The 71543-nt window shown below is 39.7% G+C and overlaps 6 protein-coding genes and 1 long non-coding RNA gene across 8 annotated transcripts; 4 read left to right on the top strand and 3 right to left on the bottom strand.

The window, feature by feature from the left end:
* The first annotated feature begins 4660 nt into the window (after positions 1–4660).
* Positions 4661–7624, top strand: LOC121995466 (putative disease resistance RPP13-like protein 1). Its single transcript, XM_042549199.1, has one exon. It carries the CDS (start codon positions 4661–4663, stop codon positions 7622–7624), a length of 2964 nt encoding a protein of 987 aa, XP_042405133.1.
* Positions 7625–20524: 12900 nt separating this feature from the next.
* On the top strand, positions 20525–22004 carry LOC121998632. Its single transcript, XM_042553619.1, has one exon. It carries the CDS (start codon positions 20744–20746, stop codon positions 21818–21820), a length of 1077 nt encoding a protein of 358 aa, XP_042409553.1. The 5' UTR covers positions 20525–20743; the 3' UTR covers positions 21821–22004.
* An 18424-nt stretch (positions 22005–40428) lies between these two features.
* Positions 40429–41862, bottom strand: LOC121998631 (HMG1/2-like protein). Its single transcript, XM_042553618.1, has 8 exons — positions 41749–41862; positions 41624–41681; positions 41402–41512; positions 41257–41314; positions 41111–41155; positions 40934–41014; positions 40779–40865; positions 40429–40680 (listed from the first exon to the last, which is right to left on the bottom strand). Exons 2-8 carry the CDS (start codon positions 41671–41673, stop codon positions 40657–40659), a joined length of 456 nt encoding a protein of 151 aa, XP_042409552.1. The 5' UTR covers positions 41674–41681; positions 41749–41862; the 3' UTR covers positions 40429–40656.
* A 1525-nt stretch (positions 41863–43387) lies between these two features.
* On the bottom strand, positions 43388–45209 carry LOC121998630 (glycosyltransferase family 92 protein RCOM_0530710-like). The gene has a single exon (XM_042553617.1). It carries the CDS (start codon positions 45122–45124, stop codon positions 43505–43507), a length of 1620 nt encoding a protein of 539 aa, XP_042409551.1. The 5' UTR covers positions 45125–45209; the 3' UTR covers positions 43388–43504.
* Positions 45210–54192: 8983 nt separating this feature from the next.
* LOC121998629 (APO protein 3, mitochondrial-like) lies at positions 54193–56138 on the top strand. The gene is made up of 3 exons (XM_042553616.1): positions 54193–54960; positions 55058–55500; positions 55618–56138. Exons 1-3 carry the CDS (start codon positions 54581–54583, stop codon positions 56025–56027), a joined length of 1233 nt encoding a protein of 410 aa, XP_042409550.1. The 5' UTR covers positions 54193–54580; the 3' UTR covers positions 56028–56138.
* Positions 56139–56269: 131 nt separating this feature from the next.
* On the top strand, positions 56270–61672 carry LOC121998628. 2 transcript variants are annotated; one of them, XR_006116545.1, is made up of 4 exons: positions 56270–56440; positions 56585–58303; positions 58396–59449; positions 61209–61672. It is a non-coding gene; the product is annotated as an uncharacterized LOC121998628 (long non-coding RNA). The 2 variants fall into 2 exon arrangements; XR_006116544.1 differs by having other exon boundaries at positions 58396–61097.
* Positions 61673–62528: 856 nt separating this feature from the next.
* On the bottom strand, positions 62529–66087 carry LOC121998627 (NADH dehydrogenase [ubiquinone] 1 beta subcomplex subunit 2-like). The gene is made up of 4 exons (XM_042553615.1): positions 65917–66087; positions 64105–64150; positions 63967–64029; positions 62529–62801 (listed from the first exon to the last, which is right to left on the bottom strand). Exons 1-4 carry the CDS (start codon positions 66024–66026, stop codon positions 62790–62792), a joined length of 231 nt encoding a protein of 76 aa, XP_042409549.1. The 5' UTR covers positions 66027–66087; the 3' UTR covers positions 62529–62789.
* Positions 66088–71543: the final 5456 nt, after the last annotated feature.

The following is a 71543-nucleotide window of genomic DNA, read 5'->3' as shown; positions in this document are numbered from 1 at the left end:
GACGTCTGGTCAGCCCTTAAACCCGTCTGGACTTCTTGCCAGCTATCCGGTCAGCTCGTCGACCTAGCTGGACTTCGTGCCAAGCGTCTGGTCAACCCGTCAACCCACTTGGACTTTGTGCCAGCTATCCGGTCGGCCCGTTGACCTAGCTGGGCTTCGTGCCAGACATCCAGTCAGCCCGTCGACCTATCTGGACTTCGCCTGTACACTCGATCAGAGTGTTAGATCAACAACAAAACTAACTTAACCTAATTTGTCATTCATCAAAACCCGAGTTAGACCGTTAGTGTTAACCGCACCAACAATTATGATTTGGAACTACATCAAATGGATGTAAAGACTGCATTCCTCAATGGAGACATAGAGGAGTCTATATATATGGTGCAACCAGAGAGCTTTGAGTCTAACGACTCAAAGCACCTAGTATGTAAATTAAAGAAATCCATTTATGGTTTAAAAAAGGCATCCCATCAGTGGTACCGGAAATTTGATCAAGTGGTTACCTCATTTGGATTTAAAGAGAACTCTGTTGATCAGTGCATATATGTCAAGTTCAGTGGGAGCAAGTTTGTTATACTTGTTTTGTATGTGGACGATATATTGTTTGCGAGCAATGATAAGGGTATGCTACATCAAACCAAGTCATTTCTATCTGGTAATTTTGAAATGAAAAATCTTGGTGAAGCATCCTTTGTTTTAGGCATACAGATCTATCGTGATCGTTCAAGAGGTATTCTTGGACTTTCACAACAGGCCTATATTGAAAAGGTGCTTATAAGGTATGGTATGCAGAACTATACACCCGGTGACACACCTGTGTCAGGAGGTGACAAGTTCAGCTTGCAGCAGTGTCCACGGCTTGAACTTGAAATAAAGGAGATGGAGCAATTCCCATATGCGTCAGCAATAGGAAGTCTCATGTATGCACAAGTTTGTACTCGACCAGATATAGCATTTATAGTGAGGATGTTAGGCAGATTTGTTAGTAACCCAGGATCGTCACATTGGAAAGCGGTAAAGAAAGTGATGCAGTATTTGCAAAGAACCAAAGGACATATGCTCACGTATCGGAGATCAGATCATCTAGAGGTGATTGGATATTCAGACTTCGATTTTGCTGGATACTTGGATAGCAGAAGATCTACTTCGGGCTATATCTTCATGCTTGCTGAGGGGCTATATCTTGGAGGAGCTTCAAACAGACGTTAGTAGTCACTTCTACTATGGATGCAGAGTTAGTAGCATGATATGAAGCATCCAATCACGGGATTTAGCTGCGGAACTTCATCACAGCATTACAGATTGTTAATGGTATTGATAGGTCACTGAGGATCTACTGTGATAACAGGGCCGCAGAACTTTATGCCAAGAACAATCGCAGTTCGTCGAAGTCCAAGCACATCGACATCAAGTTTCTAGCGGTTAAAGAAAGAGTTCAAAGTTGTCAGATTATGGTAGAGCACATCAGCACAGATTCCATGTTGGCCGATCCACTCACCAAAGGCTTGGTGCCTAAAGTGTTTCATGCGCATGTTGTGGATATGGGAGCCCTTCTTATGGAAGAAGAACTCATCTAGTGGGAGTCTGTATTTATCTTATTGCTCTATATTTGATAATAAAGACAAACATTTTGTTTTGATTATTGTACGTACTTAAAGTTCAAAACACTAATGGGAATTTATATGTTTGTTTGACACTCTGACTGTGATATCATCATTTACTACTGCTGTTTAGCATTTGGTGTTTGTAAATATGATAAAGATTCCTTTTGGAATCATAAAGTTGATCATAATTTGCTATTGCAGTTTAGCATAAAGTATGTTACAAATATGATCTGACCTCTTTTGAGGTCATCTTAGGACCAGTTGGAAATTGACATGTATTGATCACATTTCATGTAATTTCCACTCTACACATCCACATCTTGATCTATGTCATTAATGATATTGGTATTGTGATTACTGTTGGGGCTTGTTACGATCATATACAGTAGCTATAACCTCTTTAGTCCTATACCAATAAAATTAATGGACCAGATTGTTTACGGGGGTATTTTATACCAATAAAGTTTGATATCAACTAAAATTTTACTTGTATTTCACATACAACTTACATATAGCCCAAGTGGGAGATTGTGGATATAATTATCCCTATTTGGTGGGCTTATTTATAAGTTGCACACATGAATACGATCTGAACCCTTTAAAGTGATCTAACTTATGTCTAGTGGGTTTTGGGTAATTGGATGTGGATCTCATATGTGTAGAACTTATAGTACCGCATCTATTATCATCTATTTGTTGATAATAGATGTTTAATATATATGGATTTATAGTCTCACATCTATTATCATCGATGGGCTGATAACATACGTGCACTATATAATGGGTTGGTCCCCAGAGGATTAGGGTAATCTTGAGACGTCTCTTCGTTCCCCATTGACGAAGAGAATCCGGCGCCGTCAACCCTAACTCCTCCGGAAGGCCAACTTTCTTGTCCTCCTTCTTCTTCCATAGGATTGTTGGATCGACGAGCTCTGCACGAAGAACCATGACAATTCCGCTGCATTTAGGTTCTTTGTAATTATAGTATTTATTTTCTTATGTCGGGTTCTCGATGAAACGAAGATCTATGCTCATATGTTCTTGTTTTTCCTATTCGAATTCTTACTTTAATTGTCTAGAATTCATGCGGCTTAAGTTTTACGAGAACTCATCAACTTTTAGAATATTTATTCCATTGTTCCACTTAGGTTAAATTTCTTATTTTACTAATATATTATGAATTTTCATATCAACCAATCCATCTCTCCATAATTAAATAATGAGAGAAATATCTTCATCTCCATTCTATTTTTTATCTAGTATTTTACTCACTGTATTTTAAAAATAATATTTAACCTCAAATGTGAAAAAAATTATAAAAAATAATTATATTCATATGTTTTTAATATTTTTTTATAATATTTTATATTGATGTGAAAAATAATTACATACATCTTCAAGCTCTTTAATTATTGATTAATTAGTTGGATCAGTAATATATACAAGGAGAAAAATATATATAAAAGGATAAAAAAAATATAAAAATATCCAATGATGGTGCCTTTTGTCACTCGCTCATATCTGTGGTTGATGTCGATTTGTCGACATGCCCGCTCTCGGTGTCTTATAAAGCAAAGCTTGTTAAGTGAGGATTGACATTATCGGTGTTACCCTTTTTAACGATTAAGTCGGTGATGAACTGAGATGCGAGATTCGTGTGCATATATGAAAAAACAAAAGAACTCGAATAAGATGAAGAAAATTTACCTTCACGTAAGAAAAGAAAATTATACTTTCGTCTATTTACGCGGAACCTTATATAATCATGAATAGGGACAGATCTAAAATTTTAAATTTTGGGAGAAGTGAAGAAAATAATTATTATACATTGTATTCGAAGGTTGCGCAGTTGAGCGATGAAAATATATATTTTAAATTAGTTAATTTTATTTTATTCGTATAATTAAGTATTAATCTTTATATGTTGTTGAAGATTACATATAATTTATTATTTTAATTAATAAGTCAGCAATCATACACTAATTAAAAATATTAATTAGATCTTAAATTATCTAAAATTAGTTCAGGTGACAACAAAAGAAATAGAAATAGACGTAAATTAAATTAAATGTTATTTTTAAAATATAGCGGTAACAAAATGCTACTTGATAAAAAAAACATAAAAGAAAGTTAAAAGTATTTTTTATAAGTAATACAAATAAAATAAAATCCAACCTACCAAGAACTGACTAATTAGACGGCTGGCTATTAGATTTATTACCTGTATTTTAATTACTCTTACGCATTTTAATTACTTGCATTTACCTCTCTCTATGGTAGATCTATTTTTTGGGTGGCCAGCGCCATTAAGTCAACTTTCTACTGACAACGACGGAGCAAGCCAACCACATCTTCTCCATTTGAAGGCTCTGGATCCGAAGGGCCTCTTTCCCGTCTCCACAAATGGCGATGATCCCAGACTTCCTTGTCACCAGATACCTCACAAAACTAACAGATTTCCTTGAGGGAGAGATCTGCAAAGTGTCTATGGGATATGTGTTGTGTTTTTTTTTTCATTTTACATCTTTTGATGATGAATTAAAAATATTAATTAGGGTATTGAATTGTCTAAAATTAATTCGGATATCAAAAAAAAAAAACAGAAATAAATTATCAATAAATTTAATATAATTTTTTCTTTGTAAGATTATCAAAAAAAATATTAAAAAGACAAAGATATAATTATTTTTTATTGTTTTTTTCACATTTGATTTTAGTCGGATTAAATATTATTTTTAAAATATAGGGGTAAAATACTACTTGATAAAAAATAAAGAAGAAAGTTAAAAGTATTTTTCCTTTAAACCATAAAAATAAAATAAAATCCAACCTACCATTTGAGACCTAATTAATTAGACAGCCGGCCATTAGATTGATTACCTGTATTTTAATTACTTTTACACATTTTAATTACTTGTATTTACCTTTCTGTAGATCTATTTTTTGGGTGTCCCGCGCCATAAAGTCAACTTCTACTGACAACGACAGAGCAAGCCAACCACATCTTCTCCATTTGAAGGCTCTGGATCCGAAGGGCCTCTTTCCCGTCTCCACAAATGGCGATGATCCCAGACTTCCTTGTCACCAGATACCTCACAAAACTAACAGATTTCCTTGAGGGAGAGATCTGCAAAGTGCTCGGCGTGAAGGAAGAGATCAAAAAGTTTAAAAGGAGATTGGAAAGACTCAGCCCCTATCTTCAGGATGCCGAGCAGAAGAGGCACCAAGATAATCGAGTGAATACTTGGTTGAGGGACTTAAAAGGCATAGTCTACGACGCCGAAGACATCATCGAACTCTGCACGCTTCATGGTGGCAGCGAGTTAATGAGCCTTCAGCCATCGTCTTCTACACTAGTAAGCCGTCCCTTCACCCTGCTTGCTTCTTGCTTTGCATGTACCAAGTTCCGCCATGAGATTGCTGTGAGTTTTGAAAGACTTAATGATAGACTGAAAGAGATTAAAGATGATAGCGAAATAATAGCAGGATTAGTGCCCTTAATGAGCCATCAATGGTCGCAAGATCATCCAACAAGTCAACGTTTGACCACTTCTTTGGAGGTTAAGGCTGATATCGTAGGGGCCAAGATTGAAAATGATGCACAAACTCTCATCCGCATGATACTCAAGCATGATCATAAACATAATGGCGTGTTTGGGATAGTTGGCATGGGTGGTATTGGCAAGACCACTATGGCTCATAAAATTGTCCATGACGAACGAATCAAGAATAATTTTCCAACGCGTATATGGATATGTGTGTCCAAGAATTACACTAGGATAGAGCTACTCAAGGAAATATTGAAGCAAGCAAAAGGAAGTGATAATGGAACTCAAAGCATAGAAGAACTTGAATTCAAACTTGTTGGTGCTTTGGTTAACAGATTCTTCCTCGTGCTTGATGATGTATGGAGCGTGAATGCGTGGACAGATGTGTTGAGGAATCCTATCCTAATTGCAAAGTCCAATGGTATAATCTTAATCACGGGTAGACATAAAACGGTTATGGAGGACTTGAGAGCCAGCTACATCCACCATGTTCAGAGGATGAACAAAGATGATGGATTGGAATTATTTCACAAGGTCCTATTCGAAGACGAGAAGAACGAGGACCCTGACCTGGATGAAATGGCGGCTAAAATCGTTAGCAAATGCGATGGGCTCCCTTTGGCAATCAAGGTGATAGCAGGAATGCTGATTTCGAAGAAAAGGACAAGGAGAGAGTGGGAAAGAGTCCTGGAAAGTGATCTATGGAGAATGAGAGACAAGGAGGATGAACTGCCAGCAGCCTTATACTTGAGCTATGAGGATTTGTCATCCGTTCTCAAGCAGTGTTTCCTCTGCTGTGCTTCTTACATTGGCATATCATATCGCACTGACCTCGTCCGGCTTTGGATTGCTGAAGGCTTGATCCACGTGCCAAATGGTGGATTGATGGAAGAGGTGGCAGAGGATTATTACAAAGAACTAGTTATGAGAAATCTTCTTCATCTCGATCCAAGATATTCAGATGAGATTCGCTACTCCATGCACGACCTTTTGCGAGCTCTCGGTACTAATTTGATCGGAGACGAAGCACTTGTGATCCGTGATGGCCGAGTTGCAGGCACGAACCCAAACCCCTTAACAAAGATTCGTCGACTGTGGATGTCGAGCAAAGGAGACACGCTAAGGCTTCCTGGTGCAGTTCTTGAGCAGAAGAGTCTGAGAGTCTTGCAACTTTACGATTGCCCTGAAACAAAGACAATCGAGGACGAGGCAGCTGCACTCCCAGCATTAAAGAATCTTCGAGTGCTGGATGTGTGCGAAACGCAGATTGAACGTCTTCCAGATTTCATCTTCACGAATCTGTTACTTCTGAGATACTTGGACCTTGACCGAACGATGATACATGAGATACCTGAATCCATAGGGCGCCTTGCGAACCTGCAGATTTTGAACATCTCCGGGTGCACGTCACTGCGCAACCTTCCTAAAGCCGTCACGAGCTTGGGTATGCTCAGATGTCTGCGAGTTCGAGGAACACCGTTAACTCATTTGCCCAGAGGAATGGGAAGCTTGACAAACCTTAATCACATCGAAGGATTCGTCGTCGGCCATGGTGATTTTCCGACCAACGCGGACGTCGGGTGTGACATGGAAGAGCTGCGGTCTCTGTCCAATCTCAGATTTCTGAGCGCCTGTAAGCTGGAAAGGGCAACATCAATGGCCGGACCCTCGGTGCTCGAGAACAAACCACTTCTCAGGCATCTGTCTTTGTTATGGACGAATCGAAAACAGGGAGATGACGGCAAAAAAGAAGCGGCTGAGAAGACATGCAGCGGACTGCTTCCTCCGTCGAGCCTGGAGGAACTTACTCTCCACAACTTCCCAGGCCGGCGATTTCCTAACTGGATGATGTCGGGGACTTCGTTTCCTCACCTCGAATTCCTGATTCTCTGCAATTTCCCCTGCTGCACGGAGCTCCCGCCTCTGGGGCAGCTGCCTCGGCTGAAATTCCTGAAGATCGAAGAAGCGTCGGCGGTAAGAAAGGTCGGGCCTGAGTTTCTCGGCATCTGTTTCCCTCAAGCCGTGGCATTTCCAAGACTCGAAGTCCTGAAATTCACGGGCTTGCCGAATTGGGAAGAGTGGACGTTGTACGCTGCGTCCGTGGAGGTCGGAGATATACAAGAAAGAAGCATGAATCTGTTTCCAAGATTGGAACGGTGCACATTTACAGGCTGCCCAAAGCTCAGAGGACTTCCGGAGAGCATCTACTGCGCCGCCAGACTGAAGACTGTCGTCGTTTCTACCAGCGATCAGTTGAGTGAGGTTGAATTCAGAAGGCGAGAGATAATGGAAATGGACGATTGCCCTGATTTGTTCCTCGCACGGGACTCCACTGAACTCCCACACTGGCTTTTGGATCGTATCGACAAGGAAAAGGACGAGAAGAACAGTGTGCTGCCTTCCCGTACGGTCATCACGGTGAAGGCAAATGTAATCATCATTCAGCAAAATCGACGAGTAGACGCCGTCTGAGCACCACAGTTCAAGCTCTTTTTGTTACTTTTTGCCTGCGCTATTACCATTTAAATTAAATGTTACTGTATTTGTAATTTAAATGAAACTTTAATTTAATGCATGTACGAAACGTATGTTATTCTTATTTTACTTGTAGCATATTATAAATAATTTAAAATTATATTAAAAAAATATAAATTATTAGATATTTTTATGTACTTAATAAAAAAATAAAATAGATAAATTTATAATTAAGTTTTACATAAGTTAATTTATTTATAAATTATTTATGATTGTTAAAAAATTAAATTTTACTATTGAACAAAATAATTAAATAAATGTGTTTTACCGTGCCAAATATCATAGTTACTCCCGAATGGTCGATTAATTTTGTGGTTATTTTTCTATAGAACATCTTTAAATTCTCTTACAGGACATTCTCTCTTTATATATATTTTCATTTAACTTAACCAAAATTACTTGTAGTATATTATAAATAATTTAAAATTATAAAAACTAAAAAATAATTATATATTGTTATGTACTTAATAAAAAATTAAAAATAAATTTATAATTAAACTTTACATAAGTTAATCGATAAATTTATTCCTAATTCATAAACATTACAAACTAAATTAAATTTAGTTGTGTTAAATACAAATATAAATGAGTTTTATCAAGTTAAATATTGAAATTAGTCATTAATGTCTTATTCATTTATAGCCTTACACGTTAATAATGAGGAAAAAAATACATTTAACCTCCCTTTATTTTCTATCACTTTTATAGTATAACATTTAACTCCTTCTACCAAACTCAAATGCGAAAAAAATTTATAAAAGATAATTATGTCTTTATTTTTTGATATTTTTTATAATCTTAACAAAGGAAAATCATATTAAATTTATTAATAATTTACGTTGACTCTGTTTTTTTTATTGATATCTAAACTAATTTTAGATAATTCAATGTCCTAATTGATATTTTCAACGAGATGAGATCCTCTAATCCGCAATTCCTGATCTCCTCTTGGTCCCTTCTGTAATTTGCACTTAAGATTACTGCCAGAATCCAGTCAAAATCAAGGGAGATCGCAACTAATTTTGGCTAGATTCTAGTAGCGATTCGACGTGCAGATTGTGGAATGGACCAAGAAGAGATTAAGCATTGTGAACCTGGTCTGTAATTCCTAGTCTCCTCCTGGTCCCTTCCGCAATTTGCATGTACGATTACTGCCAGAATCTGGTTAAAATTGGTTGTCATCTCCCCTACGTTCACCTTCTCACCTAGGTTATAATTTGGGAGTCAAGCCAGGCGGTCGGAAACCGCTGGTGCATGACGGATCGCCTCCTGGTCAGCGCCATTTAGTCCACCCAACCGTCGGCGATCTCCTGTCGCTTGGCTCATCCCAAACTATAACTTAGGTGAGAAGGTAAACTCAGGGGAGATCGTAATCAATTTTGGCTAGATTCCGACAGTAATCCGATGTGTAAATTGCGGAAGGGACCAAGAAGAGAATAGGGATTGCAAACCAGACAATATGTGTTGTGCTCAAAAGATGTTCACATTGTTGGTGCAACCTTAGGTCAAGGTTGACCTGGTTGACCTGACTCGAGTTGACCTGACTCGAGTTGTGTTTTGATGTTTGACGATGTTTGACGAGAAGAGAGTTGTATTCTTGATGTTTGACAAGAATAGGTGTTTGGGAAATTGTAGGTGCAATCTTAGGTCAAGGTTGACCTGGTTGACCTGATTCGGGAAAGTCCAAGTATGGAGACTTGGCACTGGAAAAGTCCAAGTACGGAGACTTGGCACGGGGAAAAGTCCAAGCAGGTAGCTTGGCACGCGGAAAGTCCAAGTATGGAGACTTGGCACGGGGAAAGTCCAAGTATGGAAGCTTGGCACATGGGAAGACGGAGAGGGCTCGGTAGTTCGTTCTCCATACTGTGATCAAAAAGGGCTCGGTAGCTCATTCTCTGGACCGGATGTGGAAAGTCCGGGTGAGTGAAGCCAGGTGAAAATCCTAGCGAGTGAAGCTAGGTGAAAGGGAAAGTCCTGGTGAGTGAAGCCAGGCAGTGGGAAAGTCCTGGTGAGTGAAACCGGGCAGATTGGAAATCCTGGTGAGTGAAGCCAGGTGAAAACCCTAGTGAGTGAAGCTAGGTGAAAGTCCTGGTGAGTGAAACCAGTTGAAAGTCCTGGTGAGTGAAGCCAGGTGAAAACCCTAGTGAGTGAAGCTAGGTGAAAGTCCTGGTGAGTGAAGCCGGGCAAGGGAAAATCCAGATGGATCAAGGGTGATCGGACATCTGGTGTTGGGAAGTCCAAGTAGATCAAGGGAGTGATCGGATACTTGGCACGAAGAGGAAAGCCCAAGTGGGTCAAAGGGATTGACTGAACACTTGGTGGAGAATTCTAGCAGGTCAAGGGAGTGACCAGATGCTAGGAATGATGAACCAAGTGGGTCAAAGGGATTGACTGAACACTTGGTGGAGAATTCTAGCAGGTCAAGGGAGTGACCAGATGCTAGGAATGATGAACCAACAGGTCAAGGTTGACCGGATGTTGGTGTAGAAGCCTGAGGTTTAGGGCTGGGGAGTTTGGATCGGTCTGGGGACCGATCCAGTGATACACTGGATAGCCTGATCGGTCACCAGACCGATCAGTAACCATCCAGTAGCCTACTGTAGGTTATCTGATCGGTCTGGAGACCGATCAGGAGGCGCAAAGAAGTTCGGGAGAATGGACCGATCAGGAGGTTCCCTGATCGGTCCATGGACCGATCAGAGACGGAACAGAAGCGAAGGCTAGGGAATGGATCGGTCTGTGGACCGATCCACATGGAGCCTGATCGGTCCACAGACCGATCCAGGCACTAGCCGTTGCGACGCAACGGCTAGATTTCTTCTGTGTTTCTTCGCTTTCTTCGCAGGTTATAAAAGGAGGGCTGCTGCTGCGAGCCTCCTTCTTCTTCAACTTCTTCTTCTTCTTCTTCCTTGGATTGAAGCTTCTGCTTCTGTGCTCTGAGGTTCTGAGCTTTGTTGAGCTCGCTTCCGAAGCTTCGCGTCGATCAGCTGCTGCGTTTGGGTTGTGAAGTTGCTGCTTCATCACCTCCGATCGACAGAGAAGGCAAGCGAGTGTTGCATTCATATTGTTGTTTGTATTTGCTTCTTGCTCTCCTTGTACTCCTTTCTTGTTGTTACAAGTATTGTGGCGAGGTTTCTCCACCCACAAGGAGCATTTATTAGCCGGTTCTCCGGGGACTCATCCACCGACGGATTGATAGGCTTCGTCCACCTTATGGACACGCCGAGGAGTAGGAGTTTATCTCCGAACCTCGTTACATCGGTTTGTTTGAGGTTTGTCTTCTTTCCCTTTCGTTTCTGTGTTTATTTTCCGCTGCGCTAACACGTTTTGTAGAAAGAAACGACGATTTGGGGTCAGCTATTCACACCCCCCTCTCTAGCCTCCGTACGAAGGATCCTAACAAGTGGTATCAGAGTGAGACACGCTCTTCGTCGGATTAACACCCGTGGGAGCACAAGCTAGAGAATGGATCGACTAGGAGAAGACATCACGTTTCCACCCTTCTACGAGTGCTGCGACTTCGCGTATTGGAAGGTAAGAATGAGGTATTTTCTTATGACTAACCTTGAAAATTGGAGTTGTGTTCAATTAGGTTTCAAGCCTCCGATGGACAAGAAAGGAGAAACCCTAGAGAAGAAGGAGTGGACCAAGGAGCAAATCCACCAATCAACCATCAATGATGAGGTAACGAAAATCATTGAATTCTCTTTACCTAATGATGTTTTGTGTAGGATAGGTGGATATAATAATGCCAAGGAGTTGTGGAACAACTTGGCCAAACTCCATGAGGAGAGCCCCACTTCAAGCCATGAAGAGGAGCCTAGTGAGCCAAGTAGCTCACATCGTGGAAGTGAGGAATTAGAAGTTGAGGGCTACTCAACATCTAAAGAAGAAGAGGAGGTGAGTTCTTCTTCAAGATCGGAGCACGAAGAAGAAGCTTCTACCTCCGGGAGGGATGAAGAAGAGAGCATCCATCCATCCTCAACCCTAGGTGACTCAAACACTTAAAGTTCAAGTAAATTGCATATAATGTGTTTTGAGTGTAGGGAATTTGGACATTACAAGAGTAAATGTCCAAAGAAGACTAAGAAGACTCCACCGGCGCCAAAGATCAAGGAAGTCGGAGTCCCAAAACGCAAGGGCAAGGAGCACGTGGTGTGCTTCCAATGCAAGCAACGGGGACACTATAGGAGTCAATGTCCAAGGGGGAGGCAATCTCACAAGGACAAAAGACCAAGCACGTGTAAAGGGGGAGCGAAGGCAAACCCTAAGGTATCCTCTAAGGTTCATTCTTGCACTTCTAATAAGATACATGCTAGTAGTCTTATTGCAATTGTCAAGAATGATAAGCATGATAATCATAGAAATCAACATGTGTGCTTAGGTGCTAAACATCTTAGCCTAGATAAGAACAATACTAGGAAGGCCAACCCTAGGATTAACTCATCTAAGGTTAAGGAGAACCTAGGTAGAAATCCCAAATCATCTAGACATATGCCTAGAAATACCTCAAGGAATAATGATAAATTAAAACTTGAGGTATTAGAGAAGGAGAATCAAGTCTTGAGGTCAAGACTTGATACTTTGGAAAAGACTCTTAAGAACTTAGAAAAGTCAACTCTAGGGTTTAAGGGTCAAAAATTAATGTCCAAGGACAAGAAAGGTTTGGGTCACAAACCTAAGTCCCAAGTGGTCAAGCCCACTTATCATAATGTTCCATTCGATTATGGAACAAAATCTAGGGCTAGGAAGACCACCACCAAGGTCACAAGGAGAGTTACCCCTAGAGTTGATCTTGATGAGTCCCAAATGACCAAGGCTTTAAAGCCTAAGAGGGTCATTAGGAGGGTTGCTAGGGAAGTTATCCCTAGTGAATATTTAGTGAACCCAATGAGCTCAAATAGGTATTGGGTACCTAGGAGCATCTTCTCTACCCCATAGATGGGTTAGAGAGTGTCAACTCCAATTAGAAGGGTAGTTAACCCAACTTTGAGGAAATTGACACTCAAGGAGCATTTTCAAGATTTTTGGGAACCTTTGAAAATGAAATGGAACAATCATTAATATTTACTCCTTGGAAGAGTAAAATGTGCCATCATGGAAAATGATGATGTTAATTTCAATTGGCACAATTTGGGAAAATCTAGAGAACTCTTGAGGAAAAATGAAACATGTCAAGATTTGAGGATAAATTTGATCTTTAAGTGGCATGAATGAATCTAGAGTTCAAGAAGTGTCAAAATTAGGATTTTGGCATATTAGGGCAATCAAGGGTTAAAGCTTAAGTATTAGCTAAGGCTAAGGATACTTAGATAGGTAATCTAGGTATGTCTTATTCATGCTAAATCTTGCCATGATTGTTTGCCCTCACATGTCATGACATCATATTTAAGTTTATCTTTTGAAATGTCATGATAATGCTTAGGTTAGTTTTATGTCATGTTTATTTAAGTTTCAAACTTTATGCCATGACATCATGACATTGGCACATGCTTCTATTTATGATATTATTTCATGTCATGTCATCATCTCTTGCATTAATGATCAATTTAAATTGATTTAAGGATAGAAACACAATTTGATATTGAGATCAAATTGATGTTTAGAAAATGCATGAGAATCTAGCCTAAGATAACCTAAACCCATATCTCACATTAAAATTGACTTGGATGTGTTTGATACACCTTAGATGTGTGTGAGATATTAGGATGATGAGTTAGGATCAAGGTGCATAGTTCTTATACCTAGATGAGCTTAATTCTAATTGGGGATCATAGGGAAAGCTTATGTACAAGTCATGTACATATAGCCCAAAGATTGTGGTCCCAAATTAAAGGGTTTAAAATCATTTCAAAATTGATTTGAAAAACCTTGATGAAGCTTTTCTAGTGATAGCATTCATCATTGAGCAAATTGATACAAAGTTGAGGTAAACTTGAACTATTTCAAAGTTTTTGAACTTTGTATCAAGATTTGAAAATGGAAGTTATTTTTATAGAAAACTATTTTTCCTTGATAATATATATTATGAGGAATGTATCCTCAAAATTTTATAATTTTTAGAATTTTTTGGAATTTGTTGTGAGTTTCTGAATTTCGGGAGAAGGAAATCAGAACTCGAGTCTGTCCAAGGCTGGATCGGTCACTGGACCGATCCAGGGAAGGCTGGATCAGTCTGGGGACCGATCCAGAGGGGTTCTGATCGGTCCGGTGACCGATCAGGCGTGCTGAATTTGCTGAATTTCGACTGTGGTCTGAAATTTCAGAATTGGGAGTTGAGTTTCGGGTTTCTAAAGGTTTGAAACTCTCCAAGACATTGTTGGTGCAATAGTCAAGGGGGAGTTGATCTTTAGGGGGAGTTTTACCTATTAGTTAAGGGGGAGTTGACTTTTAGGGGGAGTTTTTACTCCTAAAGACTTGAGTGATGTGGGATTATCACTAAGTTGATTGTTGAATTTAGTTTCAAGGGGGAAATTAAGAGTTTCAATGAAAGGTATGGGACTTTCATTAGGAAGAAACTCTTGACCTTGATTCCCTCTTTTTGATGTGTGTCAAAAAGGGGGAGAGATGTCCCAAGGGGGAGAGTGTAGGTTTTGGAAGAATGTTCAAGGAAGAACATTGGAAAACCTAAGTTAGGTTATCGGGTTAACCTAACTTGTAGGTTTTGGAAGAATGTTCAAGAAAGAACATTGGAAAACCTAAGTTAGGTTATCGGGTTAACCTAACTTGTAGGTTTTGGAAGAATGTTCAAGAAAGAACATTGAAAAACCTAAGTTAGGTTATCGGGTTAACCTAACTTGATTTTGGATTTTGTCAAACATCAAAAAGGGGGAGATTGTTGGTGCAACCTTAGGTCAAGGTTGACCTGGTTGACCTGACTCGAGTTGACCTGACTCGAGTTGTGTTTTGATGTTTGACGATGTTTGACGAGAAGAGAGTTGTATTCTTGATGTTTGACAAGAATAGGTGTTTGGGAGATTGTAGGTGCAATCTTAGGTCAAGGTTGACCTGGTTGACCTGATTCGGGAAAGTCCAAGTATGGAGACTTGGCACTGGAAAAGTCCAAGTACGGAGACTTGGCACGGGGAAAAGTCCAAGCAGGTAGCTTGGCACGCGGAAAGTCCAAGTATGGAGACTTGGCACGGGGAAAGTCCAAGTATGGAAGCTTGGCACATGGGAAGACGGAGAGGGCTCGGTAGTTCGTTCTCCGGACTGTGGTCAGAGAGGGCTCGGTAGCTCGTTCTCTGGACCGGATGTGGAAAGTCCTGGTGAGTGAAGCCAGGTGAAAATCCTAGCGAGTGAAGCTAGGTGAAAGGGAAAGTCCTGGTGAGTGAAGCCAGGCAGTGGGAAAGTCCTGGTGAGTGAAACCGGGCAGATTGGAAATCCTGGTGAGTGAAGCCAGGTGAAAACCCTAGTGAGTGAAGTTAGGTGAAAGTCCTGGTAAGTGAAGCCAGGCAAGGGAAAATCCAGATGGATCAAGGGTGATCGGACATCTGGTGTTGGGAAGTCCAAGTAGATCAAGGGAGTGATCGGATACTTGGCACGAAGAGGAAAGCCCAAGTGGGTCAAAGGGATTGACTGAACACTTGGTGGAGAATTCTAGCAGGTCAAGGGAGTGACCAGATGCTAGGAATGATGAACCAACAGGTCAAGGTTGACCGGATGTTGGTGTAGAAGCCTGAGGTTTAGGGCTGGGGAGTTTGGATCAGTCTGGGGACCGATCCAGTGATACACTGGATAGCCTGATCGGTCACCAGACCGATTAGTAACCATCCAGTAGCCTACTGTAGGTTATCTGATCGGTCTGGAGACCGATCGACCGATCAGTGACGATCCAGAGGAAAGCTGATCGGTCTACGGACCGATCAGAGGTTCCTGATCGGTCCATGGACCGATCGGACGAAACGAAGCGAAGGCTAGGAATGGATCAATCCGTGGACCGATCCACATGGAGCTTGATCGGTCCACGCATCGATCAGCACTGCCGTTGCGACGCAACGGCTAGATTTCTTCTGTGTTTCTTCGCTTTCTTCGCAGGTTATAAAAGGAGGGCTGCTGCTGCGAGCCTCCTTCTTCTTCAACTTCTTCTTCTTCTTCTTCTTCTTCTTCTTCCTTGGATTGAAGCTTCTGCTTCTGTGCTCTGAGGTTCTGAGCTTTGTTGAGCTCGCTTCCGAAGCTTCGCGTGAGCTTCCAGTCATCGATCAGCTGCTGCGTTTGGGTTGTGAAGTTGCTGCTTCATCACCTCCGATCGACAGAGAAGGCAAGCGAGTGTTGCATTCATATTGTTGTTTGTATTTGCTTCTTGCTCTCCTTGTACTCCTTTCTTGTTGTTACAAGTATTGTGGCGAGGTTTCTCCACCCACAAGGAGCATTTATTAGCCGGTTCTCCGGGGACTCATCCACCGACGGATTGATAGGCTTCGTCCACCTTACGGACACGCCGAGGAGTAGGAGTTTATCTCCGAATCTCGTTACATCGGTTTGTTTGAGGTTTGTCTTCTTTCCCTTTCGTTTCTGTGTTTATTTTCCGCTGCGCTAACACGTTTTGTAGAAAGAAACGACGATTTGGGGTCGGCTATTCACACCCCCCTCTCTAGCCTCCGTACGAAGGATCCTAACACACATATCTCCATAATGACATGATATTGTCTACTTTGTGTTGGTGCAGTTTGCACTAACGGTCTAACTCAGGTTTTGATGAATGACAAGTGAGTTAAGTTAAGTGTCTTGCGATATAATTACGTTTCCAAGTGTGCAGGAGTTGACGGGTCTGGAGGACCTGACACCAATCTGAAATTCAAGTAGGTCTTAGGGACCAGATAGTTGGTGTCAAGTCCAGATAGGTTAACGGGCCGACCGAATATCTGGCAAGAAGTCCGGTTGGGTCCGCGGGATTGAACAACTGACAGAAATCCAATTGGGTCTACGGACCGGACAACTTCCATGAAGACCTGGTGGGTCAAGAGGTTAGTCAACCAACAGCAAATTGGTAAGCAAAGATAAGTCACTGGAGGAGAGTGACTAAGTGAGGACGTGTTCCGGTTGAGGGACAGTAGACGTCGATTTAGGTTAGGTCCATTTTCAATCCCTAATCTGAGACCGTGATTAGTTCCTGGTCCTGAGAGGGCAGGAACTAATTACTACTTCTTATTATCACTATGTTAACTTTATTTTACAGGTTAGATGTTTTAGTTTTGGACTAACATAATTTGTAAGGCAAAAGGAGCAAAAAGCTTTCGAATAAACAATACCCGAAGGCACCTTCAAGCATTGGAAGGTGCCTTAGATAGTTCATGGAAGGCACCTTCAATGGCATGGAAGGCGCCTTCTAAGGGATAAATTTTGGACCTGTCACAGATAAGACGCAGCAAAGTCGGGATCACATTGAAAGCACCTTCAATGGCTATGGAAGACACCTTCCATGCCCTTTATAAAGCAATCTTAACCAAACTTCAACATACAACCAAAATACAAGCTCTTACTCATCCAATTGAGGCTCATACTGTTTCAGCTTCCTGCTACAACTCTACTACAATGCTGCTACACTCATCTACTGCTATGAAGTTGGCCAAACATCGAGCTTGAGCTGACCGTCTTCTAAAAAGTGTTTGGTAACTTTAAAATTCTTTGCATTTAATTACTGCAAAAGGATAAGTACAGTGTGTTGTACTTGTACCAAAATTCAATGTACTCGATTCCCTCTTCCGGAGGTACCGGAAGAGGTATTTTAGTGGATTACCCCATTGATAGGTTCACGAGACCTGGGTCTTGGAGTAAGAGTCTCCGAGGACTCCAAACAAAGTAAAACTGACTCTGTTTTCGTGTGTTTTCGATTTCTTAAATTCCGCTACGTATACTTTTGTTTTAAAAAGGTGAAAACAAGTTTTCAAAAACCACGTGATTCACCCCTCTCATGTACGTCTCGATCCAACCCTCATGGCTTTGCTCTTGAGCGCTCTCCAAAAGGCCTCCCCACAAACGAATAACCGCAATTACTCTCATAGTCCGGGTCTTCCCGTGAGTATTTGGTCTGGACCATGACTTTGATGTCATTTGTTGTGTCCAAAGGATATTCATATATCTCCACAATAGTATGATATTGTCCACTTTGGGCCTAGACCCTCATGACTTGCTCTTGAGTTTTACCCAAATAGTCTCATGTCAATAGAGATATCACACATCCTTTTAAACTCATGATCTTTCCAAATATTTCAATATGAGACTTTAATTAAATCTCAATGTGCATGACTGCTAATTTATTAATTAAAATCAAGAAATTGTACGTAATCTCCAACAATATATAAAGATTACTATTTAATTATACGAATAAAATAAAATTAAATAGTTGAAAATGTATATTTTTATCCTCCCGACTGCGTAGCCTTCAAATATAATGTATAATAATTATTTTATTCACCTTCCCCTAAATTTAAAATTTTAGATTCGTCCATGTCCACGATTATAAGGTTCCGCGAAAATAGGTAAAGATATAATTTTCTTTTCTTACGCGAAGGCAAATTTTCTTAGTCTTCTTTGAACTCTTTTGCTTTCTCATACATGCACGTGAGCCTCACATCTTAGTTTATTACTGATTTGACCGTCAAAGAAGGTAACATCGACAATGCCAACCCTCAGCTGACAAGCTTTACTTTGTAGGACAACAAGAGCGGACACACCGACAACAATAACAAATCCGATTGAGTGATGAAGGACATCATCACTGAATGCTTCTATATATTTTTTAATGCTTATATATATATTTTTCTCTCTGTGTCCACTATCAATTCAATTAATCAATAATTATAGAGTCAAGAAAACATATCTAATTATTTTCCACATCAATTCAATATGTTTTTCCCCTCTTAATATTATCAAAAATATAAGAACATAATTTTCTTTTACAAATTTTTTTACAATTGATTTTAATAAGGGGGTTAAGTATTATTTTTTAAATACAGGAAATAAAATATAATTTGATAGAAAATAAAGGAGTTTAAAGGCATTTTTCCTTATATTTTTTAATAACTTTTTAAAAAAAAAACAACTTTAAATTCTAGCTTTCTTAGGCCCCCTCTCTTTCTATATTCAAAAAGAAAAATAAAATGCAATATTCAAATACATGTTGGTATACTTATTTGTTAAAACTAATAAAAGTATTTACTGTTAAAAAATTTTAAAAAGAAGAAAAATATTATTTTCATTTAAAATATAATTTTTACGGTACTTCACGATTGCAAATTATAAAATATTCATATTTAAACTCTTCTTGCTCCTAGTACAGATTTTTGTTATTTTTTTAATATATTTTAGAGTAATTTTAGTTCAAATTGTTGACCAAAAACACTCGGAAATCCAGAATCAAAGCTACATTTATACTCCTCGCTTCTAGTACATTTATAATTCTTTTTTTTTTTTAATTATACTATTTTTAATCAAAGTCAATGACTAAAACTCTTCTAAAATTAAAAACTTATTGAGATCAAATAGTTAAATTTGGCTGGTCTTTCTTGTGCCCTATTTCTTACTGACTAGGTATGAATGGGTTAAATTTTCATGAATAAATTTAATATTTATATATATATATATATATATAATTAAATAAATCATTTTAAAAAATTCGTTAAACTAAACTAATAAAATTTGAACATATGTCTTCAGCTAATATTTTTAAATTTGTTCATAAATAATATTCACCAATAAAGTTATTAAATAATATTCATGACTTATATTCATAAATAAAACTCGTATTAATGTGTTAAATATATAAATAAAATTTAAAATAAATAGATAAGTTTAGATTATCAAAATCAAATAAGGGATGAAAATAAGTTTACAATGTAAACATTTTAAATAATCAAACAAATTTGAATTAAGAATTCATGACAATTAAACGAATCAAACTCAATTAAACTTGAATCAAGCATAAGGTTCATTAAAACAAAAAATCAAATCAAGCTTAAATAATTATTTCAATAACTTGATTAATTTTATATTAAGCTCGAAGCTCGATTTATTATTTTATTAAATAAAATTTAATTTAGCTTGGCCCATTTACGGCCTAGTTATTCTTCTATTGAATTCAACTTTTATAGACACTTCTCAGGATAAATTATCACCAACAATTAATACATTCATTATGTTATCGGTCCTAATATCAATCCCAGATATAAAAATGAAGTTGATTCGAATCAACCTTCATCATTATATTAAAAATATCATATGTCGGTAGCTTATATCGACAAAATATTGACACACGATACGTACCTATATGTTCATTGCCAACAATTGAATCAGGAATATTTTGGTTATGATGTTGTACCATTTGATTGAAGTGTCAAGTTCAAACATCTCCTACGTAGACTCTTATCAATTAAGTGATACTGTTCATCCAAAAATCTTTTCAGGGGTTTCTGATAAGGAGTCGTTTCGACGATGATATCGGTCACTATATAAAATTTACCCATACAATTTTTATTCACTTAGGATACTATGATTTACCTTTGTCGTGATGATCTTAAGTCGAGTGCGACGAGAGCACTGGGACTATATCTGTCTGCTAATCATTTAGAGGAGCAATTACTTGATTTTATTGTTCCTATAAACATTTATATATTTTTCGTTTTATCTTAATTTATATTTTTATATTGAATTGGTATACATATCCTGTTGTTAATTGTCATTTTAATTCATTAAAATTGAATTAAAATGAATATCAGCGGGAAAAACCGAAATTTCCATTTAAACGCTCATCGGATCCGTTCGTCTTCTGCCGTATGAATCGAGACCGTTCATCTGATGCATCGATCCCGTGAAGTTCCATCATCGTCTTCATCGTGATGTTCTGTTCTCGTCTGCCCCTTTTCGCCCGATTTCGGTCTCGAAATCTAGGGTTAGGGTTGAGATCACAAACTGCGTAAAATTTGGGCGTTTTGTCCGACCGTTAACTTCGATCTTCTTCGCTTTGGACTGTTCTAGGTGTTCGATTTACTGGCCGATTGCAACGTCGTACTTGCGGCGATCGATTTTGGGGTTCTTGGATTCGTCGCCGGGGACACGATGAACGACCCGTCGCAGGCGTTGAACCGAAGCTTCGGGATCTGGCCTCCCCCGCGACCGCCGGTGGAGGATCCGATGGGGTTCTCGAATCCTCCCGCCAGGCTTCCTCCGCCCTTCGCCGCACCCGGAGGAGCCATGCCTAGCCGGATGAACTGGAAGGCTAAGAAAGACGCCGACAAACGCAAGATGGCGACGGGCGGCAGCGGTGGAGGCGGAGCGGTCCCCATGGGTGGTGGACTGCCGTCGCTTGGTGGTGTGCCCGCCGGTGGAGGCGTCTCCAGCTACAAACCTCCGACCCTCAACGAGCTCCAGTTCCAGAACCGCGTCAAGGCTCGCAGGTTCTACCAAAAGAAGAAATTTTCGCGCTCCGCCCCCTTCGCCCCCCGCAACACAACCTCCTTCATCATCCGCGCCAAGAAGTCCGGCGGAATCGCGTCGCAGGTCTCCCCGTACCCCGTCACGCCCGCGGTCCTCCCGACCCCCAAGCTCTCTCCCACTCGCGAGGTCCTGGCTGACATGGTCAAGGAGGAGTGGGGCGTCGACGGCTACGGCTCCATGAAAGGGCGGATCCGCCTCCGATCGCCGAGCGGCGGCTACGAGATCCGTCCGGACGGCGGCGGCGGCGAAGATGACCTGGTGGACGAGGAGGGGTCGAGCGAGAGCGACGTGGAGGAGCACCTGGAAGTGGAACGGCGGCTGGACCACGACGTGAGCCGGTTCGAGATGGTCTACCCACGGGAACAGTACGGCCTGGAGTCGGCGGCGGACCTGTTGGAGAGCAGGGTGGACGACCAGGACGCCCGCATCGCGAGGCTGGAGGAGGAGAACCTGACGCTAAAGGAGAGGCTTTTCCTGGTGGAGAGGGAGATGGGCGAGCTGAGGCGGCGGCTGCAGTTGCTCAAGCCTCACGGCGGCCTCCTCGAGAGGGAGCTTAGCGCGAACACTAACGACGATGCTAACAACAACAAGAACAACAACAGCGACAGCGGCAACGCAATGGAGGCGCCTCCGCCGGAAGTTGACGACGACGGCGTGGAGTGCTCGGCCGGGAGCAGCGGCAATCCCACACTGGAATGAGTGAGGAGCAACAAGGTACGGTTCCTGCCACTTGTGTGTAAAGTCCTAGTCGCCAAATGCTATAGTAGGATCACAGTCTTGTAGAACTGCAACTGCAATCAAAAATCGATCAGATGATTGAAAGACTTGTGTTCTTGTTTTTTGTTGTTAATTTCTTGTGTGGATTTCAGATTTACTACTCAAATTTCTTCGATATTGAATGTGATAATTGGTATATCAATTTCTTGGTTGATGAATGTGATGCTTGTTGGCTTTTCAGCTAACTCATCGAGAAATATCTAAATATTTATTTATAAACAGTAAATTATAATTTTATTTTTAAAGTTCCTCATTTAAATATATAAACATATAATATTGTGTCTTGAGTGAAAATAATGTGTAGATTTTTGAAATAATTTTTTAAATTGAAGGAATCATATATAAAATATTAATATTAACAAATTTATTTAAAATAAATTATATGACGTAGTCTCTGCAATTATTGACGCAATGGTTTATATGGGCTCGGAGTCTCTCGCTCGTGCCAATTGATGTCGGGCATTCGAAGCCCAGTCCGTTTCAAGTAGGCTAGTTGAAGTCTGTTACTGCAATTATGGACTCAAGGAATCGCAGTGATGTTACTGCAATTACTTTGCCTTTAAGTTGTTTCTTCTACTGAATCAATTTTTTTGTACAGATAGTTTTTCTGAAACTCTGTAAGCAGAATCGGCTTCCTCGGTTCCATCTACTACTTCACCAAAGATTTTTGGAAGTAGATATCTCATGGCATATGCTTCAGCGTCATGTAATTTTCTGCATCATTTGATAGTTTCACAGTCGAGTCGAACTATTTACAGACTACCAATCTGCAAACTGTTTCTCATAATCTCAACTGTCAGCAAACTATTTACAGACTACCAATGTGCAAATGTCAGCAATCTCTCCCAGATAACCTCTGAAATGAATCTGTGAATATATTGCACCATTTATAGGATGCCTGAGTACTCAATCATATAGTTAACAAATAAGATAGATTCCGTAAGACCAGAATCTACGTTAGTGGTTCAGATATATTAATATTGCATTATCAAGTTAAACAGAGAGAATATTCTGTGGAAAAGAACGAGAATAAAAACAAACACATGATCCATAATTATGACTTGGCAATTAAAAAATAATTGTATGCAACTTAATTCTAAATATGCATTGAAGATATCTAATCAATTATCATCTGGTCAAAAAAAAATTTGGTGGCATCTAAACTCTCGTGAAACATGAGAAATAATACTGATGCGGTGATGAGGGCCCACTCCACGGAGGTCACGATCACGATGTAGGTCAAAGTCAAGGTTGATCAACGCCCTATGTCCTCGGCCATTCGGGCAACCCACTCATCCGATTGGGATAAAGAAAATCCGGTCCAACATCAGTACAACTCGATAACACACCGAGCATCTGACGCTCAGAAAAGTAAGTATCCGCAAAGGCGCGCCGAGCGCCAACCCCGTTCGTCCTTACAATTAATCCTTGAAATCAACAGAACGGTGTGACGACCTAGCAGACCACTCAGACACATCAATATTATGGCCAAGCAGCTTCCCGACTCGGCCAAGGAGCAGATCCGTTAGCCAGACACTATTCCCATTCGGCACATCAGCGGAACAAAGGATAGTGGAACGTCGCTCGACCCAGGGGCAGACAGTGTTCGAACAAAATGAAGGTCGACCGAGCGGCTCTTCCGCTCGGCCTAATAATAGACAAAAGGAGTATCTATCGGTATCCTTTTGGGAGCCAGTGATGTCGACAGACGGCATGGTCGGTGGCATGGTCAGGTAGAGGATCGTACGGCGGAAGCTTCTATTGTCACGTCAAAAATATCTTCGGCTCATTAAGGTATTGTATCTGAGACACTTTCCTGCCACATCTTTTTATGGAAATCGTGAAGAAGCGCCCACACCTTGGGAAGCATGCATGCATGCTACATGAGCCCTATATAAATGGGGGGTCCAAACTTAAGCGGAGGTATGCGAGAATCCACTATTGTTGCTACTGTTCGTTACTTTACTTTGCTTCCACACATCGCCGGTGACTGACTTAAGCGTCGGAGGGTCAATGCCGGAGACCCATTCCCTGGCTCGGTACTGACGTAGTTGTGGTTGCAGGGTCGCGAGGAGTCAACACACGGTCAGCCGGAGCGCCACATCCCCAGCTTCCGTCGCCTCGACTATCGGACAGGATCATATTTGGCGCCGTCTATGGGAACACAACCTGCATCCGAGCTGAGAGGATGGAAGATGCTGGACGACTTCACACAGTGACACTCACCCAAGAAGAGCTCGACCTGCTCGTGCAAGCCCGAGCGCAGAAAATAATCGAGCAGCAACAACATAAGGCGCTAGCCGATCGGCAAGCGCAGTAAGCAACGTCTACAGCAGGAGGTTGAGCTGCACAGGAGGACTGCCCGGAGCAATTCTCTATCTGGGGCAGAATAGATTGCCAATCAGCACGCATGGAGAGGCGCCACCCGCACCCATACCTTTTCATCGGGCACTATTCCAAACACCCTCGGAGATAGCCCAAGCCAACCAAGAGCGGGGATTTTCTTCGGACGAAGCGCCCGTTCGGGACGCACGGAAGGGCAAGACACCGCGAGACAATGCATCTCCTGAGCAAATCAACTGCCAGTTCTCCGAAGACATTGTGAGAATCTACTGTTGCTACTACTGTTCGTTACTTTACTTTGCTTCCACACATCGCCGGTGACTGACTTAAGCGTCAGAAGGGCCAACATCGGGACCCCTTCCCTGGCTCAGCACTGACGTAGTTATGGTTGTAGGGCCGTGAGAAATCAATACACGGTCAATCGAAGCGTCACATCTCCATCTTCCATTACATTGACTATCAGACAAGATCAAATACCAAAATCAAAGAATTAACTAACCAATATTAGTGGCATGCATATAGAATTTTGGTTGGCATAAGCAGCAATGCAGGATCCCTAGCATAAGAATCTTGAACATGACAAACGGTAAGTCATGGCAAGAATACAAAATGTCAAAAAAAAAAAAAAAAAACATAAATGGATAATTCATTATAATATATTATAATTATTGACTGCATCAATTGAAGTAAGACTAATTCTCCCTTATTAGATTTGTTTTTACAGCAGTCATTCCTGGTCTATAAGTTGCACATGTAATGCAAACTAAACATAAAAATGAGAATGAAACATCTACACCATGCTATGCCAACTATAAAATAAATATTCTTATTTAATGTTCATTAGAATCTCCCTAGATAATTCCATTCTGTGAACCAAATATGATCTGAGAAATACAAAACTTGACTTGACAACAAGACATCCTAGATAATTCCATCTCTAGAAGGCTTTTGAATCGATACATAGGGATTTATTGCATGCGACTCTTGTTGGTCTGAAGTTTCTTAAGAAGTTTAAAGCATGAATAATGAAGTGCATGACTATCACATCTTTCTCGTTGGTCGTCAATGATAACTTTTGGCCTTTCTAGAGGTGCAAGAGAACTATGATAGGGAGATTCATTATCACCCTACTTATTGTAGGACCGTCGTAGACAAATTAGAGGGGATGAATAGCTTATAATTAAAGTTAGAATTTCTCTTACTTTTGAACTAGTAAGGATGCACAATTAATTAAAATAAATAAATTGTAAGATCGAAAAGCGCTAGAGGAGGGGTGAATAACGCTCGTGGCTAATTCGTTCGTTTCAGAAAACTTTAAGTAAATACGCAGCAGAAAATTATAGACACGGAAACAATACTAACACTTTTGGTTACTTGGTTTAGAATCTGTGTCGACTCCTACTCCAAAGCCAGCGATCGTTGATCGCTTTCGGTGGTCAATCACTATAAGCTCGAGAATATTTACAAGATTAATTACAAGTATATTGATCCTGTCCGAGCGCTGAGTCGATGGACACTGGGGACGTGGCGCTCTCCGCTGTCTTCGACTAGTGATGTGGATCTCCGGTGAACCTGCAAAGAAACCGAGCCGGGGGGAGTTTCCCGGCAACGACCCTCCGACGCTCAAGTCAGGCAGTGAAGAAAAAGAGGAGCAAAGTAACACTACTGTGGCTACAGTGATGAGGATCGCATACCTCCGTCGAAGTCTGGGGGTCCTTATATAGGACCCCGGGGAGGCGCGGGCATGCTTCTCGATGCGTGCACGCTTCCCCAAACATACCTCAGTAGGGTTGTGTTAGAAAAACATGTCTGACGCCATTCTGCAATCGTCCGAGCATATCCCTGACTTGACAGTGGAAAATTTCACCGTACAATACTCTGTCCTCTCCGGCCGCCGACCATGCTGTTTGTCGGTGGCAGGTGTCTCGAGGATGATGTTACTAGCTGTCCCTTTGCGCCTCTTGCCTGTTCCCGGTCCGAGTGGACCGGTCGCTCGGCGCTCATGGCCTCCGGGAATGCACATATCTCGGACCGAGCGGGGAAGCCCTGCTCATGTGCTCGGATGGGATTGCGCCTTATTGTCCTGTGGCTCGGCCGAGCGGCCTGTCTGCTCGGCCCAGAGACTCTTTTACCTTGAGCATCGGAAACCCAACCCCTGGTTGGGCTGTCTTTCGTTCGGCCTGGGAGCCCCCTGGCCGGATGTTCGGTCGGTCGAATGCTTGGGCGGCCCGTCAGTCTGCTCGGCGTGACCTCTGTCCGCCCGGCACGACCTTGGTTGACCCTCTTAACCATTGATCTCTACGTGTCGTTGACCTCCCGCCAACGAGGGTCCCCCGTCCTTACCACCGGATCATATATAATTTAAGTGTAGAAAAAAAATATACCAACAACTAAGAATGAGAAAATCCGGACTTCAGGTTGTCGGAGCAGTGCTACGGCTTCTTCGGATCGTTTGGTTAGCAACACACGGAAGAAGTATTGCGAGTATGGATTGTTATTATTTGGCATATGCTCAGACCAGGATTATATAAGTTGTTGAAGGCACCTCCAACCTCCATAGGAGGCGCCTCCAGCCCCGAGTCAGCTGCGTTAATAAGCTCCGCGGAGTTCGCTGCTTATCCACCTGAAGGCGTCTCCAAGCTCCATGGAGGGTGCCCTCCATCCAGCGTTCGAAGCGCCTTCCATCTCATTGGAAGGCGCCTTCGCTCCTTGCTGCGAGGCTTTTATCCAAGGCACCCGAGACGCCTCCAAGCTTCATGGAGGGTGCCTCGGGTACTGTTCCTCCCTTGGGCAACTTCATTCCTGCAAGACATATTAGTCCACAAACAAAGTATACACTGCAAAACTAAATTAGCACAATAAAATACAAATAATATAAGTATTTGATAATCATCGGATTGTCTGGTTCTGATTTTGGATTTCCTCCGAAAATCTTAGGTCGAACCAACACCTACTGTTCCCTCGCCAGGGAATGCGTCCTCATCTATTTCTCTCAGGAGAGTTTACCTGTTGTCAGACTGATCCTCCAGACCAATTGGACTTTTGCTCAGCGTCTGAAGCTTCCGATCTTCATGCTGGAAGTCCGATCCACGACCCGTTCAGTCTTCCACCCAGTTCGTGACACTAAGATTTCAACCTAGAGTCCCCAACTCTAGGTTTTTTGTCTGAAGCCTTCGACCTGCCAAGACTTTCCGCCTAGGATTACCACCCCCTAGGGTTTTCCACCTCCCTAACCGTAGCTAGGACTTTTGTCTAATAACCCTTAAGACTTTCTTGTAATCTCATTCAAACTTGTTAGCCCACAAATAACATTAACTTTGAACCCTTTGTCATTATCAAAACTCAGGTTCGATTTGTAGGACCGTTGCGGCCGGCTAGAAGAGGGTTGTTGAGTAGTCCTGTAAAATAAAAACAAGCACAACCCTTCCTCAAACTCTTTAAGCTCACACTTGCATAAATAAAGTAGAATAGTAAATTAAAAACATAAAGTAAGAGACAAGAGTTTTACTTGGTTACAACCGGGGAGGTTGTTAATCCAAGGAAAATTAAGCGCACTAAATACTCCTTCAGGCGGAGAAGCCTCTTACAACGTTGAAGCACAGAAACAAAAGCTTAACTCTAATAGCACACAAGCGTTGGAATTATAATTCTGAGTTTGTTCTAAATGAATTGAAAAGCTTCTGGACCAAGGCTATATTTATAGCCTTGGCCGGGGCGCCTGGAAGGGTTCTGAGCGCCCTGGGAAGGATAAATTTTATCCCCCAATGTTCAGATCGAGATAAATCTCGATTTGGTCAACATATTGGGTTCGGGCGCCCAGAATGGTTCCGGGCGGCCCGGAGCCTAAAGTAAACCTATGTTGACTTTTTCATTTGGGGGCCACTGCTCCGGTTCAGTTCGCCTCGGTCCGGTTCTTCAATTTCGGATCCGCTCGCTTGGGTGATCTCTGCCATCCGGAAAAGGGCTCACCCGAACCCAAGTTTCGGTCTTCTCGAGCGGGCTTCCCTCCGGCTTCTCGTCCCTCAGAATCGCCGCGTGTTTCCTTCTCATCCGCCGGCGTACTTATCCGCAGTCTTCGTCCCTCGGACGTACCGCGTGCCGTCCTTCTTGCTAGCTGCGTCTCTTGCTCCCTGAGCAATCTTCCGCTCTGGCTTTTGTCCCTCGAAACCACTGCACGCTTCCTTCTCGTCCGCCGGTATACTCTTCCGCAGCACCTCGTCCCTCGGACTGCCGTCCTTCTCGCTAGTTGTGTCTTCCACTAGACTACCTGTGTTCCTAAGCTCCTGCACACTTAGACACAATGTTAGAAACACACAGGACCTAACTTAACTTGTTGATCACACCAAAACAATCTTGGGGTTCCAACAATCTCCCCCTTTTTGATGTGATCAACCCAAGTTAAGCTAGGGTCAAAAATAGACATGAATAATGAAATGATTTATATTGCAATAACATGCAACAAGATAGAAAAAAATTAAATTTCAAAAAATTCTAATTTTCTACCTCCCCCTAGACTTATACTTTTTCTTCTCCCCCTTTGATCACATAAAAAATTGGGGTTATAAGAAAAATCTAAGGGTTGACACTTAGAAAAATTATGAAATTCTATTTCAATGATTTTCAGGAAAAAAAATTCCAAGTCAAGGAATTTCTAAGTCAAAAATAACTTTTGACAAATTTCTTAGTTTTCGCCATCAAGAAAAATCTTTCTAAGCCCAAAACTTTGTGCAAGAAAATTTAAGAGAATTGATAAAATTAAAAGAAATTTTCTATGCATTTATTTATATATTTTATTCTAATGCTTTTATCAGAAAATTTTAAATTTTCATTTTAATTTATCATAATTTCTTAAATCACACTTTTTCAGATTTAAAGCAACAAATATTAAACATACAACAAATTGTATCATGTTAATTAATAGTTTGTAGAGATACTTTAATCGACAAGCTATTTCTTTTAACTTTTTAGACTTTACTTCACAAAATTCTTTCGATAACATAATTTGTAATTCAAAAGAATGTTTGAAGAGAATTTTTGGCAATATTTCTAACTTGCAAAATTCTTTTATCAAAATACTTTGTAATTCGTAAGAATCTTTCATCGAAACATTTTGCAATTCAAAAAATTCTTTTGATAATATTTCTAATTTGCATAATTCTTTCGAAAAAATATTTTGTAATTCACAAAAGTCTTTTGGCAAAATTTCTAACTTGCAAAATTCTTTAGTCAAAATATTTTTTAATTTACAAAAATCTTTTGACAATATTTCGGATTTGCAAGACAAGTTTGACAATTGATTTTCTAATCCGAAAAACTCTTTAGATGATTTAATTACTTGTTCAGAAGGTGGAGACCATACCTGACTTACCTTGTCAGCAGTTGATTCTCCCCCTATCGAGTTGCTTTCTTCTGAAGTCTCTCCCCCTTCATCGATGCTCATCTGGGATGAGCTTTCTATAGCTTTGGAATGGAGTTTGGTTGTCTCAGTAGTTTCCTCGTTCTCGGACTGTTCTGTCAGCTTGGTGTCCATTGAGTTGTCGGCTTCTAAAGGTTCTTCATAGAGCTTCAAGAACTTTTCCCAAAGTTTTTTTGCGCTTTTATATTCGTCAATTCTATCGAGATCTTTATTTGGTATTATGCTTAGGAGGTGGAATTTAGCTCGCATGTTTGCCATAAACTCCTCACGTTGCTTGTGGGTCCAGAGACGTTTATCGATTTCTTCTCCGTACGCGTTCTTCGGTTCTTCATAACCAAATTTCATTATTGAAAAAAATATCGGAATCAGAGTTTAGATATACCTCCATTTTTTGTTTCCAAACGGCAAACTCCCCCTCGAATGCTGGTGGGTAGTCGCTAGCTCCGACCATCGTTTTGTTACTTCAGATGGCGGTTAGTCCTTCTGAGGCGTCTCGGCTCTGATACCACTTGTAGGACCATTGCGGCCGGCTAGAAGGGGGTTGTTGAGTAGTCTTGTAAAATAAAAACAAACACAACCCTTCCTCGAACTCTTTAAGCTAACACTTGCATGAATAAAGTAGAACAGTAAATTAAAAACATAAAGTAAGAGACAAGAGGTTTACTTGGTTATAATCGGGGAGGTTGTTAATCCAAGGAAGATTAAGCGCACTAAATACTCCTTCAGGCGGAGAAGCCTCTTACAACGTTGAAGCACAGAAACAGAAACTTAACTCTAATAGCACACAAGCGTTGGAATTACAATTCTGAGTTCGTCCTGAATGAATTGAAAAGCTTCTGGACCAAGGCTATATTTATAGCCTTGGTCGGGGCGCCTGGAAGGGTTCCGGGCGCCCTGGGGGGATAAATTTTATCCCCCAACGTTTAGATCGAGATAAATCTCGATCTGGTCAACATACTGGGTCTGGGCGCCCCGGAGCCTAAAGTCAACCTATGTTGACTTTTTCATCCGGGGACCACTGCTCCGGTTCAGTTCGCCTCGGTCCGGGTCTTCAACTCCGGATCCGTTCGCTTGGATGATATTTGCTATCCGGAAAAGGGCTCACCCGAACCCAAGTTCCGGTCTTCTCGAGCGGGCTTCCCTCCAGCTTCTCGTCCCTCGTAATCGCCGCGTGTTTCCTTCTCGTCCACCGGCGTACTCATCCGCAGTCTTGGTCCCTCGGACGCACCTCGTGTCGTCCTTCTCGCTAGCTGCGTCTTCCGCTCAACTACCTGTGTTCCTAAGCTCCTGCACACTTAGACACAAGGTTAGAAACACACAAGACCTAACTTAACTTGTTGATCACACCAAAACAACCTTGGGGTTCCAACACGATTGTTGGATACTTCTCGCACCAACATAAATAACATAAAAAAGGATAAGTGAGAGACACAGAAGTTACTTAGTTATAACCTACGTGGTTGTTAATCCAAGATAATTGAAATCTCACTATAAAAACTCCTTCGTGAAGGCGAAGTAAATCTTACAAACTTTGAAAGCTTAAAAAAGAGTATTGAAAATGATTACAAGTTGTGTTGTTAAACTCCTAGCTCTAGGGTACTATTATAGCTTTCTAGAAAAAGTTACCGTTGGCTGACATAGCTTGGAGGCGCCTCTAGGCAACTAGGGTGCCTCTAAGTGGATAAAGTTTTATCCATGTTACAACGACTCTGCTTCATTGGAAGTGCCTTCAATGTGATTGGAGACGCCTCGGTTATTGTTCATCTGAGGTGCCTCCAAACAACTTGGGTGCCTCATGTCCATTAGAGGCACCTCAATTCCCGAATGTGGTAGAAGTGAATCTGACCATCTGAGGCGCCTCAAACCTTCAACTCTTCAAATTCAACCTTTTCATCCTTCACTCACGTGGGTGATGCTCCGGTCATCCGAAGTTGAGCTCACCCAAACTCAACTCCGACCTTCTCCTCGAGCAGACTTTCTCCTCGGCTTCTCGTCCCTTAAATACTCCTCCTACGTCCTTCTTATCTACTAGTGTACTCTTCGCAACTGCTCATCCCTCGGATGCACTTAGCCCATCGACTCTCCTCACTTGCCATCCGTCTTACTCGCTTCATCTTTCGCTCGACTTCATGTATTCGTAAGTCGCTCACTTAGACACAAGGTCTCAAATCCGCAGGACCAAACTTAATTCCTTGATCATATCAAATGTAACCCCGGGTACTTACAGTCTTTCTCTTTTTGATGTAAATCAATCCGAGTTCAAGTTAGGGTAAACCAATAATAAATTTGAATTTAAGACTATCATAATTTAAATTTATACAATTAAGTATAAGATAGAAAATTACAATTAAAAACATTGAATATTTTAAACTCCCCTTAGTTTAACTCATCTAATTTCTCCCTCTTCGACCATATTAAAAAATAAGAAAAAAAATAGACTATTTGAAAATTTTTCTAGGGATACTAAACAGATTATTCAAGAATGTCTTTAAACTAAAATTATTTTATCAAGAAAATAATTTTTAACAATTTATCCTCAGTTTAAAACTAGTTTAAGAATTATTTTTAATTTTAAAAAAATGCTGAAATTTTTTGTGTGTCAAAAAAAAGCATTTGGATCATGATAAAAATTTTTATAAAAAAATATTAATTTTTTATGTTAACCAGAATAAAAATTTTTGAACTGAAATAGTTATTTTCAAATTCTAAATGCTTAAGAATATATCATGACTTCTAATTCTCTTACTAATTTTTCTAAATATAGAAAATATATCTAGACTTCTAAAACTCTTGCTTAAAATATATCTTGACTTCTAGTTCCATGCTTCCTCATGCTTTGGTATTTTTCTCGGGTCTAAAAAAGTAAAAAAGTAAGGGCAGCAAAGATACATTCTGAGATATGGTTCCTACATAATTTATCAATACCTTTTGTAAATTTCTATAAAGCTGGCCTCTTTCATTAAATGTTACAAGTAGTAAATCATCGTCATGTAATGCATGAACATCCTTTGTTACGGTCCTTCCACATCTATTCGACTGCCTTGAGGCGATGGTGAATATGACATTGTGTCTTGTGATTCATCTTCATCTTCACACCTATTATTTGATTCTTGATCCCTAGGTCACTTCTTGATATTCTGAATCAACTTCTAAATTCTTTTGTTTGTCATTTTGCATATATACCCGAGAATCATAATACAAAATTACAGTAGCAAGAAGATGGTAAAGATACATGAAGAATAAATAAACAAATGGACGAATGTAAAAAGAAAGAAGATACAAATTTACACCAGTATGTAATAGCTGATTTATGAGGTGGTAGATTTTTTTCACTTAATTTTACAGAATATGCAAAAAAAATTATGATGCTCTACAGGTCGTTTGTTTCAATTGACATAGCTGAACTTAGATTTCCATCTTTACTCATAAATGTTCATTCATGGGAAGAAGTTAAAGTCATATACAACATACCCATATCATGTAAAATTTGATAAGCCAATAAATTTTTTCCATATTTCAAAATACAGTTAACTAACAGGTTAACTAATCAATTACGATAAATTTGATCGGATTTTACAATTTTTTCTTCTGTAGCACCTCAACATAATATGGGAGGTTGAACAATCAATTTTATTTTTAGATGGGCTAAAAATAAATTACTTATTTTGACTTTTTGACCTCATATTATAGGATGAATTTCGAAAAATATGAAAAATATCCCTCCAATCAGTACTGTAATCTTTAAGATAAGGACACAGTTTCATGACTTCATGAGTCATGTCAGTAAATGCATAACATAAAAAATTTCAGATTCCCACCTGATACTAAGGCTGTCATGGGAATAATTCATACATACCTTCTTCATTGTTCGATCCTGTTCAATTACTTTATAAAATTTAATAATTTATTTAAGTATAGAAACTAATATAATAAAATCTCTTTGTTACTTTTGCAAATAAATGTTTATGTTATGGATTTCATATTTATAATGCCAAGCACCATAGATCCCATGTCAGTCACTCTATTTCTTAAATCTACATAAATAGTCTATCATATACTTGTAGTTTGTTTTACATAATTATCACTTAGAATATTCGAACACGATAATTTTATACATCTTACTATTTTATTAAAAATCTTCCCCCTTTACTAACTAACTTTGGTAAAGACTAAAATGAATTTACGTTACTGTCCTTTTTTTTATTCACACTAAAAATAATTCCAAGGTTTATTAGTAATTTCACAAGCAAAACAATCAGTGATCTAGAGTTCGAGACTCAGCTACGACGTATTATTATGAATTTTTCTCATCATTAATTTTCTCTGGTTGTTTTATATAAAAAAATAAAGTTCTCTTTAGTCCCACATCTTAGAATTGATAACACTATGATCAAAAAAGTTTCTATAAATATTTTAAGCCGACGATGTTAAAAAATATACTTTTTTTAGTTTCTTTTACTAAGATAAATATAATATTAAATTAAAATAATTTTTTTCATATGGAAGCCCATTACAGTAGTTTATTGTTGGAGTCCAAATAATTTATATATTATTATATTACACACGCAACGCGTGTGCACGATCACACTAGTAATTATTTAAATTAGCAACCATTTAGAACACATGACACTACATTAATATAAAGCATTGACACCTTAATTTAAGCATTCAAATTTATGTAGACGTGGTGGCCGGCCAATTGAAGTGTTGGAATATGAGAGTTGTAAATGACAGCGTTAGAATCCTTATGTTCCTATTTCTTAAAAAAAAAAAAAAAAATATCGTGTAACTTTTATAGGGCCGGTGTGATCGCTTCTATAAGTAATCTTTAAGAACGGTCATAGTAACCGCTTCTAAACGTATATTTTCTACATTATTAGAAATGTGTGATGTTATTAAGAGCGGTTTTACCTGCTTAAAAAAAATAACATGTAGAAGCGATTAATATATGTAACCGCTTCAAAAAATGATAATTAGAAGTGATTATATGGAAACACTTCTAAATCATTTTTATTGAAGCGGTGTTTGGGTAACCAGTTTGATATCTTCAGGTTTTTGATGCGGTTGTAAAATCTCTCCTAAAATATCGATTCTAAAACACCATTTTTTTTAGTGGCAGCTCCTCATCCCTCGGATGTACTGAGTTCGTCGACTCTCCTCATATGTCATCCTTCTTGTTCGCTACGTTTTCCGCTCGACTTCTTGTGTTCGTAAGTCGCACACTTAGACACAAAAGCATCAAATCTGTAAGATTTAATTTAACTCGGTTGATCATATCAAAACTAGTCTGAGATACTTATACTTATTTAGTATATGTATTGAGATCTTTGGGAGGCAGATACAATAATGCACAGTCAGATCGGGTTTCAATTTCTGCATCCCCAATGTAGCCACCTCAAATTAGCATTTTGGCCTATGCTGATGATTTACTATTATTCAATCGGGGTGATTTTGCATAAGTGTACACATTAACTATATGTTTACACGAGTTTGGGGTGATAATAGGACTACAGGTTAATTTCCTAAAGTCGAATATTTATCTTACTTATGTGGATGACATGACCCGTAAGAGACTACTTTCCATCATGAGTTTCCAAGAGGGTACTATGTCTTCCCAATATTTAGGGATCCTGCTTACCTCTCAACGTCTTTGGATTTTAGACTATAGCCCCTTATTAGATTTTTTTAACTCGAAGGATCAACATTTGGCCACGAAAAATACTATTTTATACAAGGAAAGCATAACTCAACATCTTTGTGCTCCAAAGAGTGAAATGTTTTTGGTTATCTATTTTGCCTTTACCTCAAGGCATTATTGATCGTATTTACATTATTTGTAGGTCTTTCATATGGACATCCAAGCATCTTTCGATATCTTAAGCGGATATATGTAAACCTAAGGATGAATGAGGCTTGGGATTTCACAATTTACTAGCTTGGAACCTTGCCCTTCTGGCTAAGGTACCATGGATGATAAAGACTAAGGCGGATGCTCTTTAGATCAAGTGGGTACATCACACTTACTTGAGGTGAGCTAATGTATGGACTTGGGAGGCAACCCACTCTAATTCTCCTCTAATAAAGAAATTGCTACAGATACCAGGTCTTATATTAATAGATGTTAGGTCGTTAATGTTGGTGTAATTTGTACTAATGATCTAATTTAGGTTTTGATGAATGATAAATGGATTAAAATTATAGTGTTTGTGATCTAATTGCTTAACCAAGTGTGCAAGAGTTGACGGGTCTAAAGGACCAAACACCAGGCTGAAATCTAGTTAGGTCTACTAGGCCCGATAGTTGGTATGAAGTCCAGATAGATCCATAGGACCCTATATCTAGCGGCAACTCCAGTTGGATCCACAAGACCTGATAACCGGTCGAAATCCAATTGGGTCTGTGGACCTGACAACTGGCGGGAATACTTGGTCGGTCAAAGACAAGTCAAGCGACTGTAATTAGTAAGTAAGAGGTAAACAACTGGAGGAGAGATCTAGTGAGGACACGTTCCCGGTTGAGAGAATTATAGGTGTCGGTCCAGCTTAGGTCCATTTGAGAAACCTAAGTTGAAACCTTGACTAAATCCTAGTCTTGATGAGACATGATCTAATTACTACTCCTATCTTATTTTGTTATGCTAACTCTATTTTGTAGGAAAAACATTTTTTTTTTTTTTTTTGCAGAAAGGAGAAATGCAAAAAAGGGGAGTCTGGGAATCTGGAAGGGATCCGAGCACTCGGATCAACTCACTAAGGCGAGTACTTAGACAAGCACCTGAGTAGTCCGGGCACCCAGAATTGGTCCAGGCTCCCGAACCATAAAAGTTATTCAGGAGCTGAGTTGGAGCACGTCGAGCCTACGTCAACGCTCTAAGCGCCCGGAGATGGATAAAACTTCTTGGATGAAGTTTCGACAAGAGGTTGCCACGTCAGCATGGTCCAGGCCCCCAGAGGAGTTCCAGGCGCCCGGAATGGACCTATATAAGGGCCTTCGACCAGTAGTTTCATAACATCAATTGCTACAACTTTTGTACTCACGCGCTGCTCCAAAAAGGTCTTCGAGATACTTAAAAGCTGCACCAACAGCCTGCGCTCAAGTTTTCAAAGTTATATTGTCGGTATAATTTAATATCCTGCCCAAATAAATGAGGGTACGAAAGAATTTTTTTATTCGATTAAATAATCAAGCCTGAGTAATCGGGTATAGAGATATGTCTAATAGAATTCTATTCATATCTGATCGGAATACCTGATTAAATTATATATATATATATATATATTATCTTCCACTTTTTATCTCGCACACCTCATGAACACTTAAAAAAATCGTTTTGAATTTGTTTGTTTATACTATAACTCAACCCCTAAATTTTAACAGTATTTGGTTGAGGGTTATCACTAATAAGCTTGATATGATATCAACGAAAATCTTATTTGGTTTAAGAAATCAGTGATTCCCTGTGATGCAACATTCCCATCACCTTAGCAATTAAGGAAAGTAAGATGAAATTGGAAAACCTTGAAAGAATAAGATTTTCTACGATTCTAGGGTTAATAATATTTTTTTTTTCTCAAAATTATCCTACGTAGGCCCCGTACTCAAGGAGGTGATGACGGCGAGAGCAGCGACAGCTAAGGCCGGCCATCACCAAGATGGAGCAACGACAGCCCAGGAAACACGATTCTCCTCCTAACAGCATCGACGAGTAGCGACAGCCGAGACAACGTCGATCGACAACTTGCGAAGAAAGTTGTACTGTTAGCTTGCGGAAGAGGCGATCGTCCTATGGCAAAACCATGGAGGACATGACGATGGACAGTGACAGTGATTTATGGAGGAGGTGGTGTCGACAGCTTACGAGGGGGGGGGGGGGATTGGCAACTTGCGAAGGTGGCGGCGCCAGCAAGTGACGAGGCGAGGGAGCAACGACGATTTAAATCGACACATTGTAATGGGAGAATCAAACAAGAAATTTTAAACTTTAAATTTTAAATTATATTTAAAAAATATATTAATTTATTTTTTATTTTAAAAATATAAATCGATTATATTTATTTATTATATATATTATCAAGTTATTAATTAATATTATTAATTTAATTTATTTTAAAAATTAATTAAATATTAAATGGAACTAAGGTAATATAGTAAATATTAAATTATGTTATACCATTATTTAGGATTGCACTAAATAATATTACATATTATTTTATTTTTTATAATCTTAGTTATATAATTAGCTGATAATCATATAATAAAATTACACATGATAACGTGAACACTCACCCTTATCGCTTAACCACAAGTAAAAAAAACTAAAGGAAAAAAAAAAAAATCTGATCGACGCACAGGTGCAGCGAGTGTGTCACCTAGGATAACTATAACCTATATATGGGATTTGTTTTCTTACCCTTCACCTCACACAGCTTGTAAGCATTTAAAATATATATATATATATGGGATTTGTTTTCTTACCCTTCACCTCACACAGCTTGTAAGCATTTAAAAATATATATATATATATATATATATATATATATATATATATATATATATATATATATATATATATATGATAACTAAGCATATATAGGATATGTCATTACTTACCCTTCACCTCACACAGCTTGTAAGCATTTAAAAAAATATATATATATATATATATATATATATATATATATATATATATATATATATATATATATATATATATATATAATTTCTACTAGGCGACGCATATCGTCAAGCTATAAATGTTTAATTTATTTTTTATTATATTTTTTTTTATAGGACATTAATTTTAATGTGTTTTATTAGAACTCAATTATCATACCGACCTCAAATTCGTGGAGGTAAATTTCGAGAGTAATGTCTCCTTCCCACTTCCACACATACTTCGTCGCCTCCTCTAAAGAGATAGAGGGAGCTTTAGCGGCAACAAAGTGATGGAGAAGTAAAGAGTGATTTCGCTAAATCTAAATGGTCTAATATTACCGATTCTAAAATATAGACGGATAAATTCTAAACGGATGACATAATCTAAATGAAATGCTTGAGAATTGATCCTTAATGAATAACTCTATATCCAAATACTACTAACTGTGCTACACCTGTGGAGACAGAGATGTAGCACAGTTAATTAGGGCTGTAAATGAATCAAGCGTTCGTGAACAAGCTTGGTGTTCGACTTGGTAAGAGCTTGTTTATGTTCGTTCAATATACACAAGATTGATTAAACAAACAAGCTTGAACAGCTCGTCAAACCAAACAAACAAGCTTGAACACATATGTGTTCAATTCGTTAACGTTCGTGAACAACGTTCGTGAACAATGTTCGTGAACAACGTTCGTGAACAATGTTCACGAACCATATTCATTAATAAAACTCTTTTCAATATGTTAAATAAATAATAAAATAAAATAAAATAAATAAATAAATTTAAATTTCCAAGCTCAATAATCAATCAAATAACTAAAAGTTTCAAACAATCAAACAAGCTTGAATTGAAAACTCGATAACATCTAAATGAACCAAGCTCGAACCAAGCTCAAGCCAAGCTCGAACCAAGCTCGAACCAAGCTCAAGCCAAGCTTGAATTGAAAGCTTGATAACATCTAAACGAACCAAGCTCAAGCCAAGCTTCAAACAAGCTCAAGCTCATAAAAAATAAATCAAGCCAAGCTTGAACACTCATTTCAAAAGCTTGGTTCATTTTAAGCTCGGCTCGGCTCGGTTCGGTTACCTTATCAAACAAGCTTGAACACCCCAAAACTTGGCTCGGCTCGGCTCGTTTACAACCCTACAGTTAATAATATTTAGATACAAAGTTGTTCATTAAGGATCAATTCCCAAGCACTTCACTTAGATTATGCCCTCCGTTTAGAATTTACTCATCTATATTTTAGGATCGATAATATTTAGGATCGATAATATTAGACCATTTAGATTTAACGAAATCACCCTGTACTTCTCCATCATTTTACTGCCGCTAAAGCTCCCTCTATCTCTTTATTCTTCTACCTTTTCTTCTTGATCACATTAGAGATGATTCTGCATCCAAGATCTTCCACTTCCGAGACATGTCCAGTCACGGCAAGGGGCTCGGCAGGCGGCACAACACAAGAACATAAAGGGAATCACGAAATCCGCCATCTGCCGCCTCGCCCACCGCAGCATCAAGCACATCAGCAGCCTCATCTACGAGGAGACCTGCGGCATGCTCAAGATCTTCCACAGGAATGCCATCCGCAATGCTGTCACATAAACCGAGCACACCCGCCGGAAGACAGTCACAGCCATGGACGTGTTCTACGCCCTGAAGCGCTATGGCTTCGTCTGCGCTTACTCAAACTCTACCATTTCATAGTGCTGGCCCTTTCTGTTAAAGGATTTTAGCGGTCTTTGGGTTTGTCTCACGTTCCAACATCCACACCAAGCTCTTGGCCAACTGAAGGCCACGCTGTTAGGCCAGGGTTTGCTAGCGCTGGCAACAAACAACCGCACAGCTAGGTCTCTACAGCACCGGCCATGGCTCATAACCTTGCACGATGGGCCATTGAGGCACCCGACAAGAGAGCTAACTCTCTATTTCATCGGCGGAACAAGGACGACATCCTAGCAACCAAATTCAGCCGAGCAAGCGTCACCAGCGCGCTGTCAAGGGTACAAACAGTTGTGACATAGGGCGACTACACAAGACAAACCCAAGAAAATTACATGTGAATTGATGGTCGTATAGACAATCAAATGCAATAAATGAATCACCAGGGATAAATTTACAAAAAGAAATTTGATTACCATCGGCTCTTCCATTCATATAATAGCATTACTTTGCAAAAACGGAAGATAACAGCAAATAGCACACCAAGGAATCCTAAAACGGTTACGAAGGGGGGAAAATAGCTAAATACAAGTTAGAAAAGCCGGTTTAAGTTTCCAAAACGCAGCTTCATGTGCTAAATTTGTTCCAGAGACAAATAAAGCTGCTCCAGAATTTCCCTATTCATCATCCTCATCCTCTTCCTGATTTAATACAATACAATAGCAAAAGATTCAATAAAATTTTATTCGACTTTTCATTTGGGGAAGATTTACAGAACAAGTTTTGAATGATCACAAACCTCATCACTTCCCTCGCCATCCTCGGACTTGGATTTGTCAGACTGATCTTCATCAGCAATATCGATAGGGCGACTAACTCCCTCGGCCTATTTGATCATTACGAATTAGTCGACTGAATATAAGCTTAATACAAAAGTTAAATAGAAAGGTATACTTGGTTCCTGTTGTATGTTGCTAATTTCTTAGTGTACTCTGTCTTCAATTTTGCAGCCTTGTCAACAAAGGGAGCCTTATCCTGTAATGCAAGCAGAATAATGCATTTTAGATCGAAGTTAATTGAAATATTAATTCGTATCAAATGGGGGAAAACGGATTGATAAGAACTACTTACGCCTTCAGACAATGACTTCCACTTATCACCGCCAGCTTTGCCGACCTATTAACATCAAAATTAATTTATTCTGCATCACATTTTTGAAAAGCAAAAAATAGAGATAATAGCGTATGGATCATAGACAGCATAGAGACGAATCTTACCACAGAGACAGATTTATTGTTAGGGTGTTGTTCTTTGAAGGTTTTCCTGAACCCTTCCCTGGCAATCCAAACATGAATCAGCACTGCGATAAAGCTATAAAAAGGAATAGGAAGCTCTAAAAACCAATAAAACAGGAAAACTCACATGAAGACAAAGAAGGCGCTAGGGGGCCTCTTAGGCTTGTTAGGATCCTTCTTGGCCTTGGTCATCTTCGGCATCTTACTCGCACGCTCCGATCCCTTCCGAACAGCAAGCCTTCAGATGTTTAAAAACAAAACAAAATATCAGATCGCACATCCCGGAAGCTACGGATCACTGCTAATCGTAAACACTAAAAGCCAAAAAATCAGGAGGAAGCATTCTCACTTGCTGTCTGCTTTCTTCGTGGCATCAGCCTTCGTTTTCCCCTGTTTCATGGCGAGACCTAGAACAGACCCGATCAGATGAACCAGCTAATTCATAAAACACGAGCGAGAAGAGAAGAATCATACCTCCAAACGGATTCGCAGCGACGGCCAATCGGGAAGAAGCAGGATGAGGCTGTGCAAGGAAGACTTGGGGAAGAAGAAGCGTTAATAAAGGGCTGGCGGCGAAACGAATCGTGTTAAAACTAGGAAACGCGATCTGACGGCTTAGATGGCAGGATGCCGATTTTGGAGGTTAGTTCTGCATCGTACACATCAGCGATCCATGTGATCGGCGCCAATTGGCATCTATAAGATAATTTGATAGCGGTGGTAGCCGTTGGACCGTTTTGCAAGGAAATTCGGATTGCAGCGTGGTTAGAATTAAACAGTCAAATATCAAATTACGAATTATAAAATTTCAAAAATTTGAAATTACAAATATCAAATATCACGTGAAACACGTGCGAGCTGCCGACCGAAATCGTGCCTTGTTTCAGGGTTTAATCAACAGCGTCAACCGGTTGCACACGTTTCGAACCAGCAGATAAGCAAATCTTCTTCGGTCAAGTGGCAAAAGACGAATAGGATCACGCAAGTGTCCCCGTCAACTCATTCAAAGATCAACACGGAGAAAGAGATCTTCTTCGGTGAAGACTTTACGGCAAGTATCCCCACGTAAATAAAACAATTGGAGTAATGCGGAAGCACAGCTTTTGGGCATTCTGGTTAGTTAGGGCATCTATAGAAATGAAATCTGTCCGTTAACGCCCAAATTATCACATCCGTGCAAAAAAAGCCCAGGGAGCTCCTTCGGTACATGTCAGAGTGGGAGCTCGGTACATATTCTTAAATATGAGGGCTAAAAATGAATTCGATCTGATAATCTAGTTCAAATTGATCCGAAAAAAATTAGATTCAGATTGAACATTTTCGAATTCGAATCGGATTCGGATTAGAGGGTTGGAGAGTTAAAAATTTTCGGATTAGGTCGAGTCGGGTTCGGGTTGACCCGGGTTAACTTAAATATAGAGTTTAGTGAATTTTTTTAGGGTTAGATCAAATTTTATTTTGAAAATGAAGATATTTTTATGTGTATTAATATCATATTTCTATAATAATGATAGAGTATTAAGATAAAAGTGAAGAATTATAGAAAAATAATTCAAAAAATCGTTTTGAATCAGATTTTCAGGTTATCTGGATTGGGTTCGGATTGATCGGGTTGGTCGGATTCAGGTTTAGGTTTAGGTGTTTTGGGTTGAACTCGGTTCGTGTCGGATTCGGATTAAGTATAAAAAAAAAAAAACTCAATCCGACTCAACCCGACCCACCCGAATTGACACTCTTACTCTTAACACATTTCGCATGCTTTTAAAAGGTTTATAAAATTATAAAAAACAATAAAATAAGATTTTGTTTATAAAAAAACTCATCACGCACCAGTTGAGTTTATTAAAAAAATTAAAAATTAAAAACTAACAAATAAAATTAAATTGATGATAGATTTTTATTTATTGATTGATGAGGTTAAAATAAAAATATTTTTTATGAGTATATTTTTATGAGGTTAAAATTATATATATATATATATATATATATATGAACAGTAATGTTAATATTAAAATAAATATTAAAAAATAAAGATATTAATATATATCCATAGAAACGGATGCCCTAAGCAAGAATGCATTGCAAATACAGTTAATAATCTGACAATAAAACAAGTATAAATGTATTAATTATTTCCATAACTCAACAATAGTTACACCAAAATAAATGAAAGAATTGTCCTTTCTGGTAAAATTAGATAATTTTGAAGAAAAAATAAATGAATTTTTTTTTAGTTCTGCCATGGCATTCTGTATTGCCCTAGAAGATTCACTGTTCCGAACCATTTCCGAGTTGTGTCTTGAAGCAAAGTATCGTTGACCTCGCAAAACATATTGGCCCAGTTTGATGGTTCTATCGCCTCGGAACCTAGGCCGGGCACTCGGTCCCGCGAGCCTAGACTTGTTGATTGTTTCCAATCGGCCACGTAGGTTGACACACGCCTTCGAAACTTGATCTTGAACTCGTTCCAAGCTTGGTACTTGTAGTGATTGACTCTGGCTTCAGAGAGTGTCAAAAATTTCGTTTCGCTATCATCTTTTAGCCCAAAATGGTGGATTGAGTTGATCAGTGAGAGGTTGATGGCGTCGAGTCGCACAAACGACTTGTGGCGTTCCTCAATTTGGCGACGACAAGTGTACCCTTGGGTCACGCCGGCTTCGGGGTGCCTACGGTGGCCTGATGGTCCGAACTCGAGACATCGAATGGCGACTTGACCGACTTCTGGTGGGGTGCCGAGGAGTGAGTCTATCAAGGACCGGTTGGGTCTGTCAAAATCTACCCAAGCTGGAGCAAAGACAAATTCATCCACGTCGATGAAGGCCATCCAGTCGCACTCATTCTGATTCGAGACGGCACAATGGGAGAAACCCGCCTCCTGGGTCTTGGGCCAGGGCCAGGACCGGACCACCACGTCGAACCCAACGGACCCGAGACGGCTCACAACCGGCTCGAGCTCGTCCTCGCTCGCATTGTCGTATAGGAAAAAACGATCGATGCCGACGGCGGCGTGGTATGCCACCCACTCGGGGAGGAACTTGGCGGCGTTGAACACCATCGTGCAGGCGCAGACCGCAACGCGGCCGCGGGATGGCGGCCGGTCCTGGAGCGAAGGGCTCCGGTACTCCGCAACCGTGGCGATCGGCGCCGCCTCTGGCGCGACGGCTAGGGAAACGCGCAGCGGTTGGAGAGGAGGCACGGAGGGGTGGGGACAGCGGAAGACCTCTTGGGAGGACGACGTGGCGGGCGTCGAAGCGAGAGCGGGGCCTCCGGATGCAGGAATGAAGACGCACTTGATGTCAGCGGCGGGGCGGACGGAGTCTTTACGGCGGTTGATGCCCTTAGCGAAGACGATGACGTCGTCGTCGGTGGAGAAGGATTCATAAGCCACTGACATCGACCACCGGATCATCTCCCGAGGCGCGAAATCGAAGTCGTGGCCGGCAGCGGCGGAGTCGGCGGAAAGGCGAGGAGCATAGAAGGGTCGGATACGACGGAGGCGGCGAGGCAGAGCGCATCGGAAGGCGGAGGCACCGGCGGGATGGGCCGGGGAGGCGGCGCCGGTGTGGAAGAGGCAGAAAAGGCTTCCATCGGTGGCGGAGATGGAAGAGGAGGAGGAATCGGGAGGAAGGAGGACAAGGACTTCCCAATCAGGAAGGAGGATGGCGTCGAGGGGCGGCGGCGGGGAACCGAGGAGCTCACGGGCGGCGAGCGATGTATGAGGGCGGCGGAGGGCGGCGGAGTTGAGGGCGGCGGAAGGGAGGAATTCTCGAGTGACGCGGAAGAATACGGAGGCAGCGAAGAAGAGAAAGACGGCGATAGAGAGCAGCGAGATTGCCGGCTTCCGCCGCATGGTTCGATTTGGGAGCCGTGGAGGAGAAGGGAAGGATTAAGAACAAAGGAATCGGGCGTCGTGGGAGACGCGGTCGAGGTGAGACGAAGCTTATATTGTTTTTTTCCCCCGCTCGTCGACCAAGAGAACTTGGGAATGGGTCCCACGCATTCGGTGGTAGTGTATCGGAGTACAGTTTCGAGGTAGCACTCAGCCGGTGCCAAACGCTAGCTCTCGAAAATGAAAGGGCGACGGTTTTACTATTTAATTTCTCTCCAATCACTAATCCGCGTAACTGGTCTTCAAGAGTGGGTCCCATATTTAGTCCGCCTTATGAAACGAGAGTATGTTCTTGGGTCAGCCATTGAGACAGTAGTTTAGGGCAACGAAAAGACAATAATCATCAATTAAGGAACATTTATTGGTTATGAATAATATATAACATTGTGGTTGTATAATGTACCACCCTGTGGTTGTATCTCTCTTGTATTTCTCCATAAAACATTTTCTAGATTTTACTTTTTACTCAATATCATTCTTTTAATTTTAAATCGAGAAAATTAATTTTTAAAAATAAAAATAGAAAACATTTGTTTCATTTTTTTCAAATTTGAATTTTAAATCGAAATATGACATGTAGGCCTTATAATTTTATCATGATATGAGTATCTACACTAATTTTTCTATTTAAAATAAATAATTTAAGATAAAAGATTATTTTCTTAAATTTAGATATCTATTTTTTAATACATCATATATCATTTCTTTATTTTCTTCTCTTTCCTCTATAATATTTACAGAATGAAATTATTTCTTAAATTTAAAAGAAAATATTGTCCATAAATATAAAATTTAAGGAATGGATAAGATAACTGATGTAAAGATTTTTTAATTATTTTATCTAAAATTTAAGATAAAATTTTTAAATAGAGTATTTGATATGGATACTCTAAATGTAAAAATTATAACCCCTAATTCTTAATATTGGAATCAGCCAAACTAAATTAGAAAATTTAGAGAAGACAACTCCAACTATTAAAAACCATTTCCTAGTCTTCCGAATATGGAATATATACATGCATAATTTATGTATGCTAAATCGATAAATTTATTGCCAAAGCGGCAATTATTGAGCTTCTATTTAAAGGAGTTTTAGGTTTAAAATTTGTTGTCCATATTTGAACCTGTTTGGTAGAATGGATTTGAAGTTCAAAGAACAATTGTATGTCAAATTTTGTTTGAGCTTCGATTATTTGTATTAAATATCATGAATAATTGTAAACTTTTTCTTTTTTTTTCCCTCTTTCATATTTATTTATGCTCAATCTGTGGGGCCACCCTGAACGGCCGGAGTGGTTTCACCTTCGCTGTGCTGTTTATAGTAACTATTATTTTAAATATTAAAAAAAAAAATCAAATGACCCACTAGTATATTTGTTTACTTTTATTTAGTCTATGACGGTGCCGTAGTAAAATATTTAGGCTGTTATTAAATATGTATAGTTTTGATTTTTAATTAAAATATATTTATAAAAAAGAAAATTAAATAGAACGTACAATCAAAAAAAATATTGAACTTTTGACTAATTAGATTTTTTTTTATTCTAACATTATTATAATAGATACGTTTTTTTTATTTTCGAATTTCTAATTTATTTAGTTCGATTAATTCGGGAGATCATATCAACTTGCATCACAAAATTTTCTATCAGCTAACGTTTTTAAGTTTATTATTTTGTTAAAGAAAAATTCTTACAATGTGTCACCAATAACATTGAAATCTTAAATATTTGGTTAATTATTTAGATGATTTAATCGCTACATTCTAGGGACTAAAAAAAGTACAATTTTAATTATTATGGTCGAATTTAATTATACATTAATAAAATATTATTTATCAACTTAATGAAAATATTAAAATTGATTAGAAATGTTTCAAGTCGATTTAAAAATCAAAATCAATATTGTTGGAGCAGGTATAACATAGCCTGATAGAATAGTTTGAAGTTTTATTAGCTAAGTTGAAAATACTTTTAATGAAGTTTGAATAAATTGGTAAAAAATATTTTAATATAATAAAATTTTAAGTGGAGTAATTTGATTAAATCGAGTTAGTTTGTTATGACAGGCCGCAGCAACAATTATATCACAGTTGTTATATGTCTTAGCATCTAAGATATACCTGAAATATGAATATTTTTAAGATAAAAAATAGAGCAAAAATTAAAACGATTCTTTTTATTATTATTAAAATAATACTCTATTTCATAGGGATGGAAATGAATTATGTTGGAATCTTGTTTTATATCCTATGTTTCCATTCCTTTTATTATATTCATCCATATTCTCATACTATAGGATTTTTTTAACTTACATTCTCATCCTTATATTCATCGAGTTAGAAGTAAATAAAGGCTAATGTGGCAGATGCTTCATTAGGTTAATATGACCTCTCTTAAGAAGTTTTCCTAACAAATGACTTGGCCGTATCACTCAACTCAGACATGCCATTCATCTCAACCATGTCACTCGGCTCGGTCCTATTGGGTCCCTCATTTAGCCGCTCATTCAACCCCTCCCCAGCCTGTCCTACCAACAAACTCTCCAATCCAGTCATCTCGACTGACTAGCAGCACGTGGGCCCCTTATATGGATTGTCAGAATATATGGATTGTTAGAGCACGTGAAGTAGTATGGTTAATTAACATAGTATTATCCCACGCTATCTGCTATAGTATAGAACGTGGACAACATGATGCTCTAATATGATGATGTGACATCTTCCTTATTGGGGTTTAACATACATGTTATCTTAATTAATATTGGAAGAGAGAGGTATCCCACAACATAATATAAAAGGAGCTCACTACCACGGGCCAATGTATGTTTTATGTTTGCCACTTTTACTCATCTACACATATGCAGAACATTTATTGTTTATCTTCTCATTCACATCTTCTAGCTCGAAGACTGACTTGAGCGATGGAGTGGATGAGTTGGGATATTCTCAGCCTCTATTCTAACCTCTCTCTTACTCTTTTATCCCTTGCATGCCTTCCAGATGACTTACCCTATTTGCAGCGCCTGATAACTCTCCACAAGCTTCGTAGGCCTTTCCGACAACTCCACCTCCTTCTTGCTCCTGCGAATCAATCAACATAGAGGACAGTTCAACCCTACCTCTCTCGTGGCATATATATATATATATATATATATATATATATATATATTATCCTGCCCTACTCTCCTTGCGAATCTACGCTCGACTGAGGCGCCTCAAATCGATTCGAGACGCCTTAATTGTGATAAGCGATTTTTTTGTTAACTTTTTTAGCTCAAGATTATGCCAATTAGATTTTTACCTTTAGAGAGTGTTCAAGCTAAAAAAAAATAAAATGGAAAAAAAAATTAGACGCTAATGGGGTATGTATATAGTATTTAGGATGTGTAATTTTTTATTTGTTTTGATTTTTTTTTTAAACGTTGAGTTTAAGATTTAGGATTTGGAATTTAGAGGTTAGTGTTTAAGGTATAGTATTTAAGGTGTGTAAATTTTTTTTAGGATTTAGGATTTGGAATTTGGGATATAATATTTAGGGTTTAGGATTTAAGAAATTTAGGATTTAAAAAAAATAAAAAAAAATATAGCATGATTTTCACTATAGCGATTATTTATTTATTTATTTGTTACTATATCAGTGATGGTTTGTATTTGTAGCAGATACAGAACCGTAGTTACTATAACATGGTTGTTGATACGGTGATAAAGATGGACCCCCCCCCCCAAAAAAAAAAAAAAAAAGTGGGGTAAAGCAGTGAAGACCGACTAATGTGGAGATCAAAGTCAAACCGTCAAAGTTGCAGGGGTCAGGTGGACTATGAGACCCCGACTGTGGATCAAACAAGGTTGGTCGAGCGGGCCTTGAGAGTTGGTCGAATGTGAAAGGCCTACCAGACCATTTGAGCGGCGGTCCTTCACAACTTGCAGCTGAGGTTAAGAGTTAAATACTAAGTTACCCGGCCCACCGCCCTTGTCGATCGGACCTTAGGTGCGATCGGACACAATGCGCCTCTACGACAACAGTAAAACTGAGTGAAGAAGAGCTCAGTAGCTTCACTCTGTGCAGCGGAGCTAAGAATATCCCAGCCGAATGACCTTCAGTCGGCCTACAGTGGGACCCACGTTCACAACTTATCATACTCTTTTGAAAGTTTGTGCTTCTGACAACAAAGAATGTGTTGGATCGAGAAACACGTGAGAAGGGGTGAATCACGTGGTTTTGAAAACTTTTTTTTATTTTAAATTAAAAGAAATAAAGTACTCACAGTAGAAAATTAAATACAAAAACAAGTAAAAAGATACTTTCAATTTTACTTAGTTCGGAGCCTTCGACAATTCCTACTATAAGACTTAGGTCTCGTAAACCTATTGACGGATAATTCACTTATAACCTCTACCAAAACCACCAGAAGAGGGGATTAAATACAAAAAAAGAATTATAGGAATAATGTAACAAGCTACACTTTTCTTTACAATTATTAAGTACAGAATTTAAACTTCGTTACCCAATACTCTTTGTAGACAGTCAGTTTGAGTTCGGTGTTGTACAACTCCTCTGTCGGGCGTAGTAAAGTTGTAGCAGGGCAAAAGTAGGAACCTGAAGCAGTCGAAACTCTAATCGGACGCGTAGAAGCTTGTAGAATTGATGATTTTGAAGCCTTGGTCGAATGCCTCTTTTATAAGGGATGGAAAGCGTCTTCCATTGTATTGAAGGTGTCTTCAATGCCAAATTCTATCCCTTAAAAAGCGACTCTTTATTGTCGACGACGTCTTTGCCTTATCCTACCGAAGGTGCCTTTCCAACACTCGAAGGCGCCTTCCATGAATAGTACTTAAGGCGCCTTTCAAGGTCTCAAAGGTGTCTCGGATATTGTTCACCTAAGGCCTTTTGTGCTCTCTTTGCCCTACAAAATATGTTAGTCCAACCTAGAAATATTTATCCTACAAAATAAGGGTAGCATAATAATAATATGATTAATTTATAACTTAGACCCTGTTCTTCAGACCAGGATCTCATCAGAATCTCAATTTAGGTTTCTAAAATGAACCTAAATTAGACCAACGCCTACAGTCCCCTCAATCGGGACGCGTCCTTATAAAGTCACTTTTCTCCAGTGATTTACTTTCACTTACCAAGTGTCAAGTTACCTCCTTGACGTTAATCTGATCCACCAGGTCTTCCAGCTGAAATAACACATCCAGACTTCGCCAACTGGGAATCGAACATCCTGATGTTCTACCGGAATTGCACATCCAGACTCCCTGTAGGAAATTGAACATCCTGACCTTCTGCCATAATCCCACATCTGGCTTCCTACATGGTGTCAAGTCCTCTTGACCCGTCAAGTTAGTAAACCCTGCACACTTGATAATAAGATTAGATCAGCAATACATCTAAATTTAATCCACTTGTCATTAATCAAAACTCAGGTTTGATCATTGGTGCAAAGTACATCAACAATCTCTTCATTTTTGATACAATGACAACTTGGATTAAAGTTAGAAAAAAATTACAAAATATATATATATAAAAATGATGTTAAGTTTAATTTCTTTATCATTTTAGGGTTAAGTGTTTCATATTTTCTTTGGTTTTCTGACTTAAACCTCTAACCCTCTCTCTTTGGCATCCATCAAATTAAGCAGATAAGTATAACCAATTATGAAATTGCAAATACAAAAGTAAGTAATAAATTGTTCAAAGTAAACTTGCATGTCTATTGAAGGCAGGAGTTTAATAAAAATTTTCAAAGTTATTTTGACAGAAATTTATAAACTTTAAAAGGTTTTTGACATTTTGAGGATTGATTTTGCAAACCAAACCATTTGTAAAAATAAATTTGTAAGAAATATACAAACTATTTTTCAAATAGATTTCATCATACTTGCTATAAAAAGATAATTTGTTGTAAAGTACTTCTTAGAGTTTTAATTTTTCAAGGCTATTTTTGAAAAGTTTTGCAAATTATCTAAAATATTCTTGAAAGTGTTGTCAAATAATTTGTCAAAGCAAAATAGTTTTGAAAATATTTTCAAAATAACATAAGGTATTTTTCAAAGTGAAAAAAATAATATTTGAAGAAAAACTTTTGAAAACTTTCCAAATGTTTTTGAAACCATCTTTTAAAATATTTTTAAAACACTTTCATTTGAGTTGTAGCATTTTTCAAAGCAAAATTTTGAAAAAAAAAGTTTGAAAGCATTTTGAGCAAAATAGTTTTGAAAAAAAATTGTTTTAGTATGCTTTTAAAGGAATTTTTAATCAATATTTTTAAAAAAAATTGTAAAAAAAAATTAAAAATGATTTTCAAATATCCTCTCTTTCAACCTGACGTTATTTTAAAATAATATGCATCTAAAAATTATCCTTAAATGTTTAACCATTAGTTACTAACTAACTATCAGAAAATAATAGTTTTCACTTGGTTAGTCAAGTTAAGTAAATGTATCTAGTTAGTTTTTGACTAAAATGGATTACTTAACCTGATCACTATAATTTTCATATTTTTTGCCAGACTTATGATGATGCATTGATATAAGCATCTGAAGTCTAGGTAATAGGTCCTACGCATCTCACACCGTTCATTTGAATACACAATCAAGGTTGACCTAGTGTGTTTGTGAGATGTTCATTACCTATATCTATAGGATGTGTTTTTATGAGTGTGATCTAGACTAAGGCCAAAACATATTTTAAAATATAAGTAATTTTTGGAAACATACTCTTAAATAATTTTCCTAGAATTTGCAAGCCATATGAAAGTTATTTTGAAGATAACAATCCTAATCTATCACACACATTCCTAGTTTTCATCTTAAGGTGCTAAATTCAAGTTTGGATAATGGTTATTAAATATGCCAACCAAATTTGATTTTGACTCAACATATATAGTTAAGTTCAATATCTCCTTTGGCTACATAATCTCTTACAAAATGATGTTTAACTTCTATATGTTTGGTTCTTGAATGATGCACTGGATTTTTGGTTAAATTTATTGAACTTATGTTATCAATAAAGAATTTTGTATATTTATAATTTAAGTTAAAGTCTTGTAATATGTGTATCATCCATAATAATTGTGTTACACATTCACCCTTAGCTATATATTCTGCCTTAATTGCAAATAAAGAAACACAATGTTATTTTCTACTAAACTAGCTGACAAGTGATGGTCTAAATAATTAGCATCTACCACTTATACTTTTTCTATCTAATTTATGCCAGCATAGTCTGAGTCAGAATATTCTAACAGGTTAAAATTAGTTGTTCTAGGGTACCACATTCATATATTTTATGTACCTTAGCACAGGTTTGATATCTAGACATATATTAACTACAAATAGTATATCAAGTCAACTTGTAGTTAGGTATAACAAACTACCTATGATACTTCTATAATACTTTAGGTCTACTGGTGTTTCATTGGGATCACTATCTATATTTTTATTTATTGTCATGAGTGTTTTTATTTCTTTAGAATTATCCATTCTAAATTTTCTAAGCAATTCCTTTGTATATTTTTCTTGATTTACATAATTACCTTCATTAGTGTGTTTAATTTGTAAGCTTAAGAAGAAAGTTAATTTACCTGTTAAACCTATTTCAAATTCTTGTTCCATTAGGTTTATAAATTCATGTAGAAAGTCTGAGTTTGTAAATCTAAAAATTTTGTTATCGACGTAAACTTAGGTGATAAAAATATCGGATTCAAAGGTTTTTACAAATAAGGTTGGATTAATTCGACCTTGTTTGAATTCTTTTAAAATCATACGAGTGGATAATCGTTCATACCAAGTCACAGGTGCTTGTTTTAGACCATATAAGTTTTTTTTTATATTTGAATACATAATTAAGGTATTCTAAATTTTCAAATCCAGGTGATTGACCTACATATACTTCTTTTTTTATTAACTTATTTAAGAATGTTGATTTGACGTCCATTTGATAGAGTTTAAATTTTTTATGAGATACATAACTTAATGACATTCTAATGGATTCAATTTTGGCTACTGGGGCATATATTTCATCATAGTCAAGTCCCTCTACTTGATTAAAACCTTAGCTACTAGTCTAGCCTTATTTTTGACAATTTCCTCCTTTTTATTTAATTTATTCCTGAATATCCATTTGGTTTCAATGAATTTTTTATTTTTGGGTAGAGGAACTAAGTCTCATACTTCGTTTCTTTCAAATTAGACTAGTTCTTCCTACATAGTAATTATTCAGTCTAAGTCAAGTAAAGATTCTTCTATTATTTTAGATATTAAAAATATTTAACTTAAGTTTCTATATAATGATTTAGTTTGAACACTTAGTTCTAGATCATCTATTATTTGTTTAATTGGGTGGTCTGAGCTGATTCTTATTGTTCTAGATTCAATTTGTGTCTGATCATTTTCTTGTGGCTGATTTTGTTTATCGTCGTATTCGTCTACTAGATTTATATTTTCACTTGCTCCCTCTAGATTAGTTCTAGCTTTAACGAAATCAATTGGTTGGTATTGAGGTTGAGTTAGAGTTGGATTCTTTAGGGTTAGTAATTTCATCAAATTTTATATTAGTTATTTCCTCAATTCTTAGAGTAGTTTTATTGTAAACTCTATATCCTCTATTATTTAGGGAGTATCCTATAAAAATTTTATTTTCTATTTTTGAAGATAAATTTTCTTAAATATCCTTTTATATTTAATATGTATTCAAATATAATAAAAGGAATATATATTATTTAATTAAATATTCTATAAATAAAAAATATAGATTAACGATCCCACGAATATGAAAAGAAATATATATAAATATATAGATGTAAGTATATGATGGATAACTAAGATTTTACTAAATCCATCTCTCGATCTAATTATTCAATTATTTAATAGGATTAAAAAAAAATCCTCCATCACCGACACCCTTATCGAATTCTCCCGAAATTATCATCCATATTATTCCACCCCAATACATGTTTATTCCCGAAAACACTTTTATTAATGGACTTTGTTTTTTTTTTACTGTCTTTATTAATGAAATCATCTCTGCTCTCCTCCACCGCTTTCGCTGAATTAAATTTCGTCCTCTGAAGTAATCACGGCGTGCGACTCATCAATGGAAGAGAAAAGAGGCCTTGCTTCCTATTTTCTACTGTGAACTCCGCCCTTGTCGTCCGTCGAACGCTCGCTTCTCTCCTCTTTCGTCCACACTGCTTCTTCCATCCTCTTTCTCTTTGCGAGTGACCACAAAGAGCGGCCATATCCCTAATAAACCCTAAACTCTGAAATTTTCATTTTGATCTTCTGCTTTCGGATCAGAGTAGAGATTGGAAAGTTCACCTTTTGTTTTTTGCCTTAATTTGCAACTTGAGACCTGATAAAGGTTTCTAGACCTTGGGGTAAGCCACTGAGTCAACATCTTTCTTCTCCATATGTTCCTCTGCAGACTCGGTGGCTTGGTAAAGTACCACCACTTCCACCACCACCGAGGTGTTCGACGATATTCGTCAATGAATCCAGTGCCGCTCTTTTACACGGGTTCCACAAGGTCGGACGAGCACGTCGAGCTCCCTAGGAGGCTACAGAGATCAGAGAGGAAGCCGCTCGTGACCGGCATAACCGAGCTTAAAAGGACAAAGAGGGCCGAGAGGAAAACGAAGCAAGAGGTGCGCGAGATCACGCTGCGGCCGCCCGACAATGGCCTTCTGGTCAGGAGATTGGTTCCCGTGGCGCACGAGGTTCATCGCTCGTGGCAGGTGCTGTTCAAATGCGCTTCCAGGGTTTTGGAGCAAGTCGGTGTTCACGCGTGCAGGTATTCTGTAAATAAAGATGAGGGCTTTGGTGCTATCAAGTTTTAGACTCGCTTTCAAGATTGTTAATTCGCTTGCAAATCGCTCGCAATTCTGCAGAGTGTGCGGAGAAGTTCACGTAGGAGGAGCTCCTCATCTGATACGCACTTGTGATGTTGCCGGAAGCATGCCCAGCAAAGAACACAGTTGGGTAAGAGGAGGGACCGAGCATGTTCTTCCTTCGGTCGAGTCGTTCCATCTGTACGACAGATTGGGGAGGGCGGTCTCGCACGAGGAGCGGCTAATGGTCGACAGGATTCCCGCCGTCGTAGAGCTATGCATCCAAGCAGGCGTGGATGTTCCAGAGTATCCGACAAAGAGAAGGATCTACCCTGTTTACAATGTTGCAGGAAAGTTGATTGATTTTGAACGGAAGTTTCCTCGCGATTATTCTAGCGGAATAGACATACAAACGCATGGTTTTTGGGAGAAGAGGAAGAAGAACAACAACAACCAAAAGGAACGCGAATCAGAGTCATTTGCATTTGCAGAAGATGCACAAGGTTCGTTCTACTTATGTGTTTGTCAAAATGCCTCCCGTAGTTTGGATCGTCGCATTGGCCATTTGCATATCAGATTCAGCATTCTGCTGGCTCATCGATTTTCTTGTGGCATTTCAGAGATCGCCACACGAGGCATGGAAGCATGGGAGAGGCTGCAGTCCGGCGTTTCAGAGCTGATGACGAAGTACCCGGCTCAAACATGCGGGTTCTGCTCGGAAGTCCAAGTGGGAACGAAGGGCCACCGGGCGCGGATCTGCCAAGCTTACAAGCACCAGATGCGAGACGGACAACACGCGTGGCAGGAGGCGACGGTGGACGATCTCGTGCCGCCGGTTTACGTCTGGCATGTTCCCGATCCCCGCAGCGGCACGCCGCTCGGGGACGAGCTGAAGAGGTACCTCGGAAAGTTGCCAGCTGCGGTGGAGCTGTTTGCTCAGGCTGGTGCCGGCGTCGGCGAGGCTTATCGAGGGATGATGAGAGAAGACGTGTGTGTGCCGGAATTGGACGAAGAGAGATTAGTGGTCTGAAACTTCAATGCTAAATCTTTTTATTTGTGTGTTCTTAGTAACGCTGTTGGTCAACATTATGCTATTGTAGGTTAAATGACAATGTTTAATAATTAGATATGTATTTTCGAATTTTTGTGAATATATATATTATATATTTTATTATTTTATATTATTATTGTTTGTCATTTTATGTCAAATCAAATCGAATTCAAACCGGACCGTTCAATTGGATTTAAAGGTTTATTTTGGCTCATCGTCGATGGGTCAGGGCAGTTGGATCCCTAACTGCTCCCCTCTACCGTTCTCTTCTCTCGCCGTCGCCGTCGCCGTCGCCGTCGCCCCTCCGATCTCACCTCCATCTCCTGGTTCTGCACCCTAGCTAGCGCGTTCGTGGCTCCAGATCGGGCTTCCCTTGGCTTCGCCGTACCCAGGTATCCCTTTCCGTTTCCATACGCCAGTTGAAGCATCCTTTGCAATGCTTCTAGTCTATTGAATCTCTGGTCGTACAAAGACATTCTCGGTGCTCGCCGCCTTTTGGGCCTAATATTCTTTGTTTCTACAATTGATTCGAACAGATGTTGTGTTCCGCTCTGGGTATATGTGATGCTCCGACGATGTCGGGTAAGGACACGGATTGCTCCTGCCTTTCTCCTACGGAATTTGGGTGCCAGATTTGTTAATGTAGGTATAAATACTGATTACTGATTCTGGAGAGGTTGTGGTTATATTAAAGTAGTGTCTGCAATATTGTAACCATCGATGTAATTAGGTTACGCTTTCAGTTATTAGGAAATGCCCCAATTTATTGGTTTGAGCAGCCTCTAATGATCAAGTTTATTAAAATGGAGGGGCAGATTTCAATTTAAGGCATTCGAGGCCAAACCTTCATGGATTTTGTGAGAAGACACCTATGTTGGGCAATTAAACATTGGCAACTGAAGTAGTTTGCACAATGGGGGAAAACTGGAATCGGATCTCATGACCTGGGAGTTCTGATGTCTAGTTCTGTTAGTAAACCATTTTTTAGCTTAAAATTTTAGGAAAAGGCTCAATGTACATGGAAGTAGTTTAGACATGGCTCTGTCAAAATAGTTTCAATAGTCGAAACAAACACGACATGATGCCAACCATTCACAACATCAATCTTGACTTAGGAGTCGAAGATGCATAATATATAGAAATTATACCAGCCAATATAGTATTCCCTGTGAGTTTATACTTTTTTTTGACGACATGGAGAGAATCATAGTCATAAATGATATATAGGATCATTCAGTGAACTAGGGAAAAAATGGGAATGGAAAAACTGGATTGCCACTTACTAATTGTTGATCTTGCTTGCACTACATGTTGATGCAAATTTTCTTCCTTTTAACCTTTATCTAACTGATTTTATTATGTTATCATTAAGTCAACAACTTTCATATATTTAAGATCCACCACAATATAATGGCTGCTTAAGGACTCTATCGCATGCTTTCTCTTAGTCAATTAAAGTCATACACAAATTATCCTTCTATTCACTATGTTTCTCCATTAATTGTATTTTTATTTAAATATTATTTGTTGTTTATTCCCCTAAAATATAACCGAATTGATTTCCAGAAATGTCTGTTTGATATCTTATTCTTCTCTCAATAACTCTTTCCTCTAATCTTGTGCAAGCAAGATGAAATTTCTTATAGTCATTTGCATTCTTAATATTTGAGAGGATGGTTATCCCTTGTAAAAAAATTAATTTTCTTATATTCATGCTCCTCAGTTAAGTTTCTATAACAGTAGATTCCTTCTATTGGTGTCACAATTACAGTGATGCTTATTTTTCTATTTCCTGAAAAGAGACCACAAAAATAATTGTCAATGAGGAATGTGAGTGTCTGAACTAACTCTTTATTTCAGTTTTTCTTTTTTTGTATAAAAGAATTAAATGCTAAAAGCCGTTTCTTTTTTACAAAGTAAAAGAATACAACTAAAAATTAGGAGAGGGAAAACTGAATAAACCAAATATCAAGTCAGTGTATTGATCATAGGGTACAGAGTTCAATGTAGTGATGATCTATTTTGCAAAATGATTGAAAATATAGGCATCAGCATTCAACATTTCTTTTGGGAAATACAAGCATTGGCAATGGTGGATTTTCATATTCTATTTATAAGATCGAGTAGGTTCTCCCTGGAAATCCATATGTTGGCTGTTTGCAATATGTATGCAGGTTTAGAAGTTCGAAGGCTTGCATGTTGAGAGAAACATGAAAATCTCAAGAAGGATTTTTTTTCTTGAACCACATATATAGGTGTGTATCAGTGTATCATTTACTCTTATCTTTTTACAAGATACAGGCATTAGCAATTCTTTTTAAACTGGATGCTAATGATGGCCTCTCAGTGTAAAGGCTGATGGTTGGATCATTACAAGCTTAGGATATTGAGAAGAGTGACTCTATTTTGGATTAGTCTTCTAAACAAGCATTCTAATCCAGCTTCAATATCCTTGATGTTCTGCAATGTCTGGCTTTCTAGTTTCTGCAACATCCCGTGATTGGCTTCGGTATGCTCATGCTTCTCATCATCAGAAGCTACTTTTCTCTTGTGCAATGCCTTTGAGATCAGTGACCATCTTCCAGTTTTTGTTATGGGGCTTTGTACGGTCAAGAAGTTGAAGATGGATTGTAGTAGAGAAAGAGTGATCTCTCTTGCTTCCTTCCATGTCTTTATCACATGGCATAGATCATTGTGTGCACAACATAAGACAAATCTGTCATTCATCTGCTTCCGTAATCTGATGCAATTCTTGATATCTTTCTTGCCCTTCCTGTCTGAACAAATTGGAGAATGCAATTTACTCTGGCAAACTGTTTCTCCGCCCCTTCTATGGACCATTTCAAGGTCTCTAATATACTCTTTTGTTGATATCATGCAATCCCTTGTGGTGCCAATCAAGTCCAACAGTCTGATGGAGATATCCAACTCTATTTCCACCCATCTGTTTTGTCGGCTATTGGAAAAGAGCTGGCTGCTGCTAGACAACTGAAGGAATTTATCAATGCATTCATGCAAGCATGCAAGGGCTTGCAATCCCTGACAAATCATTTGGGGTGTTCAATAGGATTCACCTACAATAGACTTGAGCTTCTGCAGTTGCTCTTGCACTTCAATATGATGGGGTGATCTCTTGCTTGTATGCTGATGGACCGGATGTGGGAAGGATGAGTTGGGATCACAGGAGAATCAACCATATTTGCGCTGTGAACTTGTGAAGCTTGCAGTACAATGAGCTTAGGAGTAGAAAGAAGCAGGATGCCAAGATGAGAATGATTGTTGAGCTCTCGCTATATATAGATCCGTTGGAGCAGATTGGAAGCACATGAAATCTTTCCAGCTAAGACCAACATGATATGTGAAGCATGGTGATTGGATCGTGTGTCCTTTTTGCTGAACAGGTCAATTTATTTCCTCATTTGAAATCAACTCATGACTGTATTCTATATATAACTGTCATTGAGATTCATGACACATATTTAAGCAGGTCAGATTTGGAATCTGGCAAGATGTTTTTGTATTTATATTTCTAAATTATGGACTAATCTCTGATGTGCAGCTGCCCTGTGTCTGTTTGTTAGGCCACATTTTGAAGACAAGATCAACCAATCAACTACATATCATGCAAATTTATTACCTATATGGTGGCGAATAGGTGCAGTAACTAACAACCAAACATGAAAACAAAATAAATGCATATTAGGTAGTCAAGCTATTGAGTTTGGAGACTTCCATTTTCCTTGAGGATATTCCTTCTCTCTTTGCAAGTTTAGAAATCATATTTGCAATAATATGTGAAGTTGTAAAGAAGCAAATGAAATGCCTCGTAGTTTCATATGAGATGAGCAACTACGGCTCATTATTTATAATGAGGTTAGTATATTTCCAGTTACTAATTTGTTTGTTTGACCCAATCTTCCAAAATGGCATGTCTATCGTATTCATAAGGATGCTGATAGATCTAAGTGGATATGCATGCTGAAACATGAACACCTTAAAGATGATGTCAAGAATACCTAGATATGTTAGGGTACAGGTTCAGTAAACAACACCTAACATGAAAAGAAAATGTGTGTACATGATTGGCAGTATAAAAGAAATGCATCCTTTGCCTAGACTGAACTAAGAATTCACTCACTGTGCTCTTATAATTCAGAAAAGGAGGGGTAAAATAGCTCTAAGCAGTATAATTTACATTTGCAACTTGTATACAAAATTTGGATTATACAACAACTCTAATCCTTCTTCAATGCACTCATGCTCTTCTTTATAATTCAGAAATAGTGTACTTTATTTAAGTGCAGCTATCTTTATTTAATTTTTTTTCTAATTATCTGCCAAAGAGAGTCTGGTTGTTGCAGTCCAGATTATCTCCATAGCTCACTCCCAAAATGTCACAATATCTCTTGTAGTATCCTATCCGGTCCCTTGATCCAGGTTCAACAATTCCTTTGCCACACTCCACCCCTCCATCGATGATTTCAGTGATGACACCGTATCCAGCAATCTCTCCGGCCTCTACATCTCTATCCGCCGGCTGCCATCTTCCGATGATTATATCATCGGACGACGACGACGGCGGTCTGGAGGACTGCGGAGTCATCCGGAGCCAACTGGCCTTCTTCAAGGAGATGGTTACATCCAGAGCCAAATACCTGTCTCTATTCTCCGGCTGCCATCTTCCGACCATTACATCATGAGGCGATGGTTTCGGGGACTGCGGGGTCATCCAGAACCAAATGGCCGTCTGGAAGGAGATGACCGGATCAGTCGCAACTAAGTCCGGGTGGCTGAGAAGATCCACCCCGATGGCTTCCCCAGCTGCTCCATAATTATAGTTGCTGCATAACGTTGGCGATTAAGTAAACGCTATTAATTTCTTAATGATAAGCCAAAGCATAATAAATTGAATGAGTGAGTAAGTACTAGGAGATCTGCATGGGTCCCTGTCCGTAGTACTTCTCGCCGGAGGCGCATGGCCACTTTGCGCTGGGCACGCAGTAGTCCGGTGGACTCCCTTGTTCTCTATGGAAGCAGTAACCCCCATGCGTACGGACCATCCGGGGCGCTAGGCCATCCTCCTGTTGAATTTATTTTCATTTTCCCCTAATTAATTAATTAATTGCTATTGTTTTGATCGATTATCCATGAACTTCTCAGGCGTCAACTGACCGGTGGTTTCGTGCGATGTCTGGCCGAAGAAGGCCGCGAGCTCCCTCTTCCGGACGGTGACGTCGCCGGTCGTCCCGAACCCAGGGAAGGACTCTGCGGCGGTGATGAACGCACGGTACGTGTAGAAGCCACTGGCGGGGCAGTTGCGGTCGTCGCGGTGCGGCAGCATCCGGTTGAAGTCGGAGAGAGTTAACAGCCCATCTAATTCCTGTGCGTGGCTGTGCGGCCGCGTCAGGAAGAAGATGAGCGAGAAGAAGAAGAGGAGGAGGAGCTTCATGTGTGACAGGGCTGTCGAGAAGTGCCCTAGACTACAAAATATGCGTCCTGTTTCTCAAGAAGAATTTTATCTGTTTTAAACCGGGTGTTTTGGATTAAGTTTTGTCTTTAACATTAAAAAAACTTAATTCTATGTAGTTAAAACATAGTTTTGGATATGAAAACAAATTATGATGCATATTTTGAAAATAAAATGAAATAAAACAAGTCTAAATTGTACTGCACTAGAAGTCAATCAGTCAAAGCCAGCGGTGGAAAAAACTTGGAAATATTTTTAATTTTTTTTTTCATTCTTTTCTTTATTAAAAGAAGATCGTTAATTCGAAGAGTGCGTAGGTCCGGTGCCAATTAACTTAATTGATAAGAGTCTTTGAAAATCATTAAGTTTAAATTCGTCATAATCTAATTATTATCTACTTGAGAGTGCTTAAATGTTTCCAAAATTATATATTTTTAGAAAAACAATCAACGCTCAAACTCTTTTTTTTTTTATTATAAGAGAGGAGTCAAAGTATTCACATGGAGTAAAACATCGAAGCGACACAGTGTCAAGCATGTGAAAACAAGAGAGAAGTCAAAGTCAATAAGAAGAAAATGTACACAGAACTTAAACATGTAACTGACGCAAAGTCAAACTTGTAGGTTGCTCCATGCCTTAATGATGGAAAAAAGTAATAAAATACCTGCATTTTTCAATTTCTTTCCATTGTTAAAATTAGATAAACATATGTATAATTATTTAATTTAAAGTATTTTGCTTTTTTAATGGATGATAATGGCACAACTTTAAAATCCATAAATATCAGTAAATGTTTGTTCTCAAAACCTTTCAAAGTGTCATTCACCTCTCATTCCTATGTTTCCTTTTTTTTATGCCAATTGAACAATAGACTTAACTAGTAATCTATCTTTATACACATTTTGATCTGACTTAAACTAAATTAAAATATTTTAATTTGGCTCCTATCATTCTCAATAAACTGATAAATATAATTGCACTCACCCTTTCGAGACGGAGCTACAAACACGAGAAGCCAACAAAAAGTAATAACAGATCAATCATTTTCACATGACCGCCTTTGTTAATAACACAACCTGAATTCATTTCAGAAAAGATCGTCAGATCGAAAAACTAATGACACAAACACACTTGTTCCACCGATCGAACATTGCATCAGTGGAATACACAAAAGAACGTGGCAGTATTTTTCGACTCTTACACGTCTCTTTATTTGCTAAAGATTGCAGCGAAACAAAGAAGAAGCTGGATCCACCGCATCCGCAAGCTGGATCCTAATGCGATGCCTGCATCAAATGCAATTTCTGAGAAATTAATATAAATACATTATCAATCAACTAGACGCGTAGAAATCAAGCGATTAGCATACCATAAGTCAAGCCTTCATGTAAGCTTATGCAGTAGTATCACTAGACGATAACGAACACAATCAACTAGACCAAAATGAACACAAACGTTTATTTTAGTAGAGACAACTCAGCACTCACTTGCATCATCTCCTATTCCATTATTCAGATTTCTGAATGTTCTATTAATCATTAACTATTTATCATCCTGATATAAATTCTGATATGGTCTTGGCGCAACGGTAAAGTTGTTGCTTTGTGGCCAAAAAGGTCACGGGTTCAAATCTTGAAACCAGCCTCTTGCAAAAAGCAGGGTAAGGCTGCGTACAATGGATCCTTCCCCGAGACCCCGCATGGTGGGAGCTTCGTGCACCAGGCTGCCCTTTTTATATAAATTCTGATATGGGGGATGGAGAAACACTTTCTCCATGATATAGTGTAATTTACTATGAATATTGAGGTTTGTGGAAGTAGTTTGGGCTTATCTCAATTCACCGATATGGTAAAAGAAAAAACTTCAACAAACTCAAAACTTTTGCAGCAAGCAAAAGGTCAACCATTTAAAAAACGAAGTCATGCTTCAGAATTATTTTTTCTAACAGATTTATGCTTTCTCAAGTTCTGACAACAGGAATATGCATCTGATGATTCTTCCTAAAGAGCATTCTTTGCATGTAACCTTCCATCTCTTACTTATTCTGAACTGCTAGTTTATTATAACTCCAATGGATTTACTTTGCCATCACTGGGTGGAAGCCAAAAAAACAAAACAGCTTAGGGCAATTTATTAAATGTTAACGGACAAATGGTGACATTTTTCTCAATTGCAGCAGTAATTTGCATAATGAGGAACCAATAATTATATGCATGGCATGTAGATTATTAACCAAACTTTCTTCTGTAGGGAAAAAACAGCCATAGACAAATAACACAATAACAGGGACATTTGCATTTCTCACTAACTGTAACATATACCAACATGCTCCAGGGGTATGAGCATTGGCGACCATGTCATAGAAAGTACAAAAAGGAATATAATACATACACAAACAAAAGGGAAATTGTAGATGAATTATGTTATTAAGGCATGCTTGTACTATAATACCTTGTCTTCAGGCACATGATCATGTGAGTGATCTCCATGCCCTTCCCAAGGATGACGCCAACCCTGAATAAGTGTTTGTACAACAGTTATATTGAGATGACCAAGGTATAGGATGATATTCATAGTAAGGTAATTTACCAAGACTACTGGTCCATCTTGCTTGGCCCTATAAAGAATCCAAAACCTGCAAAGGAATGTATATTCACATGGATCATCATGGTTATGTTTGAAAAAAATGAAAGCATTATTTAGAAAAACCAGCATTTAAAAGACATTTTTTCAATCTCAAAGGCATTTATAATTCATATGGCCAAGTACACTTGCCATGTGATGCAGTAGGGATGTCGTAGCGACTCAAATATCTAGTAAATCAATTCAGTAGCTGGCACATTGTAGTTAGTTCCCTTGCTTAGTGCGATCTTTTCCATAAGTAATGGATAGTTTAGCCTAACATCTACATAGGGTAGCTGGTGTATTTTATTTTTATGTAATGCTCTGTTCATGATCGATCTTTTCCCTCATTTACTTCCTCCTTCCCCTCTCTTCTCCTTTTTCCCTTCCCTTTATCCCACTGCCCTGTTCCTCATTCTGTAAGAACAGTGTCTGCTTTTTTATGTTAATGGAATAGTATGCTTCCTCTTTCAATGTCTCTTCCCTCTCATATCCTCTTCTCTTCCCTTTCTCCTTCTATCTTATTCTCTAATTTCTGTCCTATATCACTATGCTTTTGTAAAGATGGGCATCAATGCTATAAATGAAATATTTTCCTTCTATTCATAGCTCATGAAAATATCTATTACATAAAAAAACATAAATCAGCAGGTAATTTTCATATATATATATATATATATATATATATATATATAGTCAATAATTTAACATGATCAATTGAGATGTAATGTTTAATAAAGCTCAGCATCACACGAAGGAAATTAAAGGAAGGAATGACACTCTTAAGTCTTGATATAAATAGCTGGTCATGCATGCTTAGATGAAAATGAAAAAACAACTTATTAGGTACTAGAAAAGGTGACATGTTTAAGGATTGCACATTGAAAAGGCTCTTAAATCATGTGTGGTGAATAATAATAAAATGAACTTCTCCTTAACAGCATATTTAGTATTTACATACAAAGTGAGACAAGACTAACCTGCCACTTGCTACTGCGAACAAAAATTAATCACTAATATAACTAAGATATCAGACAAGGATACCAACTTTTGGGGATATCAAAAATTTAATTTCAACTGCAAAATGTGCATTATTTATTTGTTTTTTTATATGTTTGCAAGAGAGTTAAGCAGAAATGGTGAAAATGTGTAAAGCTGACTTCACAGAATTTCAACAATAGATCTCTAGATTGCCTGAGTAATTTCAACTGCCTGACGATTTAAATATGTTCCGCTACAAGTATAGAATGATCTACCTTTTACCTAACACAGATCTTCTACCAGACACAGATCAAATGTAGTTTTCCAAAATCATTCAGTAATCAGATAAAAATTGGCCAAAGAAATGGTGTATCAATCTGAAACCACGCTTGCACGAAGTTAACTGTACATTCTGACAAATTTCAACGCAAAAAACTCATGGATCCAAGTCATAATAGAGAAAATGCCACAAACATAACCCGAATGAATCGAGTGCTTTGGGGAATAATTTAGCTACCTGTATGTAAAATAAATAAATTCGCAAATTTCTTTGTTTGAGAAGCAAAAAATCAAGACTCCAATCCCCCGTGACTTTTAAGAATCGTAAATCAAAATCTATAGTTTCTTCAATCGGGATTCGTGATCGAGTATTCCATCGACCTTAACTTGAAGACTGACAACGAAATCTATCAATTTAGCAAGGAAAGAGCGCCACTACAGATCATGACCAAATTCGAATGGGCAACAGCCAACAGACAGAGAAGACGAGAGGAGGAGATGGATTAGGGCTTAGATTACCACATAACGGCGCAGAGGCCCTTCCCGGCGGCGGTGTGCCATCGTTTTGGGTGGTGGATGGTGAAACCCTTGTAGGTGGTGCTCCCGCCATGCCCTCCGCCGCCGCCCATCACTTCCCCGTCTCCCAATCTGATCTACTGCGCGAGTTCTATTGGTTCAAGGGGTTGAGTACTCGTGTTCGTATAAAATTAAATAATGTTAATCACAAAAATATTTTAATGGGAAAGTATTAAAAAATATTAATAATTTGTTTTCAATAATTTAAGGCTTTATTAATGTTAAAATACATTTAATTTTTATTTTATTTTATCATCAAAATCCATTTGCTTAAAAAAATTAAAACAAATAAATGTTATAAATGATATATTATATATATATAGTACATACTTGCCAAAAAGGTAGATTCGTTAAACTCTTGGAATTTCATTACATATTCATATAATTAGTAATTATTCTCCATTATTTTAGTTGAAATTATATTTTTAATCAAATTAGTCAATAATTTAAACTACATTGGAGTTATCTAAATGAGGAGAAAATTGCAAGTTTAACATTAATACGATAAAAAAAGTATTTTAGATTGTACAATGATCTTAAATGCAAATTTAAAACTAAATAAGTACTACATTGCCTTTGTGCAGGTTGATGTAAAGTTTCCAATAAAATTTATTATCAATTTTTAAGGAGTATAAATATATCTCATTAGATGTCTAATTTCTTTTATGCAAAAAGTTACTGTAATAGGATAATGCTTCCTGATTCGGTAGTAAGAGTGGACCTCCCCTTTCTTGCAAAGTCAACGCCAAGGGGAAGTCACCGGAACAGCCGCCCACCCAGAGGAGAGTGTGGTCCGACCGGACGGATGGCCGTAGACGGTCGGTCCGATTGGACTGCCGGCCGGCCGATGGAATCGAGTACCCGGAGGGGCCCGGCCGGCTCGCACTTGTAGTTGGGAGGCACCCTGTCAAATCGGGGTTCCGACGCTCAGTTAAAAAGGTCATGGACCGAGCTGACCTTTTGACCGACCGCAGTCATAAAGCACCCCTGTTTGTTAGTCTTCACAAAGCACAAGTAAACCACTGCGGATGTCCGGTCGGATGTTTAGGTATCTGTCCGCTCGGACTACAAGTTTGGAGCAAAGGAAAAGGCCAGAGGATTTCTTTCTTTGACTACCTGTAGGTTTCACGTGTGTGCCATGCTCCAAATCTTGTGACAGGGGATTCTGCTGTCCCATCGAGGGCATGCTTTGACTGTAGCGATATGGGTCAGGTAAACTTTCTGACAGCCGCGTACCTAGGAAAGGACAGGTAAGCTTTCTGACAGCCGCATACCTAGGATAGGACAGAGGACACTTATGCACCTTGGTACGCGTGCCCAAACCTTTCACAGCTCTATATAAAGCACCTCAGGTTTCATCGACAGAGGATGCTGGTACGTACTCTGAGACTTCTGGAGCCACCTTGTTCATCGTGATTTACCTGACTTGAGCGTCGGAGGGTCGTCGCTGGGAATCCCCTTCCCGGCTCGACTTCTGTGCAGGATAGCCGGAGCATCTCGACACTAGTTGGAGATCTACATCAGCGAGCCTTGGAGCGCCACGTGCCCAGCGTCTGTTGACTTCTGGTTCGGACAGGATCAAATATTGATATGACAACACACGGTGACGCTTTCAACAGAAGAACTCGACGCCCTGGTCGAGATAAGGGCCGCCAAACTCATAGAGCAAAAACAAAAAGCATCCGCCGAGCGGGCGGAGCAGCAAGCAACATCTGCGTCTCATGGCCGAGCGGAAGCACCTCAAGCCACCGTCGCATTTCACCGAGCCTTGTTTCGCACTCCTGAAGCTGCACCAGCTCGAAGAGATAGAGGCTCCTCTTCAGATGAAATGCCAAGGCGGGATGACAGAAAGGGGAAAGCTCCCCGAGCGGACTCCTCCCCCGAGCGGATCAATCGTCAATTTTCGGAGGTTATCCTACGAGACCCTCTGCCCAAGCACTACGTGCCTCCGACGATCGGCGAATACAATGGAACAACGGACCCGGATGATCATCTGGGTAAGTTTGATAATACAGCCACGCTCCATCAATACACTGATGGAGTGAAGTGCCGCGTCTTTCTTACCACTCTCTCGGGATCGGCTCAACGGTGGTTCGGTAGGCTGCCGGACGGATCCATCACAAGCTTCAAGGACTTCCGAACGGCCTTCCTCCACCACTTCCCTAGCAGTCGGCGTTATCAGAAAACAAGTGTTAGCTTGTTCGCCATCAAGCAAGAACCAAAAGAATCGCTTCGAGCTTACATCCAGCGATTCAACCAAGTGGCGATGGATATCCCAACGGCCACATCGGAGACGATGATGAATGCCTTCACGCAAGGCCTTGTGGATGGGGACTTCTTCCGGTCGCTCATCCGAAAGCCGCCCCGAGATTATGATCACATGCTACATCGGGCCAACGAATATATAAATGTGGAAGAAGCGCAAGCCGCTCGGAAAAAGGAAACTCCAGCCGAGCGCGCACCTGTTCATGCCGAGCGGAAACAGCACACCGCTCAGCAGCCACCCAGAGGACCGAGGGCCGAAGCAATTCGATCCCCTCACGTCAGATCGCACGTACAAGAAGTGGCTGCCGCTCGGCCCAAGCCAAAGAAGAGGTGGACCCCTATGTTCTGCAAATTCCACCAAACTTATACGCACAACACGAGGGATTGCCGAAGCCTTCCCTTTGTGTCCAATCCTGTTCCCCGGAGAGCCGAACGACAGTCTCCTCCCCTCGACAGGAGGCAAAGGACCCAGGAAGCCGACCGGAGCCGCATAGAGAGGCGACATCACCAGACGTCCGATCGGCATAGATCCCCAAGACAGGAGAGTCGCCGGACGTCCAGAGAACGGTCCCGACCGTCCGCTCGGGAGGAGGAAAATAGGAGCAATACTTCCCGGGGCGAAATCAACGTTATTGCTGGCGGACCGACCGGAGGAGATTCCAACCGAGCCCGAAAGGCGGCCGTCCAGCAGCTGCAGATCCACACGGTCGGCTGTAGCCAAGAACGGGCAAGTGGACCGGAAATCACTTTCGGGCCTGGAGACTTGGAAGGAGTAGAAGTGCCCCATGACGACGCGTTGCTCATTAAAGCGGTAATAGCAAATTACACTATTCATCGCATATTCGTTGACACAGGGAGCTCGGTCAACATCATATTCAAGAAGGCGTTCGATCAGCTGCAAATTGATCGAGCCGAGCTGCTACCCATGACTACCCCGCTCTATGGGTTTACGGGCAACGAAGTTCAGCCGGTCGGACAGATCCGGCTGGCCACCTCACTGGGGGAAGAGCCGCTCAGGAGGACCAGGACAATAAACTTCGTGGTGGTCGACTCTCCATCATCCTACAATGTCATTCTGGGACGACCGGCGCTCGGCGAATTCCGAGCGGTTGTTTCAACCTTCCACCAGAAGATAAAGTTCCCCGTGGAAGACAAAGTAGGAGAAGTGCGTGGAGATCAACTAGCAGCTCGGCGATGCTATATAGAGATGATCCGAGCAGAAGCTTCTTCCGCTCGGAAGGCCCCCCGAATCGAGGTACACGCCATAACCGAGAAACCTCCTGCTTTAATTTATGATGAAAAGGAGGAAGTTCAGATCCATCCGACCCGATCGGAGGCCACCACTTTCATCGCCTCGGATCTAGAGGAAAAACAGAAGAAGAAGCTGATCCAATGCCTCCAGCAAAATCATGATGTCTTTGTTTGGTCGACACACGAGTTGCCCGGAATTTCGCCGAGCCTAGCGCAGCATGAGTTGCATGTCCGACCTGACGCTCGGCCAGTGAAGCAGAAAAAAAGAGATTTTAGCGCCGAGCAGAATGCCATAATCCGGGCGGAAGTAGAGAAACTTCTGGAGGCCGGCCACATACGCGAGGTGCAGTTCCCGAGCTGGCTAGCCAACGTGGTATTGGTCTCCAAGCCGGGCGGCAAGTGGAGAGTTTGCATTGACTTTCGGGACTTAAACAAAGCATGTCCCAAAGATTTTTATCCTCTGCCCCGGATAGATCAGCTGGTGGACTCTACGGCCGGCTGTGAATTAATTTGCATGCTCGACGCCTACCAGGGCTATCATCAGGTACCGCTCGCCCGCGAAGATCAGGAAAAGGTTAGCTGACGGCATTTACTGTTACAACGTGATGCCGTTCGGATTGAAGAATGCCGGGGCCACCTATCAACGCTTGATGAACAAGGTTTTCAAGGAGCAGATCGGGCGGAATCTGGAAGTTTATGTTGACGACATTCTTATCAAATCCGTCCGAGCGGCCGATCTTTTCAAGGATATGGAAGAAACCTTCCGAACACTGCGCAAATATGGAGTCAAGCTGAATCCACAGAAGTGCCTGTTCGGAGCTAAAGGAGGGCGTTTCTTGGGGTACATAGTGACCGAGCGGGAAATCGAAGCCAACCCCGGCAAGGTGAAAGCTCTGCAAGACATGCTTCCTCCCAGAAACACAAGGGAAGTGCAACGGTTGACCGGTCGGATAACTGCTTTATCCAGATTCATCTCCAAAACTGCCGACCGGAGCCTGCCATTCTTCAAGATCCTGCGCAAGGCTACTAAGTTCCAGTGGAACGAAGAGTGTGACCGAGCATTTGAAGAGTTGAAAACATATCTGAATTCTCTGCCTATACTTGTCAAGCCGATCGGGGGTGAGTCACTTTATATGTATCTATCGTCAACTGAGCATGCTGTAGGCTCAGCACTGGTGAGGGCGAACGGTGAGGAGCAGCCGGTGTATTTTCTGAGCCATATTTTGAAAGATGCTGAATCTCGCTACACCGGGCTCGAGAAGTTGGCCTTTGCTTTGGTTCTAGCCGCTCGGCAACTTCGATCGTATTTCTTGGCTCACACAATCATTGTTCGGACGAACAGTCCACTCGGAAGAGTCCTGTTGAATCCAGAAGCGTCCGGACGGCTTATCAAGTGGACGACAGAATTAAGCGAGTTTGACATCCAGTACCAGCCCCGCTCGCCCAATCCTTGGCTGATTTTGTGACCGAAGTGCAGAGGCCAGAGCCGGAAGCTCTGTGGAGGATATATGTGGATGGGTCTTCCACTCGACTCGGAAGCGGGATTGGGATATTGCTTATCTCACCGCAAGAAGAAAAGATGCACCTATCCGTCCGGCTGGACTACAAGGCCACCAACAATGAGGCAGAGTATGAGGCCCTTATAGCCGGACTGCAGGCAGCACGGCATGTGGGAGCGGGCCGGGTGACACTCTATTCTGATTCACAGTTGGCCGCTCAGCAACTTTCCGGCACCTTTGAAATCAACTGTGTTCGGCTTAAACTCTACGCTGAGGCCTTTGAAAAACTCAAAGCTACTTTCCGAGAAGTGCTTATTCAGAAGATTCCCCGAACGGAGAACCAGGCGGCCGATGACTTGGCCAAACTCGCGAGCTCAATAACGTCGATCGCCATTCAGCAGCCAATTGAAAAAACGCTGATGGTGGCGCATGTCGACCGGATGCAAGGCCTCGCGTTTCCAAGTGACTGGAGGACACCTATTATAGAATTCCTCCGTTCGGGCACCACACCATCCGATGAATATGCAGCCCGGCTCCTCAGAAGAAGAGCCGGTC

Source organism: Zingiber officinale, chromosome 6A (genome assembly GCF_018446385.1).
Source record: "Zingiber officinale cultivar Zhangliang chromosome 6A, Zo_v1.1, whole genome shotgun sequence".
Taxonomy (NCBI): Eukaryota; Viridiplantae; Streptophyta; class Magnoliopsida; order Zingiberales; family Zingiberaceae; genus Zingiber; species Zingiber officinale.
This window is presented reverse-complemented; position numbering and strand designations above follow the sequence as displayed.

Coding starts and splice junctions, on each gene's coding strand:
- LOC121998630 (XM_042553617.1), bottom strand. CDS start 45,124: ATGCGGCGGAAGCCGGCAATCTCGCTGCTCTCTATCGCCGTCTTTCTC.
- LOC121995466 (XM_042549199.1), top strand. CDS start 4,661: ATGGCGATGATCCCAGACTTCCTTGTCACCAGATACCTCACAAAACTA.
- LOC121998627 (XM_042553615.1), bottom strand. CDS start 66,026: ATGGGCGGCGGCGGAGGGCATGGCGGGAGCACCACCTACAAGGGTTTC. Junction 64,151..65,916: donor GGCCTCTGCGCCGTTATGTG/GTAATCTAAGCC, acceptor ATTCCTTTGCAG/GTTTTGGATTCTTTATAGGG. Junction 64,030..64,104: donor AAGATGGACCAGTAGTCTTG/GTAAATTACCTT, acceptor ACACTTATTCAG/GGTTGGCGTCATCCTTGGGA.
- LOC121998631 (XM_042553618.1), bottom strand. CDS start 41,673: ATGAAACAGGGGAAAACGAAGGCTGATGCCACGAAGAAAGCAGACAGC. Junction 41,156..41,256: donor ACAATAAATCTGTCTCTGTG/GTAAGATTCGTC, acceptor TGATGTTAATAG/GTCGGCAAAGCTGGCGGTGA. Junction 40,866..40,933: donor CAACATACAACAGGAACCAA/GTATACCTTTCT, acceptor ATGATCAAATAG/GCCGAGGGAGTTAGTCGCCC.
- LOC121998629 (XM_042553616.1), top strand. CDS start 54,581: ATGTTCCTCTGCAGACTCGGTGGCTTGGTAAAGTACCACCACTTCCAC. Junction 54,961..55,057: donor GTCGGTGTTCACGCGTGCAG/GTATTCTGTAAA, acceptor GCAATTCTGCAG/AGTGTGCGGAGAAGTTCACG. Junction 55,501..55,617: donor ATTTGCAGAAGATGCACAAG/GTTCGTTCTACT, acceptor GTGGCATTTCAG/AGATCGCCACACGAGGCATG.
- LOC121998632 (XM_042553619.1), top strand. CDS start 20,744: ATGAACGACCCGTCGCAGGCGTTGAACCGAAGCTTCGGGATCTGGCCT.